The 72,089-nt window shown below is 34.4% G+C and overlaps 6 protein-coding genes across 8 annotated transcripts; 3 read left to right on the forward strand and 3 right to left on the reverse strand.

The window, feature by feature from the left end:
- Window positions 1-30,662: 30,662 nt before the first annotated feature.
- On the reverse strand, window positions 30,663-31,661 carry LOC110707404. The gene has a single exon (XM_021885436.1). It carries the CDS (start codon window positions 31,659-31,661, stop codon window positions 30,663-30,665), a length of 999 nt encoding a protein of 332 aa, XP_021741128.1.
- A 2,235-nt stretch (window positions 31,662-33,896) lies between these two features.
- LOC110707378 lies at window positions 33,897-40,970 on the reverse strand. The gene is made up of 14 exons (XM_021885407.1): window positions 40,867-40,970; window positions 40,645-40,752; window positions 40,506-40,547; window positions 40,278-40,369; window positions 39,458-39,555; window positions 39,166-39,217; window positions 38,770-38,862; window positions 38,263-38,373; window positions 37,595-37,886; window positions 36,654-37,072; window positions 36,261-36,370; window positions 35,839-35,897; window positions 35,534-35,721; window positions 33,897-34,653 (listed from the first exon to the last, which is right to left on the reverse strand). The coding sequence occupies exons 1-14, from the start codon at window positions 40,922-40,924 to the stop codon at window positions 34,465-34,467; spliced, it is 1,911 nt and encodes a 636-aa protein (XP_021741099.1). The 5' UTR covers window positions 40,925-40,970; the 3' UTR covers window positions 33,897-34,464.
- A 1,089-nt stretch (window positions 40,971-42,059) lies between these two features.
- Window positions 42,060-43,475, forward strand: LOC110707130 (probable F-box protein At5g04010). The gene has a single exon (XM_021885140.1). The coding sequence runs from the start codon at window positions 42,183-42,185 to the stop codon at window positions 42,993-42,995; it is 813 nt and encodes a 270-aa protein (XP_021740832.1). The 5' UTR covers window positions 42,060-42,182; the 3' UTR covers window positions 42,996-43,475.
- A 3,147-nt stretch (window positions 43,476-46,622) lies between these two features.
- On the forward strand, window positions 46,623-51,778 carry LOC110707379 (GTP-binding protein BRASSINAZOLE INSENSITIVE PALE GREEN 2, chloroplastic-like). The gene is made up of 4 exons (XM_021885408.1): window positions 46,623-46,940; window positions 47,040-48,385; window positions 49,034-49,201; window positions 51,088-51,778. Exons 1-4 carry the CDS (start codon window positions 46,832-46,834, stop codon window positions 51,427-51,429), a joined length of 1,965 nt encoding a protein of 654 aa, XP_021741100.1. The 5' UTR covers window positions 46,623-46,831; the 3' UTR covers window positions 51,430-51,778.
- Window positions 51,779-53,606: 1,828 nt separating this feature from the next.
- Window positions 53,607-57,329, reverse strand: LOC110707380 (protein EARLY RESPONSIVE TO DEHYDRATION 15-like). 2 transcript variants are annotated; one of them, XM_021885409.1, is made up of 3 exons: window positions 57,225-57,329; window positions 54,323-54,688; window positions 53,607-53,904 (listed from the first exon to the last, which is right to left on the reverse strand). In XM_021885409.1, the coding sequence occupies exons 2-3, from the start codon at window positions 54,654-54,656 to the stop codon at window positions 53,849-53,851; spliced, it is 390 nt and encodes a 129-aa protein (XP_021741101.1). In that variant the 5' UTR covers window positions 54,657-54,688; window positions 57,225-57,329; the 3' UTR covers window positions 53,607-53,848. The 2 variants fall into 2 exon arrangements, with proteins under 2 accessions (XP_021741101.1, XP_021741103.1); XM_021885411.1 differs by having other exon boundaries at window positions 54,323-54,691; window positions 57,225-57,324.
- A 4,946-nt stretch (window positions 57,330-62,275) lies between these two features.
- LOC110707381 (phosphatidylinositol N-acetylglucosaminyltransferase subunit GPI1-like) lies at window positions 62,276-70,369 on the forward strand. 2 transcript variants are annotated; one of them, XM_021885413.1, is made up of 9 exons: window positions 62,276-63,184; window positions 65,444-65,833; window positions 65,924-66,061; window positions 66,154-66,254; window positions 66,345-66,566; window positions 67,388-67,885; window positions 68,647-69,071; window positions 69,761-69,854; window positions 70,108-70,369. In XM_021885413.1, exons 1-9 carry the CDS (start codon window positions 62,999-63,001, stop codon window positions 70,154-70,156), a joined length of 2,103 nt encoding a protein of 700 aa, XP_021741105.1. In that variant the 5' UTR covers window positions 62,276-62,998; the 3' UTR covers window positions 70,157-70,369. The 2 variants fall into 2 exon arrangements, with proteins under 2 accessions (XP_021741105.1, XP_021741104.1); XM_021885412.1 differs by having other exon boundaries at window positions 62,277-63,184; window positions 70,016-70,369.
- The last annotated feature ends 1,720 nt before the right edge of the window (window positions 70,370-72,089 follow it).

A 72,089-nucleotide genomic window follows, 5' to 3' on the forward strand; every position in this document is an offset into this window, starting at 1 on the left:
TATTAGGAGAAATATCACAAGAAGGAATTAGTTCTTGTTTGGACATAAAAAGCATTTTATTATAATTAACATGTCATAATCTAGAATGCCACAAGTCAAACAAATTTAAATCAACATGATTATCACTTGCATCAACATTCAAACAAACATCATCAAATACAAATGTGTCTTTCAAAGAAAGTTTAAATAAACCATTACTTAAATAACAACGGCCTATGAAATTTGTTCCTCTAGTAATAATACACCTATTAGCTTCAAACACTAGTTTATAACCAAGACTATTCAAGGAAAGCCCCGATACAAGATTCCTACTAATATCCGGAGTATACAAAACATCCCTAAGAATAATTGCATTCCCTGAACTAAACATTAGTTCTACTTGTCTACTACCAAGGACCTTGATGGTTGAATTGTTTCCCATAAAGAGATATTCTCCATCACCAACCTTGTGAAAGGTTTTGAACCAATGCCTCATCTTGCATACATGCCTAGAAGCCCCCGAATAAATCCACCATGAGTCGTCATCTTGCACCATAAAAATGTTAGGATCCGTTGCATTTAAATCTAAATCAGAATTAAATTCAACCTCATGAATTGGATTACCTTTGGTGGGTGGGTCCTTGCTTTCATTAGCACGACCCTCCTTGGCTTTATCCATTCTTTTCTTGAAAGAAAAACAGTCCTTCTTGCGGTGTCCTACCTTACCGCATTCCCAACAAGCAAACTTGTTATTGTTTGCTTGCCTTTTGGACTTTGCCTTGGAAGAATTAGTATTCTTCCTTTTTCCACTAGTGGAAGCACCAGTTTTTCTTTCCTCCGCCAAATTAATGGTAGATGAGCTAGGATTCCCATCCTTAGCATTTTCCATGGCTCTTATCCCTTCTTCAACTTGAAGATGGGCGGCCAACTCGGACAAAGACATGTCCTCTTTCTTGTGTTTAAGCTCATGCTTAACACTTTTCCAACTAGAAGGTAACTTGTCAATTATGCTTGAAACAACAAATAATTCATCCATAGATATTCCATGTTGTTTCAAGTTCCCATAGATTCGTTGTAATTCATGAAATTGGTCCATTATGGACCGACCATCAACAAACTTAAAATTATTAAAATTACTTACTAAAAACTTCTTACTTGAAGCATCTTCAGCCATATATTTGCTTTCTAAGGACTCCCAAAGCTCCTTAGCCGACTCAACATTTTGATAAACATCAAAAAGATCATCCTCCATACCATTCAATATATAACCACGACAAATAAAGTCATCGTTGTCCCATTTCGACCTTTCCCTAACATTTTCCAAGGATTCATTCTCATGTTCACTAGGCCTTGGAGTACTAATGACATAGGCTACATTCAAAGATGTAAAAATAAAATACATCTTCTTCTTCCATCTTCGAAATTCCACACCATCAAACTTCTTGAATTTGACAAAATTTGTGGTCAATTCTTTCACACTAGACATGCTTGCTAAGTTTGATTAAACTCTTTAGAATGTTAGGTTTTCAGTAATTCAAGAATAAGAACTACTTATTAATTGTGGGAACAAAACCTAACTGTGTATAATTAATATCAAATTATACAATAATCCAAATACAAACCAATGTATTACAACCAAACACCAAATTTTCAAAGTATTACAGAAAATACAACGAAAAACACTAGTGTGAAAGGTAATATACTTGCCTCTACTCCAAGCCTTAACAAACGCACATGAACATGAGAAATACAATGACCACTTAAGTCTCAATCCTTGATACACTGTCTTAGGCATGTGAACACTTTCCTAAAGAGTTTAATTTCCCCGACAACGGTGCTTGGATTTAATCCGGAAATACTCTTTGAGATACAAAAGACAGCCCAACGTTCTTTGCACTAAGAATAGAAGATGAGATGATTAATTCACAACATTGGATTAATTGGAAGAGATTTCTCACAAAAATTTGCAAGAAGTTTGTGAGGAAATTGTAGAGAATACCAAGAGGGGAGAAGAAGAATCTAATTCTTTTCACGAAAACAACCTTTTAATAAAGACTTAACCGTCAGAAAATCGCGAAAACAGATGGGCGCGGGCGCTCCACCAGGAGCAGCGGGCGCTCCTATGTTAGGGTCGGGCGCTCCTCTTCTGAAATCCCAAATTTTCACAGGAAGGCAGTGTGGTACGCAGTTTAGGCGCGACCACAAGCGCGGGCGCGCCAACTTCACTCTTCCATATAGCCAAATTCCAGAGAGGTACGCAGTTTAGGCGCACTCTCTGCGCGGCCGCGCCCACCTTGCGCGGGCGCTCTTCATGGTTCGCGAGCGCGCAACCAAGAACACTCTAAATAATCTAACACTACCAAAGTTCAATTATTGTTATGTCAAACATACACACCATCACTTCTATAGTTCTATATAAGGATCCTCCTAATCTTTGGTATTATAATCAAATCAAATTTAAACACCACATATAATACAAAACTTAGTGAAAAATATAATGGAGATGAAGAAAGCAGTAAGTTTGGTAATTCAGGTGGTAGCCATTTTGGTGGTAGCCATTTTGGTGGTTGCCACAGAAGCTGCCGCCTCTGATGAACCCATCATCTTGGGTGTCCGCAATGAACAGCTCCCGGACTCCATCCTTTCGGCTATCATACGCCGAGAGGTCGAGAATAAATATAATTATAATGGCCTTACTTGCCACTCAGTTGGAGAACTTTGCACACCATATGTTGATGGGTGTTGCTCTCCCTATAACTGTGCTGGTTTTATTTGCATATAGAGTCTCTTTAGATAGAGTCTCTAGCAATTAATTAAATAAAGGAAGGTATAATATATGTCACCTTCCCCACGTGAGGTGTTGTGTATATGCATGGCGGAGACTGCTGCATCTATCTATAAGGTGCTAGCAAACTCTACCTAAGCTAAGTTGCACTGTTAGTTCGTTGTTGTTGCCTTCATTCTGTGTATGTTGTCGTTCTATAATTATATTATCACTTCTTATTATCAAATGTGGATCAGATCAGATTTATTTCCAGTATTGCATGCATGCCATCACTATCTTCAAACCTGAATATTGCTTGGATAAGTATCTCTTTCTTATGCCTTTTATTTATTGATAATAGTTTTCCAATAAAAATCTCGAAATACATTATATATCTTGGCTTATGAACAATATGGTTTTGAGTAATTTTTAGCCATATTAATTATTCTTTTATATGGAGAACCATAAAGATTAAAACATCTCCCATTAATATTAAGAGAAACAAAAACTAATTAATTGTAAAACCTTGTTTTGAATATGCGCGTTTACTAATACAATACTTTGACTATAGATATAGTTAGTTTAACATTAGTTTAAGGATATATCATTTAAAGATAAAAGTGATCATGATCTAGTTGTTGTGAACTATTTGTTGATTTAATGAAAATTAACTTACTAATCATGTAAAAAGTGTAAGATGGATTGGATTATTGACATTGATGACATACATAGGTTGGTCAGGGGATATTAGTCGTGTGCTATTTCTTAAGGCCGTGTTTAATGAATGTGTTTAGATATTAATATTACTTGAACCTTATTTTTGAACTTACTTAGATGTAAATAAAGATAATTTGGGAGAACGGGAGGAATGGTGATAGAATTCCCTCCTTTAAATTGTCCTCAGTGAGGATTGAACCGTTGGAAGGAGTTTTTGTTTCAACTAGGCCAAGCCAATCCGTTGGAAGGAGTTTTCGTTTTAACTAGGCCAAGCTTAGCTTGGTATGTATAAATAGAATAGTTGGTTTTTTTTATCTTTGATTCACAACACTACAAAATCTCAATCTTCAAAATTTGTACACTTTCTTTATAAATAATTAAAAACTTATTCTTGTCCCATATCATATAGTTTAAGACATAAACCACCAATGACACTAGTATATAAGCGAAAACTCTGGAAACTAATATTTATCTTTGCGCTTGGAGCAATGACGCAGCTAGTGAGGTAATAACCGAGGCGCGTTAATTGCTGGTTGAAAACTATTTCCAAACCCCCTCCTCGGCCTCGGCTTTGACTGTGGCCGTTGAGAATTTCTGGAAGGGCTCCCTTGTTTTTTAGGGAAAAGCCCTACAATTCATAGTAACAAATATTTTTGGAGAATAGTTTTAGATGTTAACCCTGCCGTTAACGATTTTTATCTATATGTTTCAATGAATTTGCCAATGAGCCTTTAACTACATAAAGTCTGGGAATGTTGGAACTTTTAATTAAGAAAAAACCAAAATATTTCAACGATGTTTAGATTGTTTATGATAATCATTGTTTTAGGTAATCATTGTAACGAGAACTATGTGAATATAATAGAATTTTCGAAATTCGTATTTGTCTACTGCTTATTATGGAGACAAAAGATTTGGATCAACTAGGATTCAAACTATTAGATCGACAATTGACTGAAAAGCAATAGCGTGAGCTTGCTATTTTGGTAGTCAAATGTGAAATGTCACTCTGCTATGGGGTTTGTATGGTTGTTGATTAAGAGCTGAAAAACTACTACTAGGTACCACCAATTGCCAAATAAATTAATAAATAAAATGAAAAAAAAATGATTAAAATAACACGTATTTTTATATGTGGCTGGCCACACCGTGTGGCCGAGGTTACTCGATCAGGGATTACTTGAGGGGTTCAGTCAGGGGTTTCTTAATGGGTTCGGTTAGGGGTTACTAGAGGGGTTACTTGAGGGGTTACTCGGTTAGGAGTAACTCGAGTAACCCCTAACCAAGTAACTCTTATAACCCCGGCCCCACGGTGTGGCCTACCACACAGAAAAATCCCCCTTAAAATAAAACTAAGCAGATTCCTCAAGAGAAAAAAAAAATAAAAATAAAACTAAGCTTGATGATTGACGCTACAAAACTGTATAAATAAGTTTGCCTCATATCACCGTGTGCTCGCTGCATTTAGTGGCATACGTTTATATTTGGAGGGAGTTCATCTACAGAGCTCCCAACAAATCTAGTTTTGAAAATGCGACAACAATGTAATCTAAAAACAGAGTGAAATGTATGTGTTAAATTTCTCGTGCCTCAAATGAATAGATGATCCACTTTACTTGTACTTGGTCATGATTTAGAGATTTTTGGTAGTCATAACTTCTCCATTCAAATCTGGTATGACTATTTGTAAATGCCGAATTAGGTAGCTGTTTAAATCTTACGGTTCACATAAAAGTTTTTATAAGTCTCCCTTGTCTCTAAAAGTTTCTTATTTTTACTTTATTTTTTGCTTTAGTTACAATTGGGTTGGGGGGGGGGGGAGATATACGTAAATACAAGTTATCATTAAAACATTACTTTTATGGCTAAAGGCAATACACATGTTATATCAGCTATTAGAAGAATTATACATATTTGACAGTGTCTAAAATTTAAAAAAAGTTTCTATGGTCAAAGACATTTCTAATAAAATTTTCAGCAAAATCTTATTTTTGTTTGAAAAAAAGATAAACTAGGAACTCAAATTTTAAAAATAGAAATGGATAGAGGCCGCGCGAACGCAGGCCTCCACTGTAACAAATTATGACGTAGACTCTCCCGCTTGGGGAGATCTTAAGCAGATGCGCTTCCTAAGTGCGATGGAAGCCATCACCTAGGCCATGAGTCTTCTTGATCGCTCATTGACCCCGTCCAGGTAAGTAAGTTTTACAATGTCCCTCAAATCCTTCTTATACTGGATTCTTCTTATTACTTTTGTACCTTCTCAATGTGGGATAAATCATGAAATTCTTTCTATATTAATATACATATACTACGTATCAAAGTAACGATTCAATTCGTTCTTTATGACTTTCATATCATAAATGGAAAGGTTAGTGTGGAGTTTAGACCGACTGTTTCCGTACTAATGAGCTTTCGTGTTTTCCAGAATAAGGGGGAATGGAGGGGTATTTCTGTTGAATTGACTACCTTAATATTTTGATGATTGACTTACATAAAACAAACTCTGACTAATGATGTTTATAAGTCTTGGTTGAACAGAAAGATTCAGGTACAAAACTACATGTTCCGGAGTAGAAACAAAAGAATTTGGAAGACTTGACGTTATTTGCAAGCTTTCAAGATATCCTCACAAGCTCCAAATACTTAGCATAATATTGTACGTACTTGAGAAGCAAAAGTGTTGGAAGAAACCAATAAGAAACTCAAAGTTCCTGAAGGAACCTGGAGTTCCTAAAGGAACTCGACATATGTCTCAGAAAAGATATTTGAGATAGTTTTAAAACAGTTTTTAAAAATCCTTGACATTAGGTAAAGATAAAATCAGTTTGAAAAGATGTATTTTAGAAATAAAATAAAAGATAAATAATTCTTTAATTTAAATAGATAAGTTTGTTATTTTAAATTAAATAATTATTTAATTGTTTTTATCTTCTTTAAAAATATATTTTTCTTTTAATAAATATTTATTCTTTTAAATAAATATCTTTTTAACTGATGATTTTGACTAAGCAAAATTCTGTTACCTTGTTTTAAGGAAACATGTTGAGAGAAGTCAGGGAAACCATAACCCACAACTCCCTCAACGTTACTCTGACTAATTTAGTTATAGTAAACGTGAGATCATGGGAGGAGTGGGAACTTGGTTGAGACTTCTAAAAGCTTTCTATAAATAGCTTTCAACGTTGCTTTTTTAAGGTGTGGAAACAATTTGAGTATTCTGAGCATAAAAGTTTCTAAGTGTTTTCAAAGTAGAGTTCCTTCCATCCTTAAGTTCCTCGAGTGCATTAAGAAAATCTTGTAATTACTTTGTAATTGGGATTGGGGTTTGTGATAGTTGTAAAGTGTGAGGCTTGAGAGAGTTCTTCATACTGTACAAGTGATTCGGAGTAGAATCACAAAGAGGGAGGAACTGCGATTGAGGGATCGTAGTTGGGTAAACTTGAGTTCCTCACGGAACTTGAGTCTAGGCAGAATATTAGCGATTGTAATTCATCTTTACATAGTGAAATTATTCATTGCCTATCTCGAGTGTCTTCTCTCTTAGTCGATAGTTTAATTCCGCAAAATTTTCAATAGTCTACAATTCACCCCCCTCTTGTAGTAGACATTGTTCTATCAATTTCAAAAATGTAAGTAGTTAAGTGTACGAGGCAACGATGCTAGAAGACGTATCGGGAAAAAGATTTACCCATTTAAGCTTATAGCAAAGATTCTGTTGTAAAGGTTCAAAGTGATTACCAAATTTTTATCAATTGTCGAACAAATTCAAAAAAACACTGCCTTTTTCCCCTAATACTCTATAGGATTTATTTGTGTTTGGTAATGATATTGTTATACTATGTACATGTAATATTGCAATTAGATATATGCTTGCATTAAATATCGTTTATTACTTCCAGGTTTTTTCACAAACCGTTCATAAACTATATGTAGCCTCCTTAACGAATAAATTTTGAATTAATCTCACCTTGAAGAAAACTTATTTCCGTTTTATTGCCATTAAAAATGAAGGATCAAACAATGTAAAAAGGGAAAGCAAATGAATCCCACCCTAACAGGACATATTTAAGGATATCAAGAACTTCAATCACATTCAACATAAATACATGTTATCACTGTTTGTAACAGACTAAATCAACAAGAGATTTAGCTTCAATTTGGTGGGATACGCCAGGCCTTTGCAATAGTGCAACGCAAAGGCGACGCTTAAGGATCCCGATAGCATGCTACCGTGATGACTCACGTATCAGATATTAAATTGATAAGAACAAATACTACACTTGATCTTAGCCAAAAGGCCGAGAAAGGTATGCTTTGTTCAAATGCTCAACCCTTGTTTTATAGTTTAACTTGAGTGACATCTTCTTCGTTTCTTATTACCTGTCAATGTGGGAAAAACGTTTTGTATTAAATTCATGCATAATTGGAAATTTAGTGATCTTAAGTAACCATTAGACTATTGATTCAAAAAAAAAAAAGTAACCATTAGACTAGCTACTTTCTTCTTTTGTGAAATCCACCTTTACATTATTATTAATTTTTTTTTTTAACGAAACCTTCACATTATTATCAATTGTTACTCGGCTCATTACATCAGCTCGTTACTTAGATAATGATCTATATTTAACGAGAATTGTTATATATACTCTATCCCAACGCCTAAATTATTAATTGGGTGACAAACACTGGGGAGTTTTTGCCCAATTAAACCAAATACGAAGTTATATATATTATATACACACACATATATATATATATATATATATATAGGGTCGGGAACCAATGAGAACCACCTCTTATGTGAGAACTAATCCCATATGTGAGAACAAATCTCAGCCATTAGATTGTATTAATCCAACAGCTGAGATCGTTCAACTAATAATGGCAATAATGTAATTCTTAAAACAAACAAATTAGCCCCCAAAATCCAAATTACGTACAATTTGTATACTCCTCTTTCTCTCGATTTAAAGCTTGAAGGTGGGATTTCTCTCTCCTCTTCTTCACTGCTACATAATTTCAAGTTCCGAATTGATTTCTCTTATTCGAATCTCTCTTAATTTGATTTTAATTTTGATAATTTCAATTGAATTCCCAAACTTCTTGTACTGATTTTTGTAATTTTGATAATTTCAAATCAACTTCTTCCAATTTTGATAAGTTCAAAACAACTTGAAGGTGGGATTACAATGGAGATTAAAAATTGAGATCGACGATTTGTTTCCGGAATCATAAGCAAGTTCACACCGACCTCACTCGCCTTGCTCGTGAATGTCGATGTAAGTTTCCGGAATTTTCCTTGCTCATGAATCTCGATGTAAGTTTCCGGAATTTGATGAATTTTCATTTTTTGTGGATCTAGTTTTCTAATTTGATTTTGAGCTTACATTGAATGAAATTGAAGCATTATTTGAGTTATTCAAAAATTTGAGTTGTACAATCATTGACAATGTCTTAATTTTTATTCTGAATCAAATTTACTACTATATTTATGGTCAGCATATTCAGTACAATGTTCTTATTATGTTCTTATTTCCGAATGATGTTATTATGCTCTTATTTTATTAAGTTCTTATTTGTAATCAAATTTAAAATGAGAAAATAAATTGAAAATGAGCAAACCTAAATATGTGTAATAATGTAGAAAAAAATATAATGAGCAAATACAAAAAAATATAAAAAAGAGCAAATAAGGAAAATAATTTGGTGGTGGTAGGGTGAGGGTACAGGGAACAGCAGCGGCGGCAGGGATGGTAAAATTGAACTATGGTTATAAATAAAAATTAAAAAAAGGTGATATTGGTGACATTGTGTGAGCATATTTTGATGGGATAAGTTTTTGATGATTTGGTATATGGTGAAATTGTACATGTACACTTTCTTTAAGTTATGACTTCTTGACCATATTGTTGTGTTTTTATTTTAAATTTGAGTATAATTGTTTCATCTTATTGATGTTGCTGGGATAGTTTGTTTTGTTGGGGTTGTGCTTCCTAAATACTTATTTGCTCATTTCACAAATGAGCACTAGGTTATTTGCTCATTTGTTAAATGAGCATTCAATTATTTGCTCGTTTCCTAAATATGAGAAATAATATAGAAAAAATATAATGAGAAAACATAAATTAAATGAGCAAATACAAAAAAAAAAAAAAAGTAAATATAAAAATGAGCAAATGAGGAAAATAAGCTAGTGATGGTAGGGTGCAGGGGACAGCGACGGTGGCAGGAGAGCGACAGTGAGACAGGTTGTGGTGATGGTGGTGGTGGTGGTAGGGTGCAGGGGCACAGCAAGAAGAGAGAGTTTGGTGGTGGTGGTGGTGGTGGTGGTGATGGTATGGTGTAAGGAAGATGGTGAGAAATGGCAAAAATCAAATATATCATAGTCAGCAAATATATCATACATGTTCTATTATAGGCAGCAAAGTTGATTATTTGTTCACTTGTTGTTGCACAAATATAGTGTTTTTTATGATTAGTAGGAAAATTATTTCACATGGTTTGAATTGGGAGTTCTTACATGTCATACTTTGTAGTGTAGTCTACCTTCTGCTATTCAACCCCTTATTCTGCCCCCTGCTACTGCTGCCACCCTTCTACTGCTCCCCCTTTTCTCTTGTTATGTTTTATCTTTTACTGTGTTATTGACTTGTTATTGAGCAAAATAGAATTAAAATGAGTAAATATAATAAAAATGAGCATATAGAATTTAAAATGAGCAAATATAACTAAAGCCATATTTTCTACTTTATTATGTTCTTAACTTGTTTTTTGTAATATTATGCAAAAATGATTAGCAACAACAAACAGTGTAATAGTGATTCTAGTGCGAATGGCATAAGGAGTATGTGTTTTGGAACGTGGTTTCTGTTGCTGTACACGCGGTAAATTAAAGGAAATCCATATGGTTGTGCTTTCCTATATAGAAGTTAACATAGGACGACTATACGAGCAATCACTTTTGTTATAGCTAAAACCTTAAGATTTCGTATTTGCAGTGTAGTTGGATTTTAAATTTGCAACATGTCATATGTGAACCTATTAGCTCAATTGGCAGAGCACAATGCAAATGCATAGGGGATGTAGGTTCAATTCCTACATAGGTTATCTTTATAAACAAAATTAATTAAAAAAAAAAAAAATCAAATTCGTATTAATTATATGAGAAAAATAATGGTTTGAAACGATTTATAACTATATAAACTTTGTTACAGTTAGACTCTCATACAAACTTATGTCTCCACATTACATAAATGAACCTACTATACGTGGGATTCGGACTCACATCTTGTTTGATAGTTAATTTTTGATAGTTAATTTTGGCCAAGTACAATTTCATAACTTCATTCTAGAATGAGGCTATACTGAACCAAGGGTATGGTGCATTGCTTACTTAACCCGAATACCTTTTTTCTTGTTTTTCTCATCGACATTAATCCATACATCGCTGTGTTCAGTTCAAAACACTTAAAGCCTGTCATTTCATAAAAGAAAGTCTTAAAAGAGGGAAATAGATGAATAGCAGGATTTAAGTCCTGTGTCTCACCTAAAAACAATGGTAAATTTTCTGGATTTTAAACTTTTTCCAAATTTGAATAATAGTCTGACTATAGATCCTAAGTCGATAGCTTACAACACAAAAGCAGATGTAACATGTAAGCTATAATGTATACATATAAGAGTGATAGACCATCTATGTGTCTGAAACTCTGAATAACCTTGTGCTTTTGCTCTGTTTAACTTCAGTGATCTCTGTGGTATCAGAAGACATGGGGAATATTGTTATATCAGTATATTTTTGCAAAAATTAACTTTAAACATCAATTTCCCAAACAAGATATGGTCTTTTAAAAAATAAAGACATCATAAATTCATCTCAAACTTGTAAAGTATTTCTTAGTGATCACTCATGATGATCAAAATTAACAAGGTTCAATCTTTTTCTGTTGTGTGTGTGTGTGTTTTTTTTTTTTCCTTGGACATAGGCTTAATCATACATTAATTAAAATAGTTCACAAATTACAAAAATGAAAGCACTACTTAAGCTTTGAGGGTTATACAGATCCCTCACACATATGAAGCTACTAAGATGAGCTCTACTATCTTTGAGGGTTATACAGATCCAATTGATGTTCATCACCAAACTGTTCTTCTGTACAAAACGAGAAGTTCCCATCTCCCTAAACCAACATAACATACCAGAAAGTTCTATTTACCAATGTAATTACTTACAAGCCTAAATTTAAAGATACGTGAAAGAGTGCTCTAACACGTTTCGAGTGCTTTTCAACCTCTATAAATAGAAGACAAACAGATCCTTTGAAACAACAAAGAAAAATAAATTTCCACCAACTCGTGTCCAAATAGCTTCCTAAGTATCCAAAGACATGGAAAAGACTGTCAAATCAGCACTGTTATTGCAATTGGTAAACAAAACTATCTGCTAACATTTCTATTTTTTACCTTGACTTTTCTATAAAGCATTTTAAGCCGCACAATTTAACTGATTTGTTTGTTTAAGCAGGTTTACCAGTGGGTCAATCGTGTTCCAGCTCATACGACTGCAGAATAACAGGTTGTCCCTGTGTTAATCATGAGTGTAAATGCTCGTACCAAACAACAAATATAAACTCACAAGTGCCACCAAAGCCACCAACAACAAATATAAACTCACGAGTGCCACCAAAGCCACCAACATCCCATCGAAAGGTGCAAAGTCCCTAGAATGAATAACAATAAAAATCACAAATCGTTTACAAGGATCAATTTACATTCAAACTAATTGAACGAGTATAAAACATTAAGAAACCAGAAAATGAACAAAATTAAATCAGAATATCATAAAATTGCTTCGTACTATCATCACATAATACAAACTATTAAAAATCACATAAAAAGTTATGTATTTTTTTTTTTTTTTTTGGACAGGACCACTTCTATAAATTTAATCAGGTGTCCTATTTTTTTTCTAAAAAATTTGGTGCATCATATATCCAAAATAGGAGTATAAAGTATAGAATGAAAATAACGTTTCCAATTAAACATCAATCTAGCCAGAATTTGAGATGCAACATGAGACATGATATTTATCCATAGTCTATATACCTGATTATCAAAAGTAAAAGAAAGAATTAATAAAAATTTACCATACAACATCATGAAGAAAACAAATCAAGGTCACTAAAGAAAACTTAATGCTAGTAAATCAATAGATTGATACTTACATCATTCGTTCATATGTAACAGTAGCTTCGATTGAATCCATTTGATGAAGAATTCGCGATTTCTAGGGTTTCAACAAAATCACAAAAACCTTATTCAATACCAAAATTTGAACAATTGAAGCCAAATATCAAAGGAAAAATAATTAAAACAGCAAATACCTAACTATAGTTGTAGATTCAAGTCGAAATTCAAATCTCAGCATTACGATCGAAGAGTGTTCGTTCAGAAATTTTTGGGGAAAGAAGAGAGAGAAAGGCAAGACCTAGATCAATATCTAGAGAGAGAAAAAGCTGATTTTTTTTAAATTTTTCTTATATACGATCTAAAATTTACAATAATACCATTATTTTGACAGGGATAGATGTGGAGCGTTGGATCTTGTTTGATCCAATGGTTATAAAGTGTTCTCACATATAAAGTGTTCTCACATGATCCTATTTCTATACATATATATATAGGAATATATACTAAGCAACAAGGATAATTATAATTTACAATGCTTATATATTCTACCCCCGTTTTCAAATTATTTGCAATAATTTTGACATATGGTGTGAGTAGAAAATGACTAATCGTTACAATTAATCTAAAACGGAGGTACTAGTTGAAATTTGCTCTGTTAAGCCTTGCGTTAAAACCTTTCACATCAATTAAATCAAGCTTGCTCGAAACAAAGTCATTGATAGTTCTCAATAATTATTGTGGTGAGCCAAACTTAACGTAGTGCAATAAATAGTAGTATTAGTTTGGTCCGTAAAAAAAATTATGTACAAAATATTCAACACGATTAGTCAAAATTCCAGATTTAAGAGTAAGTTCCAGATTTTAAGGCATGAAAAATTAACTCTCATACAGTATAGCCTCGTACACTTAACTAGTTTAAGAGTAAGTTCAAAATTATTCTTATTGACGATTTAATTATAATTAACTATCAAACATAGAGAACAAATTGTTTAAGACATACTTTAATTTTTTTTTTTTTTTTTTTTAATGATTCATCCAAACTTGTTCAACTCTTAACGATATTAATCTCGCTAAAACATACTTTAAGTAAAGTTCAATACATAAACTCATTTTGTATTTTATTTTTAATAAAGCAAAATATACAATATTTTGAATTTCATAAAGTATGTACTTTGTTGAGCAAGTCTAAAAATTCTTAGATAGGGTTGAGGGAGTAATTACTAACCCATTATGTTAATAAAAATTTTCTAAGAATAGAAATTTTGGTCCTTTTGCAAAATCTCTAAATTTATAAAAACCTTACATGTACTCTATCTAAAATAAATAAACCTATCAAATTAATTCTTGGACATTTTTTTTTATTTTTGAAACAAATCAATTCATTAATCAAAAGCCATAGGGCATATACAAATGAAATCTAAATCAACAAATACATAAAATTCAATCAAATAAGGGTTTCCTTCATCAAAGCTACGATCGTTGAATAGATCTTGCATTGTGGTACATCTCTCGCACACATCGCTGGAATACACAGCCTTTTCAATTCGGAGAGACGATCTAATGATTTGTTGTAGCCGTAAGGATGATTTTCATCTGATTCACTTGAACGCCTTTGAAGATTTGATAGTGCAACCGTTGCGATACCATACAACACTTTACCAACAAACTGATAATAGGGCAAAAGATGATTACCTTTTTAATAAATCCTAACACACAAAAAAAACCCAAAACAAAAACAAACAACAAAACTAACGACTCTACCTCAGGGAGACACTCCACCATAGGGAGACGGATAAATATCTACACTGCTCGTGTAAATTTATTGAAAACTAAATTGCAAAACTAAAGAAAATTAAGGGAAAATGGTTGGAAATAGTCTAATTCTGAAGAAATTAGACTATTTCCAGCCTAACCGACCAAGAATTTGGAGAAACCCTAGAAGAGAAGAGGAGAGAAGAGGAGAGGAGAGGAGAGGCTTAATTAAGTAATCTTTTTAAGAATTTGGACATAAATTATTTATTTCAATGTGTTTTCTTCCTATTTTTTCCTTTCGCTTTTTCTTTTTTTCATGATCACTTGTGTTTGTAGAAAATCCAATACTTCCTTTCTATTAGTTGACAGTCTTGACACCCGTTGCGTTTTCATCTTTGATATCCAATGCTTCCACTGTTTTTTAGTTCACACATTTCTATTATCACATTTGTCAACGCATGTTTTTGACGATTAATATATCTAATTATAAACATTGTAAAATTATAAAAAGTGAATATTAATAAAATATACATCGAAACGATTCAAACAAGATCTCACATGGATATTACATGATATATATATATATATATGTTCATATATTGGTAAAAAGTATAGTAAAAGTAAGCATATAAATAGTGCAAAATTCAAACTGTTGCTATTATTACGAAACAGAGGGAGTAGACTCTGTTTACAGCGTACTCTCCTCCGTCTCAAAATAATGTTCCTTTTTTGACTTTTTATGGTCAAATTTTGACTAAAAATTCTCATTAAATTATATATTCATATAAGATATCTTAAATAATTCGTCTCCATGTATTATTTTATAATATTACCCCCGTCTTAGAATAATTGACTTGGCACACGTGCCAAATGCAATAATTAGACCTAAAATATACTCCCTCCATTTGTTTTCTATTGCAATGATGGGGATTTCACGTGTGCCAATGCATATTTTATAACTAAAATATCTTAAGTTATATTTTAGTAAAAATAATAAAACATTTTTGATATTATGAAAGTATATTTTGAGACTTAATTAACAATATCCCACATGAATATATTTTTGGGAAATTCTCTTAGATAACACCGTGGTTTTTATTTTTCTCAATGGTGAATTGTGAAAATTCTAATTATGCTTAGTAAACTTGAATTTTTTAATATTAAGCTAACTATAGCATTAATGATAAATTTTAACTAAATATCTAACTATAATTAGTTTTTTTTTGTTTTTTATTTTTAACATTTAAATGATTTTGAATTTTTTTTTTTAAATGTCACCCCTTTCCCCACCAGCCACCACTCCTCTGCCCCCACTCATGTCGCCGACGCCTAGTCCCCTATTTCTCCGGCGGCTGGCGCGCCGACCTCCCCCACCCTTGCCGCAGCTCTCCTCTTCTTCCTAAACCACCACCCCCTTCCTCGAAACCTACTTCCCTCCTTCCCAAACTCCTCCCGAAGCCTTAAGAACCACCGCATAAAGATTGGAGGTGAGAAGAGTGGCGTGAAAGGAGGAGAGGAAGAAGGAGGTGGAGGCGATAGCGAAGAAGAGGTCAAAAGGAGGAGAGGAAGAAGGTGGCTTTGGCGGAGGGAGATTTCTGCCACAGAATTCGATTCTTGTTGGGGGAGATGGGTCTAGGGTTTTTCAGTTCTTTAATTTGGGGAAGAAGATGAAGATTTGGGGGTTTTTTTAGGGGATGAGGAAGAGGATTGGGGATCACCGGCACGGGAGGGATGGGGTACGGGGGGTCGCCGGTGGTTGGGGAGCTGGCACTGCTGGCCAGGGGAGGGGGTCAGGTGGTACGGTGGTGGTTGAGTGGGTGGAAGAGGGGGTTGGTTTTTTTTTAATTATTTCTAAAATTATTTATATTATTAAAAAAATATATAATTAACCATGGTTAAAGATTTTAATTAAAAAAGCTATTATCTTTGATAACAAAAAATACAATGTTACCAAGTATAACAAGAATTTTCACAATTCACCACTAAGAAAAATAAAAACCACGGTGTTACCAAAGAGAATTTCCCTATATTTTTTCTAACATATAAACAACAAAAGACGAACAAAGAATTGTGTGTAAGTAGTGTAAATTTTCAAACATTGTGATTATAAAAGAACGGAAAGGGTTGGTATTATGAAACTTTAATCTAATACTTATTTAGCAACATATTACACTATAAAGTTGTTTATAATACGTTGCTAAAATACTATGTTTAATAAATTTTTTAAGATGTACAAAGTCAAAACATTAATACTTCTTTTGTCTTTTTTATTCTTTACGCTTTGAATTTTGCGGTATTCAATGCTCATCTTTGACATGTAATAGTACTTAAAATGGTATTAATTAATTTGGGAATACATGTCAAAATTACGCGTCGATTAGTGTAATTAATATTTGTTTAAAATAATATTTCTACTTGTATTTATCTAATCCAACGCCCCCAGGGTGTTCGTTAGCTTTTGCCATATATTTAATATATATGAGTAACTTAACCTTTTTGAAAGATTTATTTTTTAAAAAAATGCTTATATATTTCAAGTCGAATCTAACAAGATCTCATGTGATATAATCTTGATATTTTTAATAGTGAATTTTCACGATAGAAGATTTACAAAATTGACCAATGTAAAGAATTAAAAAAAAAAGATTGGAATTCATATATTTCCTCCGTTTTCTAATACTTGCAACACTTCCCTAAAATAGAAATGTCACAATACTTGCAACACACTATAATTGAAAATTTATTTTGAGGAAAATTTGTACTATTTCCCTTATTTAAAACCACATGGCCCACTAAATTATGTAATTAATTTTTGTAATTTCAAGTTTTAATAACTAATCTGCCGTCACGATGAAAAATTAATATGCCGACACAGTTAAAACAATCTCAAACTATTGGTGATATCAAATAAATTTCTTGAAATTCTTTTTAGGGGGAGGAATTAAATAGTAAATATTGGGTTTCAAGTTGGGTTTAGTTTGGTTGATATTTAATTATGATGTATATTTGTTTAATTTATTTGACTTATTATAAGTTCGAGACACACTATAAGTCTATGACACCACCAATCTACCATGGATTAGTAAGGGCCTGTTCTTTTGAGCTTTTGGGCAGAGCAGAGCAGAGCAGATTTCAGTAGAGCATAGCTTCCAACACTGCAAAGCACAGCAGAGTAGAGCGGATTTCAACAAAGTAGAGACGAGCAGAGCCAGAGCAGAACAACTCAAAAGAATAGGGCCTAACTCTACAAACAAACTCTAATAGATACCTAAATAGCAACCAATACGAGAGAATCCCCTCGACTTCTCGGGTGCATGTAATAGGTGTTTTGAGGGTAAGATTATCAAAATCGTGATTCTACTTTGTATTGAAATGGGTTTTTATAATCGAATTATGAACATTGAAAAACACAATCAAAACGTTAAGAACCTAATTATTACAAGTTAAGAAGTTTATTATTACAAGTTAAGAATTTTTTTAATTTTTTTTATTACAAGTTAAGAATATAATTATTAATAGGAAATATTAATTCATAGAATAAGCAACCAATAGTTGACAATATATTTTAATTCTAATTAACTACATAGATAGACAAGTTTTAAATTTGTTATGTTTTCAGTAGTAATTTAATGAGAAATATGTAAAATCAATTAGTATCCTAAATCAAAATGTATGGCCATACATGAATTGTAAAATTGTAAGATTTAAAGATTCAAATCACGATTTTAAAAACAATTTTGTTATAGGGTTAATAGTTTTGTTCATTTAAAGGTTTAAAGTAACTAACAGTAAAAACTTTTGAAAAAATTTGAGTATATATTTTACACAAAGTTTCATATGTGGTTGACCACATTGTGTGGCTAAGGTTACTTGATCGGTCAGGGATTATTTATTCAAGGGTTACTCGATCATGGGTTAATTGGTCAGGGGTTAGTAGGTCGTTCAAAGGTTATTCAATCGGTCAGGGGTTACTCGGTCAGGGGTCACTCGGTCAGGGGTTACTCGATCAGTCAGGGGTTACTTGATCGGCGGTCAGGGGTTAGTCAGTCGGTCATGGGTCACTCAATCGGTTAGGGGTTACCCAATCAGTGTTTTGGTGTATGTCAGCTGGCCACACAGAAAACGCGCTAAAAATTGTATATCCATTGTAATGTTTTTATTTTGGAAAAACGAAAACTAATAATCCCACCTTTGCTATTTCTGCTTAAAACAATCCCATCTTTTCGAAATCTGGAAACAATCCCACCTTTAACCCCCATATTCTCCAAAACAGGCCTTTTACCGGTTTGTGAAATTGGTAACTTGTTTTAGAAGGTGACTTGCCACATGTCACCTTCTAATTGGTCAATTTTATTTAATTAAAAAAAACAAAAATATATATTTTTTTTTAAAAGTCAGCCTCCTTCTTCCCGAATCCCGACCATCCTACTTCACTCACCCCTGCCGACGAATAGCAACCCTCTCCCCGGCGTACAACAACCCCCTCGAAACCAGAAATCCTTTAAACAAGCGGTAGTATTTTGCCAGATAAATCAGTATATCTTCTGTCTATAAAAAGGTCCGCAATACAAATTTCTGCCTTAATCAATTCAATTGGATACTCAATAAAGCTGTAATACCAAAGATAACTGTTTATGCCACATTTCGCCTAAGGGCGACCTAACGCTGGGACGTTCGACGGCTAGAGTATAGAATATGGAAAGCGAATTAAACAAAGTTAAAAACAAATAAGGACAAGATATTTTGATGCAAATGTGGGAAAAACTCCAGGAGGGAGCAAGACCACTGATTCACAATGAACACTTTCGAATACAATGAGAATAGAAGCTTAGAAATGAGAGTAAGATGCGTAAGTAGATTGTAGCTACTGAGTACAATTATTCTGCTATTTATAATACTAGCTAGATGGGCTAAACCCTATCTGAAGATGCCGTTGGAAGCTCTCGTCAACCTCCCTAAAAAAATAGGGAAGTGGTTGCTTGACTAAGTCTTGTGCTTATCTTTTAGTCTTGGACTTATCTGGACGGTATTTCAAGTGTTATCAGCAAAATGTCTCCCTTAAAGATAGGAACAAATATTCTGCGCTTCCTCAACAATCCCTTGAGCTTCGCTGGGTTAGTTAACGGTTGTCAATCGCTGCTCGTAATCGTTCGTCATGACGATCGTCATGTAGTAGCTGAAATTTGACCATAACAATTTGCCCCCATTTGTTGTCTTAAACGTGGACGGTTTCAAGGGAACAAATTTTGCTGCCAATGACAGGCTAAAGTCGTATCACCTAATCAAAAGTATTTCCTAAAACCACTAACTAAAATAGATAGGGAAGTATGGTCGAATCCACAGGGAAACAAGTCTTTCTATTCCTAAATAATTAATATAATCTAAATTATCAAGTAACCAAATTATTTTAATGAGAGTAAAACTAATAATTAAACTAAGCAAGTTGAATAAGGAAGAAAATCAATAATAAAAGGCCTAGGGTATGGGTTCACCAATAAATAATATTCCAGGGTAAAACATAACAATCAATTATCAATGCATAAATTAATCAGATCATAAAGGGCTTTCGCTACGTATTACAATCACATAATTAATCTATCGGTATTAAATCGCATCTCTCGAATCTTGACTTAACCATTTATAAATTAACATGCCTATTGAAACTAAGCCTAAACATCAATTCTCATCTCTCGAATCTCGAACCAATATTGCTTAACTCATACAATTAAACCTGTGCAAATCTAATTGCATAGCATTAAATCAATCAATAGGAAATCAACCAAAGCATTAACAATCAACAATAATAAATTACCCCTTCATATTTTTTATGGATCCCCACAAACCTTAGAAATAAAACTACTCGCACATTCTAAACTAAGCAAAGCAATTAAATTAAGCATGATAAAAACAATAATAAAAAGCTAATATAAAAGCAATAAATAAAATTAAACTAAAAACAATAATAATAAAACAAGAGAAACGTAATAATACGAACTAAACAAATATCATCGCAAAGTATCTGACAAAAGCTAAAATAATCTAAGAAACTAAAAATAAAGCTGCATAAAGAAAAGTCAAACTAAAACTAATGAAATTAACTAAAAACTCACTTCCTCCCACCTACGTACTACCCCCTTATATACCCAGCAAAAGGGGTTTATACAAATCCCACTACTAAACAAACTCCCAAGGAAATCAAAGCCGACATAATAAATCAATCAGCAAACTCACAACGCAATCGCCCGATCGGGCCCGTTATTTTCACATGCCGAGCAACTGACTTCTTTTGGTATTGGGCTTCTTCTTATTTTGGGCTCAAAATCCTTAGCTTGCTTGCTCATTACTTGGTCCGAAATATTAATTTGGACCTCTTCACAAATTGAGCCCTTAATCACCAAACTCAATTTCTCTAATTCGGCCTTGGGCTTAAATATTCGGTCATAAAATACGATCTGACTCAAATGTCTTCGTAGTGGTTAATAAGTTCGGGAATTATCAAAAATCTTCAAATTCCTACAAAATAATACCAACTCTACAAAAGCACTAGAAAACGTATATTAGTAATAAAAGTAGCTCCGTAGAGCTCAAATAATCACAAATATGACTGTGGAACGGGGAATAAAAATATATATAAAATAGACTCATCAGCAAACTACCCCACGACTTTGTAATTAAAACTGCTATAACTTCCTCTCTCTCCTTCATAAATATTCGTGCCAATTTCCAATTCCTTTTCAAAACTTTTCAAACTTCTCCAATCTTCCAAATTCTCTCTCCAAGGGTTTTGCTTGCGAACTGTGCAAATCCCGGCAGAGCCTGAGATTATGTCTCCGATCAGCTTCGCTAGGTAATTTCTTCTCTTCTTCTTTACTTCGTTGCTAATTTTTTGGTTTAATTATGCCTAGTAGAGTAAAATTTCAAAGAACTAGGTTTTCGTTTAGGGTCTTGTAAATAGGGGAAAGTAAAATTTTAAGAGATATGGTTAAAATTGATGACCCCCCTAGCGACATTACTGAAGAGGAGGCAAAGTCTTTCATATCCCTCCAGTAGGGATGCCGGGGAGTACGGTGATTCAAGTGCCAAAAGGGTCAGAGAGGCCCAAAAATTGTCCTCCAGGGCACGTAGTGATACACGAATACCCTTTAGACTTGGTTTTACTTATTTGATCATTTGTCGCGCTCTTTGATGGAGATCTTGGATCTCAGTCCTAGTCAAGTGATGCCCTAATTTTTGAGGGTATCCTATGTGATTGAACAGGTTACGAAGGATTGGGCTGAGCTTTTTAATTTGTCGAACCTTGTTCATGCCTATAAGCTTCAGATCACCAAAAATAACTGTTGTATTGCGACGTTGTAGAGGAGCCACACTCCTTTAGTTGAACGAGCTGGTAAGGTGAACGATCGAGGGTGGAAATCCCGATATGTGTTTGTGGATAAGGAATCCTTGGGTGAAGATGCAAAATGGCTCCGATGTGGCTGGCGCGATAGAGGTATTTTAGTATCTCTCGTCGCTTTCCTACTTCTGCTTGTTTTACGTGTGTTCTTATGTTTTGTTTTGTTGCAGAAGTTGATGTTGGTGTTGTGACACCTGGAAGGAAGAGTTTGCGCAGAGTGGAGGTTGTCTCGAGTATTCCAAAGAAAAATCGAACCTTTGTTTGTCCGGACATTGCTGATAATTTCGGTGTTGCTGCGGAAGAAGAAGAGGAACAAGAGAATAGTGTTAACGATATGGCATCAGGTGAGACTTTACCTTTTCATTCGTAGGTTATCGATTGTCTTTTGATTTCTAACACTCGTCTTGGTCCTTTATCGTCCTTCAGGTAGTCAGTCTGGGGCGTCTAAGAAGAGCGCAATGTCTTTCCTTGAGATGGTTAACAGAGCTTCTAAGAAAAGGAAGCAAACTTCCGTTGTTGATGAGGATGTTAAAGTCCTTGACCCCCAGCCATTCCAGATTCGTACGTCGCCACGTGCTAAGGAGATACCACCTAAAGCACCAAAGGAACATGACTATGCTCTGAAGGTTCCTGCTGATTTTTTGTCGGGAGAGGCCATGTCTTCTTCCCTTTGGCCTTCTGCTGAAAAGCTTCTTTTCCCTGCGGCTGAGAAGTGTCTGGGAAAGATGACTCCTTCGACTATCGTCAGCAACTCAATGTAAGTTTCATTTGATGGCTCTATTCCCCTTTGGCTTGTCGTGGCTTGCCTGATTGCTTCTGGTCGTGCTTTCGCAAGCTCTTCAGGATCTTCTAGCGATACGTGGCCACTTCATTTCCAATGAAAAAAGGTAAAGGGTCTTCGCTCGACCATTATCACTGTTAGGGGCCAACTTCGCACCGCTGAAGGGGAGGTGACCAGCCCGAAGAAGGATCTTAAGGAGAAGAGCAAGCAAGTTACTGATTTGGAGAATGCTCTCGAGGAGGCGTATGGTGATGCCACAAATTCTAAGTGCCTAGATCAGTTAACTGCTCATGCCAAACTCCTAAAGTGTTTCTTGGTTGATCGCTTGACAAAGGAAGATGCTAAGGCGGAGCTGGACATCTACTTGGCTTCTGTTGTTACGGAGGCGGACTTGGTTTCTGAGGTTGAGGCCCTGGGAGAATATGGTCGCTCTACCACAGAGTCGACGGAGGTGGTCGACAGTGGGGCCTCTGGTGTCAAAGGTGTTGAAGCTATTGTTGATGGTGACGTTCCAGTTAAGGACGCCTGACTTTTGTTGTCTTTAAGTTGATAGAATGTTGCTTATCTTAAGTTGTTTTGTTAAACAATTTCTATTTTCGTATACTCTTTACTGGTCGTCACGAGACGATCATGTTTGTTTCTTGCTTTGCGTACTTTGAACAATTTCTAGCTTTGTAGTTTTTACTGGCTGTCATGGGACAATTAGTCTTTTCCTTGAACTTTTTAAACCTGCAAAACAATTGTGCTATGCATGTATATATAAAAATATTTTGCGTTTTATTGCTTTGAATATCTTGTGTACAATCATTGTGAGCAAAAAGGAGTACAACACTTTTTGAAATTTTGAAAATCTTGCTAAGTATATCTGCTAAGTATGCTTGTTTTTAGCTACTACACTTAGTGACTTTTGGTACTTAGGTAAACTAAACGACTTTGATACTTATGTAATACCTGGGTGTTGCCCCCAATATCTGAGGTCGTATGTTAATTGGCCAAGAGTCGAGGTCGGCTGTGAGATATTCTTGTGATGACTGCAGGTTGTCTTGGGTCGCGATTAACGTTCTGTCGTGTCTCATCTAAATCTGGCGTTGAAGCCCTTGCGTTTTACTGCAAAACAGGCGTTAGGACTTGACTGTTGGCGTTTTTGCCAACGGCCCTCCGATGCCCAGTCAGTACTCGTTGTTCAAAATGAAAATATAAATTGAAAAAAGGACTTAAGACTTAAGATAAAGCATTTGTACCTCGAGTATTTACCTAGAAATGGTAAAGTTTAAGATGTGTCGCGTTCCAAATTTGAGGAACGATCTTACCTTCTTTGGACATAAGCTTGTATGCCCCTTTACCTGCGACGTCGAGGATCTGGTAAAGTCCTTCCCACGTTGGGCCTAATTTGCCGTCTGTCAAATCTTTGGTGTTTTGGAATTCTTTCCTTAGCACCCAATCTCCTACTTTAAATACTTTCGCTCTGATGTTCTTGTTGAAGCTTTGTACGATGATCTGTTGCTGTGTTGCCATTCTAATTCATGCTACTTCTCTCAACTCCTCTGAGGTATCGAGGTCAGTCGACAGTTCTACATTATTTTGATCTGTCGTCATGAGGTTGTATCTTGCTGTTGGGATGCGTACTTCAGTTGGTAAGATTGCTTCACACCCGTAAACAAGAGAGAACGAGGTTTGTCCTGGCGACGCTCTTGGGGTCGTCCTGTTTGCCCATAAGACCGATGGGAGTTCTTCAGCCCACTTTCCTTTGGCTGATTTGAGTCGCTTCTTCAGGGATTTGATGATCGACTTATTGCTCGACTCACCTTGACCATTGGCTTGAGGGTATTTTGGTGTGGACATGCAAAGTTTAATATTCAATTTCTCACAGAATCGTCTTGTTTTATCACTTATGAATTGTGATCCGTTGTCATAGACGATCTTAGAGGGGATTCCAAACCTGCAAATTATGTTATTCAGTTATTCCATAAAAATTAAATGACTTCTTTGTCGTGTACCTGAGTGAACGAGTCGGCCTCGATCCACTTCGAAAAGTAGTCCGTTAGTGCAAGCATGAAGACCTTTTGTCCAGGAGCTGCTGGTAGTTTCCCTACTATGTTCATCCCCCATTTCATAAAGGGCCATGGGCACAATGTAGGGTGTAGCATCTCAGGTGGCTTGTGCGTTAGTCTTGCATAATGCTGACAACTATCGCACTTTGAAACATAGGCTTTTGTGTCTTTCTTTATGGTTGGCCAAAAGTAGCGAATTCGTAGAAGCTTGGTTGCTAAGCTGCAGCCTCCATAATGGTTTCCGCATTTTCCATCGTGGTGTTCCTGCAAGACCTCTTGTCGCTCGTCGCCGACGAGGCATCTCTGCAAAAGACCTGTGGAAGACGCTTTGAACAACACGTCATGTAATATAGTGTATCTGGACGCTTTATACGTAAGTTTTCTCGCTTCGAGAGTATTGTATTGTAAGACGTCGTCTTTCAAGTATCTGATTATTGGTGTTGTCCAGTTGGGAGTTATGTCTATCATCATGACATTAGGAATTTGGGATGTATCGACCAATGATTTCTGCAGGTGAGCTAGAGGAATGGTGCTGAAAGGCGATTTTCTGAGTGCCAAACCTAGGTTGGCTAGGGCATCAGCTTGAGTATTCTTGTCTCTCAGGACTTGTTTGATCGTGAATAGGTTGAACTGCTTTGCTCTCTTTTTGGCAACCTCCAAGTAGGCTGTTATTTTTGAGTCTTTGGCTGCAAATTCTCCGTTTAATTGGCTAACAATAAGCAAGGAGTCGTTGTATACGTTCAAACCGGTTGCCTTTAGGTCTAACGCGACGGTCATGCCTACAATCAATACTTCGTACTCTACTTCGTTGTTGGTTGCTTTGAAGTCGCAGCAAATGGATTGTACGATCATGTCCCCTTGTGGCGATTTTAGCACAACGCCTAATATGGCGCCTCTCTGGTTCGATGAGCCATCATAGAACATCGTCCAAACTGCTTCTAGGTATGTGATATTTACTTCCTTCAGCTCTTGGGTAGCAAATGGTTCCAACTCCGAGCTGAAATCTGCCACAAAGTCTGCTAGTGCCTACGACTTTATTGTCGCCCTAGGTAGGTACTTGATGTCGTACCCGCTTAGGGCGACGCTCCATTTGCCCATCTTACCTATTAATTCTAGTTTACGCAGGACAAACTTGATTGGAAAGTTAGTTCGTACCACCATTAGGTGGGTTTCAAAATAATGACGTAACTTTTTTGCTGCTGTAACTAGAGCAAGTACTAATTTTTCAAGAGATGAATACCTGGACTCTGCGTCAAGAAGAGACTTTTTGACATAGTAGACGGGTAATCGCTGGTTGTCGTCCTCCCTCGCAAGGACTGCACTGGTTGATGTCATGCTTACTGCCAGGTATAATTGTAGCATTTCATGCTCTTTTGGTTTGAAAAGGAGTGGTGGTGATGCCATGTATTACTTTAAGTCCTACAAAGCTTTCTTGTGCTTCTTCGTCCACTCGAACCCTTTAATCTATTTTTTCTCGGGACATCGTAGAACAGGTGACATTTGTCGGACGACTTAGGTATAAACCTCACTACTACAAAGTTAGCTAAAGAGACCCATTCAAATTAGCCAAAGAGACTGTCTTAGAGGAGGTCTCTAGCTAAGCAGTTTCTTTGGCTAAGAGACTGCATTTGTATAGGCGGTCTAAAGTTTCAAAACTTGAGACCTGTTATCTAAGAAAAGCAGTCTCTTTGGGTGGTTGAAATATTAAAATTGTAGAAGCATAAGAGACCCTTTTTGTCAGAAAAGCGGTCTCTCATTTTATTAATTAAGACGTATGAACTTAGAAAAGCATTCTCTTTTGTGGGTTCAAGAGAGACCAGTTTTGTTAGATAGGCGTCCTCTTGCTATATTTTATTTAAAAAATAAAATAATTTACAAAAACAAATATACAATTTTAATTAATTTCGTTGAAAGAAAAATACATTATACATGTAACATTTACATATTAGATAATTTATAGTATGTATTAGATAATTTATAGTACTAGGTACTATAATCTATTAATCTGTAATCATATAAATAAAATTAACACTAAAAATAAACCATCATCCACTTGTTTCATTGGAGTGTTTCATCTTCTTCATCATCATCCGTTATCATCCTCGTCATCTTTATATCATCATCTCCATTAAAATTTAGCTCATAGATAAACCTATAATAACAGCGAACAATAATAAGGTTAGATTTACACTAAACACAAGCAAAAAAAATTAAAGATTTACTTTAAATAGAAGTTATACGGAGTTAAAAAAAATCAAATTCATAATACTAACAATGTACAGATAAATAATAACATTAATAAGCAAAAACAGAAAAAATTAGCGAAAAATAAAATTAAGAAAATACCCAGTTTTTATAGTCACAAATTATACCAAAATTTACAATCGAAATAAAATAGCAAAAAAAAAATAACTGAAAAAAGAAAAAAAATTAAACCGGCTAAAACAAAAAACAGAATAGAAAATTAAAATGAAAACTGTTTTTTTTTTTTTTTTTTTTTTTTGAGATGGACTGATATATGAAAATTCAAATATATACTGAAATATGAAAATTCAAAAATAAAAAAAGAGCTGTTTTAAAAAAAACGAAAAAATAAAAATTGAAGAATAAAAATCGAAAACAGAGAATATAAGATCTAAAACGAAAATATAAAATAGATCTAAGTAATTATTTAAAAAAATCAGAATTGAAAACCAAAAGCAAACAACAAATTAGATGAACAGATCTTAATCAAAATTTCATGAAATCGATATTAGAAGAAAATAAAATGAAAACAAAAAACATACTTAAAAAAAATTAATAATCAGATATAAGTTTTGTAAAGAAGATAAAATAGCTAAGATCTAAAAAAAACATACCGGGAATTTAAAATAGAGTATATAAATGACTTTTAAACCCAAAACTAAAACATTTCCTATGAATGCATGCTCAAATGGAGATGACGAAACCCACAAATCGCTTCAAAGGAGAAGAGAAAAAGCTTACAACTGCTTCATTGGAGAACTAAGAGGAAACTTCTGCAATCGAAACCTCGCCTTTGATGTTTTAGATTGTGAGAGGAGTAGAGATGGTGATAATATCAATGATAAGATTGTGGGAGGTAGTAGATGGGAGATGATGGGAAATGGAGAACAATGAAAGGAAAAATCTGGAGGAGAAAGTAAGGAGGAAAAGGGGGCAAATGAGGAGAGAGAAAGTGAAGAGGCAGAGAGTTAGAGAATTAGGGTTTTGGCGGTTTAGTAAAAATTCTACAAAGACCTGTTAACTAACAAAACAAGTCTCTGCGAATTTTTTATTTAAAATAAATTAAAAAAATAAAATTCTCTAGAGACCTGTTATCTACCCTACCGGTCTCAAATTGTTTTTATTATTAAAAAAAATTATAAAAGAAAACCATAGAGACCAGTTAACTTAAATAACCGGTCTCTCGAGTATTTTTACCACGCAAAGAAATGAAATTGGAGACCTGTTATCAATGATAAATGGTCTCTTGGACCAAAGAGACCCGTCATGTAGATAACATGTCTTTTATGTTGGGTCTCTTTGGCCAATTTTGTAGTAGTGCCTGTTTAGTGTTGCGACGCGTCCTGTCAGCTTTTGGGTCTCTTTAACGTTCCTCGAGGATTGAATATTGATTATGGCTTTGATTTGATCGGGACTTGCTTCGATACCTCGCTGAGTCACGATATACCCTAGGAATTTTCCTGCAGAGACTCCAAAAGAACATTTAGTAGGGTTTAGTTTCATACCATATTTTCTTAGGACGTCGAAGGACTGTTTGAGATGTCCGATGTGATCGTCGGTTTTCTTTGATTTGACCAGCATATCGTCGATGTACACCTCCATCGTATCTCCCAATTGTTCTTTGAACATCTTATTCACAAGTCTTTGGTACGTCGCTCCTGTGTTCTTCAACCTAAAAGGCATGACTTTATAGCAATAGATTCCTTTGTCCGTCATGAAGGTTGTCTTTTCTTGATCTTCCAGGTGCATCAATATTTGGTTGTACCCTGAATATGCGTCCATGAAGGACTGAAGGTAAGCAATTCGTGCCCAGCAGTTGCGTCGACCATTGTGTCGATATGAGGCAGTGGAAATGGATCTTTTGGGTGTGCCTTGTTCAGGTCGTGAAATCTATGCACACTCTCCACTTCCCATTCTTCTTGCTAATTACCACGACGTTGGATAGCCAGTCAGGGTATTTTATTTCTCTTATTTTTCCTATTTCGATCAGCTTTTGGACTTTGTCATTGATTACTTGATTTCTTTCGGGTGCTAACTTTCGTCGCTTCTGCTTGACCGATCGATGGTTGGGATCGACGTTCAACTTATGAGTAATTACGTTGGGACTGATACCTGTCATATCCTCATACGACCAAGCAAAGCAATCGGTGTTAGCTTTAAGAAATTCAATAAGTTCAAAGCTTATACCTAGGTCAAGCGACGCCCCACTTTAGACGGTCTGCTCTGGTTTGCTAGGATCCAGCGTCACTTCGTCTATTGCTTGTTTGTCGGACTCTTCTAACGCTGGTCCTTGCTATAATTGCCATACTGTCCTCTTGGATGGCTTCAAAGTAGAACTGTAGCATTTTCTAGCTTCTTGCCTTTCTTCTTTAATTTCTTGCACGCCCCACTTGGTTGGGAACTTGATTGTCTGATGATATGTTGAGGGGAAAACTTTCATCATACGGATCCAAGGTCGACCGATGATGGCATTGTAAGCCGACGGGCAATCCACGACATTGAAGTGCATTGACACTAGTGCTGCTGCATGTAATATAGCATGCCCCAAGGAGAGATTGGGAGCTTAGATTTCATAAGTAATGGTCTAGCAATCAATTGTAAACGTTTAATTAACGATTCCGCAAGACCATTTTGTGTGTTAACATGTGCTACAGGATGTTCAACACTAATCTCGATTGACATGCAATACTCATCAAAGGCCTGGGATGTGAATTCACCAGCGTTATCAAGACGAATAGCTTTAATAGGAAGTCTGGAAAATGTGCTCGTAATCTGATCAACTGAGCCAGTAGTCTCGCAAACGCCAGGTTGCGAGTTGATAACAATGATACGTGTGACCATCTAGTTGATACATCTATTAAAACCATGAAATATCTAAATGGCCCACACGGGGGATGAATTGGTCCACATATATCCCCTTGTATACGTTTGAGAAAATTGATTCGGAATTTATTTTAGCTGGTGATGGCCGGAGTATTAACTTTCCTATTGAGCAAGCAGCACATGAAAAATTATTATGAAGAATCTGTTGGCTCTTCAATGAGTGTCCACATGAATTTTCGATTATTTTTCGCATCATTATTGAACCGGGATGGCCTAACCGGTCATGCCAAACTTTGAAGTCATCAATAAACTTCTGGTTTACTATAGCATGTGATTCAATTGTATCGATTTTTGTATAGTACAAACCAGTGGAGAATGTAGGTAATTTCTCCATAATAAGTTTATTGCCTTGAGTTATACTTGTGATTTGAAGGAATTCATTATTTCCTTCACTAAATGTCTCAATATGATATCCATTTTTTCGATATCTTTAAAACTTAGTAAATTTCTTTGAGACTTAGGGGAGTATAATGCATCAATAATTTCCAATTTTGTTCCCCCTGGCAATAAAACATTTGCTCTTCCGGAGCCTTCTATAATTCTTGTACTATCTGATATAGTACTCACACTAATCTCTTTCATCACCAATTGTGAAAAATATTTCTTATCTTTAAGTATGGTGTGAGTGGTAGCACTATCAACTAGACATAAATCTTCACCATTGGTTGATGATTGAGCTCCAAAGGGATACATATTCTAATAGAATTAAAGGAACTAAAATAAGATTCACTATATCAAATAACTTAAATTAAATAATGAAAAATGCGAAACATAAAATGTCCAAAAACATAAAATTGTCCAAAAACAAATATTCCATAAAGCATAAAGTCAAAGTACTACAATAAAATTCTATAATAAATGTAAGCTAATTAACAGAGTTTATTCGCCCAATGGGACATAATTTATTCAATTATTTTCTTCAGGATTAGGAAAGAAATCAGCCGCTTCCAGGTGAGTTGTATCACCGTAATCAAAATCACCTTCGCCATCCTCATCCACCAAATTTGTCTCCACTTTCTTTCCTTTCTGTTTGATTGATTGTTGATAAAGGTCTACTAGATGTTTTGGTGTGCGACACACACGAGACCAATGACCTTTTCCTCCACAACGATAGCATATATTTTCATTTTTAACCTTCTCATTCTTATTTCCATTTTTATTGTCCCACTTCTGGTGAGAGTATGAGTTCCTAAAATGACCACCTAGACCACGATCATGTCCACGTCTGCGGCCGCGACCACGACCTCGACCACGACTGCTGGCGTGATCTCTAGCCTTTTGCTCTTTTCCAGTATGGGATGTCGCATTCGCTTCAGGGAATGGAGTAGAGCCAGTTGGGCGTGATCCATGATTTTTCATTAATAGTTCATTATTTTGCTCAGCCACAAGGAGACAAGATATCAATTCAGAATATTTTGTAAAACCCTTTTCACGGTATTGTGTCTGCAGGACAACATTGTTTGCATGAAAAGTAGAGTATGTTTTTTCTAACATTTCTGCATCCGTGATTTTCTCTCCACATAATTTCAATTGTGATGTAATTTTAAACATGGCTGAGTTATATTCACTCACAGACTTAAAGTCTTGTAATCTTAAATGTAACCAGTCATAACGAGCTTTTGGTAATATCACAGTTTTCTGGTGGTCATACCTTTCCTTTAGATTACTCCAAAGGACTTGTGGATCTTTAACAGTCAAGTACTCAGTCTTAAGATCTTCATGAAGGTGATGGCGAAGGAATATCATAGCTTTAGCCTTATCTTGGCTTGTTGCAGTATTGTTTTCTTTAATAGTATCGCCAAGTCCCTTTGCATCTAAGTGTATTTCAGCATCTAACACCCAAGACAGATAGTTGTTTCCAGTAATATCAAGAGCAACAAATTCGAGTTTTGCAAGATTTGACATGATTCACTGATATATAAAACAATATTATAAATATTGATAGTGCTACCACTCACAACATACTTAAAGATAAGAAATATTTTTTTTTTTCAGAGGAAAATAATATTCTGTAGCAATGGTGCTGATAACATGTTAAACATCAAAGAAAATAATGAGAGAGATCAGAGGAAATTTTTATGTGTATTCTCATTCCATCTAATACGGGATATTTATACATGTATATTATCTAGGGTTCCATCATCGGATAAAATCAAATACCCAACTCTAGAATATTCTAGATAATACATGGGATAATAATCATCCACATTTAATATTTCATAACAAATAATTATTTTTAGAGACATATTCATCTCAACACTATTTATAAGACTTTACTCATCTTTTAAAAAGGTAGTGATAAATTAATATGTAGGCCCCGTTCACTTCACCTTAATTTTGCTGAATTGAAATTATTTTTACTGAACTGAAATTATTTTTACTGATTAAAACTGAATTTTACTGAACTTATTGTTACTGAAATTATTTTTACTGAACTGAACTTATTTTTACTGAACTGAAATTATTTTTACTGAACTGAACTTATTTTACTGAACTGAAGTTATTTTTACTAAACTGAAATTATTTTTACTGAAATGAACTTATTTTTACTGATTTAGATATTATTTTTACTGATTTAATATATATATATATATATATATATATATATATAGATATATATATATATATAGATATATTAGGTAAAATAATCTATTTTTGAAATTATGTAATTTATATAATTTATATATTTCTGTTTAATAGTTAATTACATTTGTTTTTTTTATGCAAATAATTAATTACATTTGTTGAACATAAAATAAAACATTCTACAATTTATTAAATAAAAGTCAAACACACTGACACCATTATGATATATATATATAAATATATATATATATATATATATATATATATATATATATATATATATATATGAGACTATTAAAATATATAGTTGATCGTTAAAATAGTTTCTAAAGCAGCAAGTTGGAGTTAACGATCTCAAACCAAAAGACTTTAGCACAATTTATGACATGCATGAAAAAAATATTGTTAATTAAATTTTTGGTTTGAATTGTCAGTCAATTTTTTACTACGTATATGTTGGTTAACTGCATGTAATTTACAAATAATTATAGCAAATATTGGTAGATTGATTGATCATATCAAGGCATGTGATATTTAAGCAAAAAAAAAAAATATAACGACATATTGGTAGTATTGTATAGATCATGCATATATAATCATATATGAATATCATATTTCAATATCTTATTGAATTTATTGTAATTGATTAGGTATGCTATTACGATGAATTTTGTTACCCTTTTATAAAATATAGTACTTGTATTTACCAAATATCACCGACTACAATATTATCAATAAGACATAATATTTTATACTTGACAAAAAAAAAGATATTATATTTTATAACTATACAATATGTGATAAAAGTATAGACAAAAGTGATGCATAAAAAAGATATATGTGAAGTATTAAAAAATCTTGTACGACAATATTTTGCAATATATGGAAAAAATAATTTACATAAAAAAGCCTAGTAAAAAAAAGCATCAAAGTACATGAACTTAAATTATTTTTGCTGAAATTATTATTGCTGAGCTTAAATTATTTTTACTGAACTGAAATTATTTTTGCTGAACTGAAATTATTTTTACTGAACTTATATTTACTGAACTTATTTTTACTGAACTTAAATTAATTTTACTGATTAAAACTGATTTTTACTGAAGTGGAATTATTTTTACTTAATATTATTTTTTTAAGGTGAAGTGAACAGGGTCGTAGTACTCCGTAATATCTTTACCATGTAGCAATAAATTTAAAATAAAATAATCCGCAGAAACTTAAAATTAAGATATAATCTTACAAAAAAAATTTATTTATTTTTTTTAATTTTTTAGGAAAGATTAGGGAGGCATTATATTAAAGATTGAACTCCGCCAAAGCAATAATACTTTGAGGGAAAGAGTCAATACAAACAAATTCCGAACAACCCCTCGTATCCCACCTAGCTACCAAGTGGGCTACGGTATTACTACCCCTCTTTACATGAGAAAAATGTAAATCTAAGTAAGTGAGCTATGGTATTACCACTCCTTAATACGCAAAACGAGACATTTACGTTATTTTTTCCCCAAATCTAAGCTCAATTTGTTCCCTTAAGAACCAAAATAGCCCCCAAAACCTTTAACGGAACATTTTCTAACACGCAAATCGATAAAAAAATATTAATAAGTGGAGGGTGAGCCTCACTAACGGAATTTGTTAACGAGATAACGGCAAGTTTACTCTATGGCTATTAATTACTAAATGTACTTGCAGGTTACAGTTTGGAAGTATTATATGGAGAAGTACAACATAAAAAATTGAAATCAAGAGGGTTATTGTGTAGAAAAACCCTTTTTTTTTTTTTTGGTACAAACAAATAAAACTTAATGTATATGGTCTTGTTCTATTCACCTAGTACTTACTGATTTTTTTAATTGGAATAAGAAAATAAAAAAACAAAACCTAAATAATAAGCCATAGGCTCTCAGAGAATGATAAAACTCAAGCCGATTCCTTTATCCAATTCAATCCCTCCACAATTTCAGCAAAATGATACAGATTTTCAGCCTGCACTAGCTAACTTAAACTCCTCCCACTCCATAAATACTAAATATTAAATACATTATTATGTTAAAAATTTACATCTACTCACTAATTCTGTCCTGAAAAAGCATAGGAGAGTAGAACTTGATAGATCTCAAAGAGATTCTGCAAACTGAGGAGCATCCAAATCAAGTTCTTGTTTCATAATACAGGTCATAAACCACTCACTACTGAAAGTTCGAAGGCCATTCTTCACAGCTAGCAGTGCTTCTTCCATGTCTTCTTCACTTGCAACAAAGATTGTACTTGATTTTTCGCTTCTTTTGCTAAAACCAACATGTACCTGAATTTTGTATATGAAAGCAGTAGTTAGTTAACAAGAGATATTATTCCTCCTAACCGTTTTCCCTATTGAAACAGACAGACCTTTCTGCAATACTAGAGCTAGGCAATAATGGTCTGTCAATGCTTTATACCAGTTAAATGACAGTATTTAGGGGGCTTACTGTCATGCTGAGAACAAGGTGCACAGACTGCACAGTGCACACCAGTAAATAGGAACAGTAGAGTGCAAAAGACAATAATATATAACTTGAAACTCTTGACACATGAAAGCACAAACTTTCCTAGAACATTAAATTAGCCGGTAGCTGAATCAACCAAAACTTTCAACTAAGGAATTTTCTGAAGTTAATGACTTGTGAACAGATGATTAAACTTTAATTGCCATTGCTTTGATCTCGTTTCTACTGTACTTACATAAGATAATAAATTACTCAAGATAGGAGTCATGGAACCTAATATAGTAATATGAATGCTTAGGTTTTACCATCTTCTCTCAACAAATGACTGGTAGCACATGAAAAGAGAACTTCACAAGGAATTTGGAGTCAAAACTCAACTTAATCACTTCACTCCCTTCTCTCTACCATAGATGAAGTGCAGCAATAGGCTTACCATAGCTAAATAACTAATGAATTAATTTAAAATATTTATGCCAGTCTCATATTTTGTCATTAAAAAAATTCCTATTAGTCCTTGATTGATTCGAATTGACTCAATTGAGGCATAACTTTATGTTTGAAAACCACCTAGTTACTGTCCACATCAATGATGTGTTTACCTTCATACTCAACTTCAACATATGAAAATAGATGCAACTACAAATCTGAATTCATAAGAGCTTAAACGATAACCACGCTTCTTATTGGAGTAATACTTACATCACCACCAGCAGATTTGACAATGGCTGATAGCATGTTAATAGGGGGATGAACATGAGTTGTAAGGCAGACAGTATATCCTTTGAGCAGTCTTAGAGGATTTCTTCTGGCTCTAAGAACAGCTTCTTCTAGATCAACCCTGTACTTCATTAAGTAATCCTCATCCTTGAGAAGGAAGGGATGTTCATCTGCAAAAGTTTAAATTAGTGCTCAGGAATGATATATAAATATACGCATAAGCAAGCTCTATGCAGAAGGAACCAATAAACATGTTTCTCAAGAATGACATAATCTTGAAGACTCACCAACAAATGTGCCTTTCCTGAAACTTTCTTTTAGCCAATTTGGTGAGAGTATCCAAGCCCTGCCAAATGGTTAAATGCTTAGGACTCAAATTAATGATAGTGATATCTAAAAAAAAAAAAAAGATACATCCTCAAGACAATTAAATGTAACCACTGTCCCTCATTGATTAAACACAAGGATTAAGAAAGACAGATGATGTGTTAGAAAAACTGATCTCACAAATAAATCCTGGTATCTGTTAGATGCTGCAAGTAGTAAGGTAATATAGGGAAAATGATAGATATATTATTATACTAACATATATGATAAAGCTTAGGAATCAGGACCATTAGTTGAGGCATTGCAAAATAATAAGTACGAACAAATTATAAGGGAAAAAGGGAGTGTTAAAAACAAAAGTAACTTGGTTATTAATGCTAACCCAGAACATAAAGCAGTGCAGAAGTTCAACGTTCTTCTGACTTTTCCTACAAGAACATGCGTGCATGAGCTTCCATCAGCAGTGATAGCTCCACCAAGGTCTTCTACTATCTGTACCCATAATAACATCAATGTGTGACTAAACTCAACATAATAGGAAACACAGCCAGAAGCAGGATATAGAGAATTTGCGTTTTAAAATAAAACTAGATTCAGACATAAATTTCAACAACCAATTCAAGTGTTAGGAAAGTGCCAAACTGCCTCTAACAATTGCATTTTTAAGCATCTGCTAAAACCCTTTTTTAGCTTTTTTTTTTTTTTTTTTTTTTGGGACACCCAAAAGGAGCTTCAAAAGTGAGACTTAGTAATCCTCCACAATCATATACCACACCTTTGTAAGATAAACTTTTTTAGGTCCAGCAGCAATATCCATTAACATGATATTATGGTACATTCCCCTTGCCTCAGAACCGTCAGAAGCCATTGAAGAATTTACAGTCTTGTCCTTCATCGATAACATATTTTCTTCTAATCCCAAGAAACCCCCATTAGAAGGAAAATCATCTTTGCCTTGCTTGTTTGAAACCATAACAGAATCCGAACATGACTGATCTAAAACTTGAGCAGCCTTTACTCTTTTGGAGTTCAATGACGAAGAGGAAGTTTCCCAAACCCTCCTCTTTGTATTCCGTTTATAGGTTGAAGTAATTTGTTTGGCAACCACTTCGGCAGATAATGATTCACCTACTGCATCACCATCCACTTTCTCCTGGGTAACCAAATGCTGGTGGCTTTGTACTGATATGCTCTCTGAAGAAACAATGAATAAAAAAAAAATTGTAATACATGTTATCACAAAGCAATCCTACCAAGTGAGGATAGTTAAACATTCAGCTGGGTACTTCCACAAAGTTGCATCACAAAAGAAATTCCTAACGCATCACACTACAGTTTATATAAAGTTCTTCCTTGCAAACATTCCAGTTCACATAATCCAAACTAATTACAATTTGGCCATAATATCAGGAAGAGAAACCAGAGAGAATCTCTTAATCCACCCCTTGGAAGAGGTTTTAGTTGATTTTTTTATTTCTTTGAAAAAGGAGAAGCATTGATTATTTGACACAGGATACTGATAAACGGGCCAGTGAGTTTAACAGATACAAACAGCCACTGAAAACTGCATTCTGAAAAATAAATTTTCCCACACATGGGGTAGGAGGGAGGTTGAGCAGGCATACTGATTTTCAAAGGCAGAACAGTATCCTGGGGCTCGTAAATTGGAAAAATAATGCTAAAATGGAGCATGAAATTTTTGTCTCTGGAACTCACCATTTGGCTCTAGCTGTAGGTTTTCTTGGACATTCTCATTTCCTAATGCTGAAGCAAAAGCCTCCTCAGTACCCGCTAGGCTGTAAAACTCATCAGTTGCTGAAGTTGACTTCTTGGCTGAGTCCAAGCACAACTTTACCGAATAAACCCCAATATCATGGAGATTCTCATTTAGATGAGTAACCATGAGTGTTGAACCACCAGGAAAGCATAGTGCCCGACGTATATCTGCTCTGATAGGAAGCTTACGAACTCTACCTTTGGTATTCACCTCTGCTATTGATACAAATCCCTGCACACAGATTACATTGTTCAAAAAGGTGTGCATATAGTTTGCCTTAGATCAATATAGAAGCAACTATGATATACATATATATATATATAGAGAGAGAGAGAGAGAGAGTATATACTACATGAAATCTTATGGCATGCTGAGTAAATATCTCCTGATTCTCAATCTCTTAAGGTGCAAAAATCTAACAGAAACTACTATTGTACTTTATTGTGTACTGCATCAATACATAATCAATATCCAAAATCCATAACGAAAGATTCCTTCAGTATACAAACCAAGGTCACATAAGCAAACAAGAAATTGGATGTATCAGTACTTTCAAGCCTTCAACCATCCACGAGTAATTCATAAGAGAAGGAAGTATTAAGAGTACCTGTTTATGCCAAAATCCTTCTGATTCTTTGTCTCCCCAGCACAAAATAGTGGATATGCCAACATCCTGAAGTCTCTTTCTTAATTCCATGTACAAGAGTCGACCTACACCCTACAGGTTCCATAAATTATAAGCAAAGTGATGTAGAATAAGTCAAATTGATAGCAAAAGTTTTAAATTGCTTGCAGAAAAAACTATATAGAGGAAAAAGATTGGTTCAAAATAGGAAAGAATTTATTGTTCTTTCATTTTCTCAAACAAACAATTTTCTACATAGCTTTACATCCATATATTCTTTATTATTACTCATCTTAATCATTAATCAAAGTAGCAATGTCCAGAAGACCGACTAGATACACTCATACACCAGAAGGAGCAAGAGGAAGCAAAGTCTCAAATATGATAATATCAGCTTCAAAAGCAACGATATACTGTATTTTCAGGTACAATATCACTAAATATCATGAAGGATGAGCAGTCACATATCATAGAAAAGAAAATGACAACCTTGTGCTGGCATGATGAACTAACGGCAGCTAGTGGAATTTCAGCATACTGTGTATCGGTCGGGATAATTTGATAAGTAATTGCTGCAATAACCTGCAGAACAAAAGTGAAGAAAATGATTCATAAAAAACTCTATCAAGCTACCCTTTCATGTCCAAATAAATTTATAGCCTCGTGAAGGCAAGGAGTTGGTAAGTACAATACTTTCTGGCATTATTCAATCATACATTATATAATCATCTGATAAAGAGTTTGGTCAAAGAGATGCATAATTTAAAAGTTGCCTATATGGTACAAAACTGTAATTTTCCCTATGGTAAGAAAATATCACTTCCAACAAAATCGTGGAGAAAAAAATGGCAATAAATTCATAAGGTTCTGTTTGGAGTAATTTACCTTGTCCGAGGCTTCAGTACACTTCTGACTCAAAACAAGGGTGCAGAACTTCCTGAAAAAGGCCAAGTAAAATTCAATCAAACATCAGAAGTAAACTTAAAGTTCCTTCATCACCAACCTCCTTACATAGGTTAGCATGTTAGCAGTCAGTTTGGTAGCGCTTTGACTTTCTATGTTATTCGACCAAAAAAAGTCCTGGTTTTGCTTAGTTATACACAAGAGGAGCAAAATTTGGTGATGCCAACAGATGAAGATGCCATTAGTAAAATGAGAGATAATAAACACAACATACCCGCTTGAAACACATCTTTCAAGGAATGACGATTGTTTTCCAGTGTTAGCAGCATAGTTCATGGCAGGCAGCTCTTTAATGTATAAACTTAATATATCCTGTACCCAACGGAGTGAATTGAAAAGGTGCATTTAATATTTATTCAAACTAGGTAAGTTTTTTAGTTACAATAGATAAAGGCTTACAGCAATAGAATATATAATAAAGACCATAATCATGAAATGTTATTGAAATGTTTAATGTGTACTATTTCTGGTACTGCTTAAGTTTGCTGTGGTCCTGACTCCTAAGAGGTGTTGAGAAACTTTAAACCCTGATGTCTCAACTAAATGCAGTTGGTCATCTTTCCTACGGTTCACTATGATTCTTCCATGTGCCTGCTGCCTTGCACTACAAGGCTTTAATTTCGATCCTTCAGAACAACAATTTTAACACAATTATTTTCTTTAATAACTCTCATAGACACCTTCTTTCAAATATTTGGCTCGAGGCCCTTTATCCGCTACACCTAAACTTCATTCGACAATCTTTCAAACGAAAGGGGAAAAAAAACGTTCATTTCTTCTATTCAAGTCTTCCACTTCATCTTTTGAACTCAAACAACACTACCATTGAGTAAACTAACTCCTAATTGTCTAACTGCATACTTAACCTAAGCAATATCCATCAATTGACTTCTTGAATTTCACTACAATATATGAAACTCTCTAGTAATAATACGATATAAATTACTCATATAAATGAACAAAGTTAGCTAAATATTTGTTTCCATATGAAAACAATTTTAGAAGCACATTTAATAAACAATGAAAGATTATACCTGAAGCATAGACTTGGTACGACTACCAGCATCTTTAGGACTAATAAGCATAAATCGACAATCGACAGACGAAGTAGATCCTTCTTCTTTCTCTTAACATCCCAAAAAAACAAACAAGTAAGAAATTCAGAAACTTACCCCATAATTGCATACCCTAAAATATTTACAAAAAATAAAACCCTAACAAATAAATTTAGATAAATTTTTTTTAAAAAAAATTATATTTACCATTTTCATCCAATTTTTGGCTTTTGTTTATACCTTCCACCACTGTCATTATTATTTATCAACAAACATAAATTAGCGATTAAAATCATGAAATATAACATTTTTCCAAAAAATAAAAAAAAAAAATCAATTTTTTAACCTGAAATTTTGATTTTGATCATTTTTGAAGCAGATATAAGCACAGAATCCTGATTTGATTCACATTTGAAACTCTTATCAGCTCCATCAACAAAAACCTCGCAATTTCCTGAAATCAAACCCAAAAAAAAATCCACAAAAATCAAGAAAAATGTAGTTCAGAAGAACAAATAACTCTCAAAAATTGAAATCAAATGAAATTAGTAGAAATTTTTGAGTTTACCAATTGAAATTGGAGTGAAATTGCTGGAGGTTGAGCAAGAGGGTTTCTTCCGCGCCATTAGAGTAATTTTGAGATTGTTTATTTTGAAAATGTTAATGTTTTATGATGGCGGAAGTCGTCTTTTATAATTTAGCGCCAAAGCTTTGGAAGAATGCTTGAGCTTTTGGGCCTTTCTTTGGACTGATTTATGGGCCCACTAAAATGCAAATAATTGGACCTATTTTTTCAAAAAAAATTTACTAGTATTTCTTTATTAGTAACTTTTTGAAACCTCTATTCGAAACAATGTGTAGACCACAACGACATTAAAAGTTTAAAAAATTTAGTCATAATAAATGGGTTAAAAATAATCAAATTTTGGTAGCTATTTTGAATTTTTTTTTATATACTATGAAAGTTCTCAAAGTTCAAGATATTCTAGTGAATAATCTTGCTCATGTTTAGTGTCTTAGAAACAAAGTAAATCCTTTGTTCGGCCCTCAACATTGTTGGCAACAAAGATGTTATTTAAATATATGTGTGTGAAAATGGTTCATCTTCTAAATAATCATTATTAGATTACTAGATTGATGGATTATAAGATCATAAAATCGTATTAAAATCCTATTATTTAAAAAAGTTACTCAGATAGAATTATAAGATGCTAGAGACTAAACTATGACATAGATCAATGAATAACATATTTTTTGGTAGAATATTAAGATTTGAGTTGGAATTCTAACAACCTTATACCTTTTTTTGTTTTTTGTTTTTTTGAAGAATCTAACAACCTTATACTTCGTATTAACTTGATAACAAGATTTAGTGCTATTTAGCTAAAATTAGTATCAAAGGGTTACTCTAATTCTCGATCGACTCATCCATAAACCACTCCTTTTATTTGTTCATCTTCAAGACACACAATGTATCTACTTCATATTTGACATCTAGCTAATATAACTTATCCTAACACATGTACTTATTATTGTAACATACCAAAAACATATTGTAACATACGAAAAACACAAGAGTTCTTAAATTACATTCTTTAATTAGCAAATAAATTCTCTTTTCGAAATGAGAAAACGTGGCAACTCAACTTCATGCACAAACATTCCACAGCTTGACACATACTAACCGACCACCATTACGTAATCTCATCAAAACCATTCCAAACTATATATAAACGGCAAACTTAATCTTACACCAAATTTTATATACCTTCAAAATAGTACTCTAAATGTTTATAACCCAAAATAACAACAATACCAAACAAAAATATCATCAACGACCCAAATATAATAAAATTCCAAATATTAAGATCAATTCATATTATTATGTCTTCCACTAACATCATGCAAATAAATGATGATGATGATGATATGATGTCATCACCACCTTCATCACCTCCATGGGAAATCTTAAACCTAGTTTCTCATTACTTAGACTCAAACACCTTAGCCATTGCCACGTGTGTGTCTAAAACATGGTCCACGTGTTTCTCCTCCGACCACTTATGGGACCCACTTTGCGCGGCCACTTTCCCCACCCTTGCAACCACCCTCGGGTCGGTTGCCGCCTCGCTCCCTCGCCACCGCCTCTACGCTCTCGGCCACACCGCAGCCCTTTGCCGCCAACGGAAGCCTCGTAAGCCTCGGCTCTCCCTCGACCGCCTTCTCTTTGTCATCGCGGTCCACCTCCCCGGTGGATCGTTGAATTTAATCAAGCCATGCAACGACATGCAGAGGGACCCACACGGGTTGTTTAGGTTCGATGTTGAGGTGGTGGAGGAGAGGGAGTTGAGCTTGGAGGAGTTGAAAGAGGCGAGGGTGACGTGGACGGTGGCGGAGAAGGATTGGAAGGCGGTGTTTGTTTTAGCTGAGGAGAGTGTTGGGAAGTTGGCTTCGGGTGTTGATGGGTTCTTTTCAAAGGAGTTGCCGTCGCCGGGGTGTTGCTCGAACACCATGTCGAGCGGGCTCGTGGCGGATATTCGGTTCGGGTTGAAGGATAGTCAAGATAGTAGGAGGAGGAGTGGTGGTAGGATGAGCAGGATTGAGAAGGTGAGTGTTGGGGTTATGAGTGTGCTTAATTGGAGACATGTTAGTGTTGAGGATGTCCTATTTTACTTGGAGCACTTCCTTCATGTTTGATTAGGATCGGATGTCACCAAGTTCTCGCTTTGTCTCTTCTCAATTATTACTTTTTTTAAGCTTGACCGAAGTTTGAGAAAACATAATAATCGAGGTATCTTAACAAAAAAAAGTATTGTGACAATTTTTTAAGAGAGGGTACCGGTATATACAATTTTGTCTCCTTAGTCCTAATTGGTAATTAGGAAAATCAAGATAAATGAAAGACTCAATAGTAAAATAGTATAGTGTTTTTTTCTTTTCTTTTTTTCCCCTAATTTCTTAGGTACGTTTATATATGAATATATGTGTAGACTACTTTTATATAGGTTATGTGTAATGTGTTAAGACATTGGTTTTTTTCTTTGGTGTAGTAGACTTAAAAATAGGATCATCCGTATCAGCGTATGCTATGCATGTCATGTTGTCAAGATTTTCATGTGTATATATTGACAATTAGCAAAAATGCAATTCATTGTTCACTCCTTCCAAATTCCAATCCATCCCTTTTAATTTGTAACTTGTTTGTATTTTTGGATAACTTTGTTTATAATACTATGTAGAACATTTACTATATTTTCATAAGTTATTGCAAATATTTAAATAGTAGATTCTAACTATACTTCGTCGTAATTATTTTTTATTTGCCTTAAAAAAATTAAATTTGATTTTTAACTTTTTCATTCACAATCATTCGTTAGTTATAGAAATTATATTTGTTATTCCCAACTTTAAAGGTTTTTTTCTTCAAATATCAAACATGTATTTATCACATTACAACGTCAATTTTTTTTCTCGATCACTAGACAAATAATACGAAAAATAACAACCTTGAGCATCATTCGGGACATTGGTGAAATATTGAAAATACATTAAAGTGTGTAATTTTTGTCAACAAAAAAAAGTTTCAATATTTTCAAGGGTTAATGATATCTACAAAGTATTTATCATGATTCAATAATAGGTTTTAAAAGGGCTAAAATAATAAATAAAAAAAAAATTGTTAAAAACCATCTTATAAAAAAAATCAAATTTGTTAAAACCATCTTATAAATTTTTTTTAACAAATTTATAAGACGATTTTTAACAAATTTTCCATAAAATAATGAAACAATCAAGTACAAGTAAATATTACCTTAAATTAGAGCCCTATAATAATAATAGAAAATTTGGAATGGCGGTTAAGTTCTTCCGTTTATTTTATAAGTCACATATTCATCAACAACAAAAAACATATATTGTACAATAACATTAGTAAATCATATTGGTTAAAAGATCAAGTTACAAAAGGTTAAACTATAAATAGAGGTTGAAATATCCCCTCCATTCATAAATAATCACAATACTTATATTTACGCGTAGTTTTAGGAGGATGAGTACGTAGTACATAAAAAAATGATATTTTAATGTGCAATTGAAATTAACGAGGTATTATACGTAGTAATATTTTGTGGGAGAAAGATACAATAAAAAAGATGGTGCAAGTGCCAGTGGGGTTAAAAATTTTAAAAGGAGAGAAATCAATAATATAATAAATGATCCTCTATCAAAATAGAAAGTGTTACAACTTGCAAGTATTCGAAAAATGATCAAAAAAAGGACAAGTACTGCGAAAATTTAACTAAGAACGAATGGAGAAATATGTTAGGAATAATAATGTTCGTTAAGTTTATATAATATTGTCACTAAAAAATTTCCGTATACTCCCTCCGTCTCATAATATCTTTGACGTTGGACTTTTTTCACTATTTATGTATTAGCTTTGACCATATTTTTTTTACTAACCATAAAATATGTTTTTATACAGGTATCAATATAAAGTTTCATAATATAATTTTTAAAATAATTTATTAATATTTAACTAGATTAGTACCCGCGCGTTGCACGGTGGTGATAAGCTATTTTTCATATTTCTTTTATATCTTTTGTTGTTGATAACTTTTTAACATGACTTAGCTCGCTTTTTATTTTGTAAAAATAAAGTTTATTACTCTATAATATTAAAAAAAAAATGTACATCATCCTTTTTTTAATGATTATAATTTAAAGCTACATCATAATATTTACTATGTTATTGAAAATACTAAAATGATGGTTTGAAAAATATACTTCGTATAAAATATTGCATTATATAATGAGGTTATACATTTAAAGTGGAAGCACAACAATATTGATGTCAAAGTCAGGTTCGGATTTTTAGTTTCATACCTACTTGGTTTTCGTTTCTAGCAAATAAAAAAAAAAAATGATGACGTCATATGTAAATTTGGAGGGAAAATTTTTAATGAAAGTTTGACACATAAAACATTTTAGGAATTGATGATATCAATATGTTTTGTTTTAGTAATAGTTAATAGATTATAAAAAAATAAAGTCAAACTAGTGCATTGACATGTATGCAATGTTGACTGTGTTAGATATTGTAGAACGGAAGTAGTATACTTTAATAGCATTTTAGTCATTCTTTACTTTTTTTTAAAAAAAATTTACATGATCTAATACTTGCTCCCTCGGCATCCCCTTAGATTTTACTTGACCGACGAGGTCTTGGTCTAATTATAAAGACCGAGGGCCTATGTACATAGATAGATCTAGGGGTGGGTCTACTCAGGCCATAACCCACCCCATGAGCAGAAATTTATTAAATATAAATACTATATTGCTGCACTATCATAAAATTGTGTTAGCTAAGTTGGTTTTCACTATATTGTCCAAATACTTTATTGGAACTAGTAGTACCATGTTTTCTCTTGCTTGCAGCCTTTATTTTTTAAATCTTATAGGATACGACCCGTCCAATGAAATAATCCTAAATCTGTCTTTGCCTATGTACTAATGTACTTTAGGTTACATGTTCAAATTCTCCTCTCCAAGTATCCATAGTCCCTATGTTTTAATAAGTGTTCGTTTTAAGCAAACACACATGCCGAGACACAACTTTGACCATTATCTTCTGTAATAATTATATGTTAGTAAAAATTATATAAACAAAATTTAATGTTGTGAAAGTATTGATTAAGTGTAACACTTAAACAAATGGAGGAAGTATATATTTTATCGTTACTCGTATTTTGACTCACTAACCTCACTTGCTATAATTTTTTGCTCTTTTTACCATATCCTCGTTCATACTCACAAAATCACGCTTCTTTTAGGGGTGAATAAAATATTATCTTACTTGTCTTCATTATCATGCGAATATTATATTTCCAACGCCACCTACCCGCATGTACACTTTTATTTACACTGATTTATTTGCAAAACTTTGTGCAAGAAACTCCCACATACCAAACATCCCTTACAGATAGACATAGGAGGGCTGACATGAAGGCCAGGTAGGCATGACATGAAAATGGGCCAACCCAGCACGAGCTCGTCACAAGCCTTGCATGACACGAGAGGCATGTTGGTAGGCTATGGTTGTGCATGGACATTATTCTCAAAATTTGGTGCGAACTCAACTCTAGTATGATGAACTTATTTGATATCTATATGCTTAGCATTGATCTATATTAGGTTTTATGTTTGTCATTCTTTGTCAATCTTGTTGTATAAAATTAATAAGGGGGTTCATTGACACAACATGTGGACCAAGCCGTGCATAAGCTCCAATATTAAAAGTTGACACAAGTCCGACATGACATGACACAACAATATCTTAGTTCATCTAGGAACAACTATATCTTAATTCATCTAAGAGTGGCTAATTTAAACACGAGACTAGTTGGCACCACGCGACCAATTCCCGCTGTTAGACCCGACTAGAACCAAAAAAGCTAAAACCCCGGGGTTCTCAAATTAACAACAATTGAGAATTGTGCGAGAAACAAACGCAAAAAAGGCTCCATTTCCAAATAATGGCAATTTTGCTATCATCTTCCTCTCTTCCTTCACTTCCAAACACAAAGCTCTGCATTTCCAGAGATGCCTCGGCTGAACGTAGCAGCACCATCACAACATTTCCAGGTAAGCTCAGCTCCCTTTTTATTCCTCTCTTTTCTACCTTCCGTAAGAATCCAACAGATACCCATTTCCCCTGAATTTAATTTTCATGTTTTTTCTCAGGATTGAACAGAAAAAACAACAAAAAATGCTCAATTGTATGTTTATCAGTAAAGGGTAATGCTAAAGTTAAGAAATTTGATGTTATTGATGGTAATAATTCAAGAAAGAGTGGTGTGAATGTAGTATTGAGTGAGGGAAGAGATGAGGATGAGAATCATGGGCTTGTATGCCCAGGTTGTGGGGTTTATATGCAAGATAATGACCCTAATCTTCCTGGGTTTTTCAAGAAAAGGAAGGTGGTTGTTGATGAGGAGGAAATTGAGGGTTTTGGGGATGAAATTGAGGGTTTTATTGATGGAGAAGAAGAGGGTTTTGGGGGTGAAATTGAGGGGGGGTTTGATGGGGAAGAGAAGGAAGACGGTTCCGTCGATGAGATTGAGGGTAGTTTGGAAATGATTGATGGAGATATGGAGGATGATGGGTTTGATTGGGATAGTGAAGATTGGGAGGATGAGGATTTAGAAGCATTGGATGGGTTTCAACCTGTTGGTGTTGGTTATGGTAATGTAACTGAGGAGTTAGTGAAGGAGAAGGCGGAGAAGAGGAAGAAATTATCAAAGTCGGAGAGGAAGAGGTTGGCTAGGGAGGCTGAGAAAGAGAGGGAAGAGGTTACAGTCTGTGCTAGGTGTCATTCTTTGAGGAACTATGGGCAAGTGAAGAATCAAATGGCTGAGAACTTGATACCAGATTTTGATTTTGATAGGTTGATTAGTACCCGTTTGATGAAACCTGCTACAGCGGATTCAACGGTTGTTGTTATGGTTGTTGATTGTGTTGATTTTGACGGGTCATTTCCAAAACGTGCTGCCAGATCTTTGTTTAAGGCTTTGGAGGGAAAACAAGATGGTAAATTTAGCAAAAAGTTGCCTAAGCTTGTCCTCGTTGCCACAAAGGTTGATCTCCTACCATCTGAAATATCACCTACTAGATTAGATAGATGGGTTCGTCATCGTGCAAAGGCTGCAGGAGCCCCAAAACTTAATGCTGTGTATTTGGTTAGTTCTCGAAAGGATTTGGGGGTGAGGAATTTGCTATCCTTCATCAAGGAGTCAGCTGGCCCTCGAGGGCATGTTTGGGTTATTGGGGCACAAAATGCTGGTAAATCTACCCTAATCAATACATTTGCAAAGAAAGAAGGTGCTAAAGTTACAAAGCTTACTGAGGCAGCAGTTCCTGGGACGACGCTTGGGATACTAAGAGTTGGAGGGGTTTTGTCTGGCAAGGCCAAGATGTACGACACTCCTGGTCTCTTGCATGCATACTTGATGTCCATGAGATTAAGCAGGGAAGAACAAAAAATGATTGAGATACGGAAAGAATTGAGACCTCGAAGTTATAGAATTAAGGCAAGTTCTGTTCACCTAAATGTTTCTGAACTTACAGTTTTAGGGCTAATGTTATTTTTAATTTGGCTTGTGGATACAACGTAAAGAAGGTTATGGAATTTGCTGCTATACAACTGAATATGTCTATTATACACTAAATTATACTATCTGGCATTCTTCATCATAACCTATTAATAATGTGTTTTATGTAAATTCTGATTGTAAATCAATGCAGGCAGGCTGTTGTTAGTTATACTTACAATGGTTCTTCATAGAATTTACTTTGTAGATGTTAATTTGACTACATGATTGAGGGGTTTTATGTGTGGCTATTGCTTCTCCCTGAATTCAAGGTCCACTCTGCAAGTTAGTGTTCTACTTAACATTACCCAAAGGTTTTTTGAACTGTATGCTGTTTTAATATTCTAGAATTATGTAATTTAAACGATATGGTTGTGTCTCCATTATGTGGTTGATTACTTGATGTAAACCTGCATTCCTTATTTTGCCATTTGTTTGGGGGGGTGTAACCGTGTAATGTTTATGTTTTGCTACTTCAAATGACATTTTACGTATTCCAAACTTAATTATTTTGCTTAATAGTAATATGTTGCATCATGCTTATAGATCTATGTGTTATAATTGATGAGCTTGCGTGCCACTTTGCAGGCAGGGCAAACAATACATGTTGGTGGCTTAGTGAGACTAGACCTTGTCCAGGCATCAGTCCAGACAATCTATGTGACAGTGTGGGCATCACCAAATGTGTCTCTTCATTTAGGAAAGACTGAAAATGCTGATGAAACTTGGAGTAAGCATGTTGGTATCAGGTTACAGGTAAGCATGTCAGCCTCGTTGAACATCATGTTTCCTATGTTTTGGTCATATTTTCTTTTCTAGATAATCTTGATGATAAACAACCTAAGCACAATTGATCTGAAATTTGGTTATTAACTATTACTTGAGCCATTGGAATTTTGGATATCTAAACCTTCCCCTAATACCATAAGAATGTGAGAGTTGGTTGCCAAAATCAATCATTGCTTATAGACAGTGATTGTCAAAATTAGTTTATGCTGTAAAACCTATGATGAGCTCTACTCTACTCTTACAGAGTGGTTAAGAAAATGTGAACTTTGTTCTTGATAGATACTTTGGGTGTATCTTTGAGGGATTGGGGTGTGGTCGTATTTCTCTAGCATTGCCTTTTGTGGATAGTAGGTTGCTACTTTAATATTCTGTTATTGTTAAGCCATTTCACTGCAGCAAGGGAAGATTAAAATAAAACTTGGATTAAGTGTGATCTTATTTTCTTAAATAAGGTCAATCAGTCTACAAGACCTATCTAATTATCATTGAGTTCTACCTTTTCTATTAACTGATATTTCTTTCAAACAAGACAAGTGATTGAAAAATAAAAAGAGCTAGTACATGTATTGACTATCGATTAGCAGATATCGACGTATTGTGAATAATTTTGTATTGCTAGCAAATTTCTATTACTAGTATGATTTAAGAACTTGAGACAATTTATTAAGGCTTCTTTTAAAGGTGACTCAATTTAGAAGGTAAGGAGGGCTTTATATAAACTAAAAGGGCCTACAGTCCTTGCAATTAAATCCTTCAGTTTACACAAAATCAACATACCCTTACAATATCTCCACACACAATACAAACTCGTGAAAAGCATGTTTTGCAAGAGAATGATATTAAGAGTTGATGTGATAAAACACTTAAAATACATTGCCACAACAACGTCAGTATCATTTTGAAACAAACTAGTGGCTTCAACTTGGCTGCTACCTATTGTGAAGGCATGAAGCCAATCTCATCTGCATTTTATGTGAAAGGCAGACTTAATTGTATTTTCTATAGCTTGTATAGAGTTCACCTGGCCTTTGATTACTCTCTCCACTATTATCCTGTAGTCTTCACCTATGTGCTGTATGCAACTAATGCAAATATCGAAGATGATCCTAGAGGCTTATCCTACGCTCTCTATTTTGTAATAATTTCAACAGTTTGAATTTTGCACTGAATTTGACTATATATTTTTAATAATATATCAAATATCTCAACAGTTGGATTTCTCTCAATGTTTTATTTTTAAATATCTATGTTATGATTTTTTTTATTCACATAATTAAAGATGTCAATGGTCAAACTTGTTGTCAAACGTGAAAGTCAAGATAAATTACAGAGTGCTTTAATTTGAAGAGTGAAAGACCTTAGTCTTTTTTCATTGCCTTCCACTAGTATGTTATTACATGTTTTATATAGAAGAGTTAGGGTAATGTCGATGAGGAGCCTTGTGTGTTTCTCAAAAGCTGATTCCATGTATTGTGATAGAATCTGCTTAAGATAACAATAATAAGGGCCAAAAAAAAAAATAAAAAAAATAAAAAAAAAAAAAAAAAAAAATAACTATAGGTTCAGCAGTTCTATATATTTCTCTGCATTGTGATAGAACCTGCTGGACTCAGTGTCTTTTAATATCTCTTATGGACATTCTAAGCATTTGGGTAAAAGTTAAGTTGTATATTGCTATGGCTCTGTGGAGTGTGAAATTGTGAATATACATTACCAATTGCTATCATGAACATACTTGCATACCTTACCAATTCTTCTATCCTGATTCATGAACATACATAATTTACCATTTCACTTTGATGGATGACAACTAATACCCCCTTTTCATTATTTTTGGCTTGATCTTCTCTCAGCCTCCTGTAGGAGCAGATAGACTTCCCGAAATGGGGACCTGGTCAGAGAGGGAATTTAAAGTGACTGGAACTAGCTGGGATGTAAACAGTTCTGACCTTGCTGTAGCTGGGTTAGGTTGGCTTGCTTTGGGTCTCAAAGGCGAGGCAACCTTAAAGCTATGGACATATGATACTGTTGAAGTTGTCTTACGTGAACCTTTAGCTCTTGACCGTGCTCCGTATCTTGAGCGACCTGGGTTTTGGTTGCCCCAGGCTATATCTGACGCTCTTGGTAATCAGAGTAAACTAGAAGCTCAGAAAAAACAGCGGCTTGAAGATGAGAGTGAATATGTGACTGCTTGAAGCATATGGTTGTATCTCTCTTCTTGAAGGCATTTTACAGGTTTCTGAATTTGGTTAAAGCATTTATAAGATAACCTGTTTTTGGCTCTAAGCTGAGCTTCGAGATTTTGTCGGTTGGAGCTGCATATATCAGTGTGTGTTTTCTGTTGTATTTGAAGATTAGATTCAGCCTAGTGCTATAATACGGCAATAGTCATAGCAAGCAGTCCTGTAAATGCTGTTGAGGTGATCAATCTTAGGATTATAGTTCTGTTGATTCGGTAGCTTACCAGCATGTCTGGCATATGGGTATATTTTGGATTATAATTTCCCTTCAATTGCTTAATACAGTACATCCCATTTAAAATTGTATCAGATCTGAAAGTCAGAGTCAGAGAATTTGAGGGGCAAACAGGGTGTCACACTGTCACCCATTGTCGACGTCAATATTGTGATCCCCTATGCACCTAAAAATAGGCACTATAGCCTTTTTGAGGCGTTTGTGCTGGATTTTTTTCCAAAGTATTATAAAACTATTTTGTAAAGTAGATTCGTGACCAAACTTCTTACCAAACTAAGCTTTTAGGGTAAAACGTTGTCTCGGACAGCGTTTTATACCCTGGTTTTCTTAAAAAAAAATTCAATGTGTAAAACATTGTTGACTTTTTTTTCTTTAAATTTCGTAATTTTTGATATAAAAAAAAAAATAATAAGTCAGCGTTTTTAGTTTTTATTTTTTTTTTATTTTTTATATTTCGTAATTTTTGATATAAAAAAAATGACGAATTTTTTGACTCAATCAACGTTTTTAGTGTAAGTTTTTTTTATATATTTTAAAATCAAAAATTACCAATTTTTTTTTTAAAAAAAATCAGGGTATAAATTTTACTTAGAAGCTTAGTTTGGTAAATAGTCTAACCACGAGTCTATTTTACAAAATAGTTTTGTAATTAGACTCACTTTGAAAAAAAATCCGTTGTGCTATGCTCAAAATCCAGACATGCTCCTCATTTGACCTTACTCTTTTGCGCCAAAATAACATCGGAAGTTCATATTCACATTCTATTCTATGTATATAAAAAGCACTCCATAATTTATATGTTTTGAAAAATAATGCAAGAGGCCGAGTTTGGTTAAAATTTCATTTTTGTCGATACTGTAACTGTCTTTGCACATTTCTATTTTCTTAATGAGCAATATTTTTTCGAATGTGTCAAGCATATTTAGACTCCTAGAGCTCTAGAGATAGTTACGATCAGGGATACAAATTAGACTAAAGTAAAACGTACTTAACCCATTTTGGCAGCTTATCCCACATAAGAAACCCGATCTAGATTAGAATTGCAACTAAATTTAGATAACCCAACTTTGCTTAATCTTAAAATTAAAAATACTTCGTATACGATTTTTCATGATAATGAAAGAATAAACAACACGCGATGCCATTTTAATGAGACTTGAATCAAAAGGGAAAACGCCGAATAATCTTCAATGTGTCTTGAAAATCACTTATCAAATTATTTAGGGAGAGTTAGATTGGATTTCTTTGGTATTTCTGTTTTAAAAAATAGTTGGATTTTTAATATAATTTGTAAATATTGTATTGATTTATGTCCATTAGCAAATAAGCATTACCTCTAACCTGATACATTCCGATAATCAGAGGCTTCTGCAATTAATATAGGCCAAGGAGAAGCATGAAAAAAGGAGCTTGAGGTACCAATATGGCAATACCCAATGATTCCAGTCGCATATTCAGGGGATTTACCACTCCCAAAGTACGGCTCACATAGGAGCTAAATGGTCCAAGGCCACACAACAAGGTCCCAGTCCTACAGGCTACAAGCCAACACCTGCAACCTGCCCATATCGGACGGTATCAGCCCACACCTATCACCAAGATGGAGAGGTTGCAACATACCAAATAATTTCAATCACATTTCAGGGAATTCAACAATCCCAAGGTATGGCTCACAATGGTCGACACCGAAACACCTGGTCCCAGTACTACAGGACACAAGCCACCACCTGCTAATATTGGACTGTTGCAGACCAAACCCATCACCAAGATGGAGAGAGTGCATTTTTGCAACACATAAAATTTCTGGCAAGGTGTTTGCCTGAGGTTGTAGCCATCTACAAGGAATTTTGAACGCACCAAATTTCTACAAGACGTTAATTGTGTCAGAAGCATAGAATAAGAAGCCAATAAGAAAGATTTGAAAGTAATCTCGCGTCATTTTTCTTAAATATCATACAATTTTACTCTCTTTCTACATTCTACACTTGCTCGAAAAGTTTCTTGATTTTCTGAAGAAAAGGAAAGGCATGAACAAGGAACTCATACAAGAGCTTCAACCTGGCTCTGTACAGAAATTACAGCTATTATAGGAGAATCATATTGTTAGCAAGGAGCAAAACTGCTCCCACCTATGACTCTCTACTTCTGAACGGGCTTTTCCGAGAACTTGAATCCTGACTTCACATCAACCAAGGCTGCAAATAGAGAAAACAACCATGTGAACAACGAATTAATATACCATTTTATATGTAATGGTGAATACAGCTAGTTTACCGGTAAATTCCAAGTCTACCTACATCTCAGACTTTGATAGAGGAACTTACATGTGCTAAACTTCACCAATTTACACTTGTCTATTTTAATTGAATTGATGGGGTAATGTCATTCAAATTCTTAAATTGATATCAACCTAAGTCCAAAACAAAATCACGCATCTGTTGGTGAAATGATACTAATTAATGTCTAGTTCAGCTTAGTTTTTTCCAAAACTTACACGTCCAAAACTTGGATCCTTCGGACTGTATATATCATTTTCCATAAAAATCAGCTAAACAAACCCAGGTTTTTTTGAAAAAAAGAAAAATTGCTACTAATAGATCACATAGTATTCACCTTCTCTAGGTAAAAGCTTGCTTTCCTGAGTCCCGGTAGATTTGATGAACTCCTCAAACTGAGACTCCATGAGCAACAACTCTTCATCAACACCAATATCAATTTCATCAGGAAGTAAATCAACAACATCGTTGTCCTCAAAATTGTTCACGTTGTTGCCATACAACATTTCAGCTTCTTGGTGCTGACTTAGCCAATAATCCCGGAACCACATTGAGGTAGTGATCAAGTCATACCATTCAGGTGAGAAGTCCTCTACCTGTCGAAAAGCAGCAGGAATGTACAATGGGGCATTGGGATTCAGTGTTGATCTTACACCTGAGACTAGAGCCATCTTTTATCTGTAGAATTACTCTTCAAAGTTACCTACTTATGAAGAATAAATAGCATAATAGAAAATGATCAGTTGATAAACAATGGGGGCTATTAGTTAAGAACTTTGGTAAGATAAAAATTCAAGTGCACAAATGTCATACAAACCAATTTATTAGTCAAAGGGACTAGATTTAACTAAAAGGTCTAGTCACATAGATATGTACAGAAATAGAGTTCAATGATAATTCCTAAACAATCTAAACATATGTTACCTCTATTTCTTAAGAGATGCATCACTTTGACTTTTTACACTATTTATATTCTAACTATGACTACTTTATTTACTAATACTTCATATGTAATGATAAATGTCATTAATTTAATTGTTATTAGGTTACCCTCAATATAAATTATCAAATCTATATACTTTTTACTAATAAATCAAAGATATGAAAGGTCAAAGTAAGTTTATAAACAATGTAAAAAGTCAAAGCGATGCATCTATTAAAAAAGGAGGAAATATAATTGCTATCACCAGTATCTAATCATCTAAAATTTCACCGACTCATTCATAGGTGCTATTGTATTGAATCAATACAACAACATTTTGTGTTCTTCTACTATTCTTGCTTGGGATGTTCAATTTGAACAATTATGATAGCAATCAAATCATCTCATCCGTCAAAATAGTGTTTTTCTTCTCAAATTTTCAGTACCAAAACATGAGGATGGAATTTAAGAAGAAAAATATACTCTTTTGACATTGGATGTTATTGAATGCTTTATCATGATCATTCATATGAGACATCCAATACAAAATGAGCATGAGATATCAAGATCAAAGAGACTTTCTAGGTCACACATACAGACTTGCAGCGAATCAAGGTTCCTACGGAAGGCATGGCCATCACAATATCCACACAACAAGCCCAATAAAGAGGATCCTAGGCTCACTTTGGTCAAATGACAAGATCAAGATACAATTAAAAAGCTATATTATTCTCTTTGTGCCTCTTAAATATGCCACATTTGACTTTTTACGATCAAAGATGTCACACTCTGATCAATAATTTAAATGATGTTTAGTAGTACATATTATAAATGTTGTATTTTTACAGAAGTACTCTTACAACAATATATAGACCACTAAGTTTATTAATTTCACGGAATTATATGTAGTTCATGATATCAAAATAGTGGTCATAGTTTTAAATCTTTGACCACAAAAGGTCAAATGTGGCCTATCAAAAAGAGAAACTTGTGTAGTGCCATTATAACTACGAACCATCTCAAAATCCACTCACCCTCACACAAAAATTACAAGATTATTTAAAAGATGAATTATTTCAATTCTCACAAGTAACCCAAAATTGAAGAGTCATTCTAGCAGCAGATTTCTTTCTTTCGAAACCATATAAAAATTGGGCAACATCTTTACTCTTCTATCATAATGGCTCAAAGTGCATATCCACAACTCCACAAATGAATACGAGAAAATTTAAAATCAAACTCCAAAAGCTTCCAACACGAACGTTCCCTCATAAACCAAACAACCCCATTCTTCACAGCCCACAAAACTCTGCTTCAAACATACAACTCAGTTGCTTACAGAATCAAAATTCTATACTTCTAGCCAAACAATTGTATAATACAGAGGTACCTCTTCTCAGATATAGCCACACAACTTTTTAATCAGTTCAATAAACTCCACCTCAAACATTTACACCAAATTCCTTACAATACCCTATATCTAGGCTTCTAGCTCGATAGCAAAATCGGTTGAGCACAATAGCAAAATCGATCGAGCACGAAGTTAGCAAAGTCTTCTCCACACCTACAGCTAATCAATCTTAACATCCTCAAATATACATGAATCACCAAAAATCCACACAACTTCCAGTGGTACAACTGCGCTCGAGGCCATCGAAGCCCCGTCTTTAGTCAATCAACATATAATCCATGGTCAAACAATTAAATCAGTCCACATATATATATAATCAAAACGAGCAACTTCACTTCATCATATAATTTGAGTGTGATTTGCTTGCAAGTTGAGAATTTTCCAAAGATCATTAATTATATACTCCGATCATCAATAAACTATCAGCCAATTTAACACCTCATACAACAATTATACGCAAAATCAAGCTCACTAATCGTAATAAATTTACACCAAAACAACAACAGAAACAACAACAAAAAAATTTAAAAAAACATAAAATAAAAATAAATAAATTAATTAATTAAATAAATAAAAATTAATAGCTCACTAATCGAAAGATCGAGTTCATTTAGCGTCAAATCGTATTCTTCTGCTCGTATTTGAACTCGATCTTTCGATTAATGAACTGAAAGGTTCGAATTTACACTTTCAATTTAAAGTCATTTCTTAAATTGAAAGTCCAAATTTTTTCAAACTAGATCTAATTAAAGCACAAACTAGTCCAAATTTAATAAACTAATTTAAAATTATTCAGTATAAAAATCAACGATAATTATATTGAAGTAAAATTCAGATCAAACTTAAACAAACTCATAAACTCAAAAATTCCAAAAAAAATATTAAAATTGATGATAAAAATTATACCTTTAATATTCGCAAGGAGAAAAATATCTTCAACTATTCAGACAAATGAGAAGATATTGAGGAGAGAGAAAGTGAGGAGAAAAAAAGAGCGACCTTTATATATATAGACAGCGGGTGAACCGGTAAAATGAACCGGATATTCTGAACCGGTGACCGGCCCAATCATTTTTTTACCGACAATGGCCGGTAATCTGTGGGCCAATAACCGGGGACTTGAAAAGCCGTGTTTGGGTGGCGTGTAAATGGATAGACTTTGATGATTTTTTGACCTTTGTGGGACCCACTTCCCATGTGTATGAGAATGACTTTTCGTCTATAATTGATGTGCTTTTTTAAATGAATGGGCGGTTATGATTGGTTGATGAGGTAGGAATTTCGTGACGTGGAGGAGATCTAACGGTGGGGTATTTGTGTATTTTTAAAGGACGGTGTAATGTAATCCAACTAATTGCTTTAATTAAGAAAGCATTAATTAGTTACATCACATGTTTTGTTGGTTGATTAGGTATATTGTATGGCAGTGACAACATTTTTTGTCTACTTTTGATGATTTTTCTACTTTCTCCCTAATTTCCTACTACTAGTTGTATCAAAATTATTCATCTTTCTATTATTTTATTTTTTATTTTGATACGCGGTCGGTCCAAAATTATTTTAATTTGATAAGTTTAAAATGATAGGTAAAGAAATTAGACATTTTATATAGAAAATCAAAGTCGAGACTCAGTAGTATCATGTTTGTGATTTTCACTACTAAAAGTCGAGTTATTAATTATTCTATTATTACAACATTTTTTTCAGTTGGGTTAATAGGTGAAATATTACATTATTACGGATAATCATGATTTACATAATTTGTCCTACTCAATAAAGAGTAACATTGTAGAAATAAAAGGTGGCAATAGATCAAGAAAGTTTGGACAGTAATTTGCACCATTTTAATTTGTCACATTTGTCAATGCACAAGTTTAATTATTATTGCTACTTTTGTTAATCTATTATAAATGTTGTAAGCAGATTTAATACTTTGAAAATATACATTAAGATAAAGGGAATATCTTTCACAGTGTACCTTCTTTTAAATCTATTACTCCGTATAATATACTTCCTCCGTTCCTTAATAGATGACACGTTTCTTTTATCACGTTTGCCAACGCACAATTATAACGAGTTATATCTACTATTTTCAACATTATAAAATTTTAAAAAGTGGATATTAATAAAATATATATTAAGACGATTCAAACAAGATCCCACATGATTATGTTTTATCGTAGCTACAAATCACAAAAGCTAGTCAAAGTGTTGTTTGTGAATAGTGCAAAAGTCAAACTGTGTCATCTAAAAAGGAACGGAGGAAGTAGTAAGAAGAAAATGGTTAGATTGATATTATATAAATAGTATTACGAGTATAATTTTCCCATTCACTTTTAATTGCAAAACTTGAAAATCTAAGGAGTCCAACTAGTTCTCTAATGTGGCATTCAGAACATTGAAATTGAAGGTGATAACCTATTAATCATCAACTCAATAAAAGACATTTGGGCAGTACCTTGGCAGATGGATTGGTTATATAATCGAAGACACTCATTCTCTCCTTTTTTGGTTTCGCAATTGGAGTATCCAGCACGCCTACCGAGAGGCAAATCGCGCGTCGGATTGGATAGTTAATGTAGGCCAAGCCATTTAGTATGTAGTAGTATGGATATTGATATTTGTAATAACTCTAGTTTGATTTCTATTATTTCTTCTGATACATTAGGAATTCCCCTTCATGAGGTGGGCTCCTTAATATTTATTTTTCTTCTTTTTTAAAAAAAATTAAAAATTTATACTATTCACATTCTTAGAATTAGGACTTATTTGGCAATTGGCTATTGACTGCTAGTTGTATCTCTTGGTTGGCCAACCAGCTATTTGTATTGGCCTTTTACGTTGGTTGTTTGACCGTTGGCTGTTAATAAATATGTTTGATAAAATTGGTTGTTGGTTGTCTTATATAAAAATGACCTTTTAACGACATTGGTGATTAGGGGATTTTTCCCTACCAATCCCATCTGACAAGTGGACCATTCAGGCTCTACCAAGTGTCCGCTACATGGGTCAGTAGAAGCCTGCCACGTGTCAGGAGTTGGTCTGTCCACCATGGACCAGTTGTGTCACTCCACGTGGCCTCCGTATGCCAAATAGGCCAAACGTCCACCTAGGCCCAATTTCCAAGGGAAGTCCAGTCAGCCCTAGGTTAACCTAAACCCAGTATTTGGCACGTTTCTCAAGGCTATAAATACTCTAATTAATCCTTATTAAAGGGGATCAAGCAATTAATTACTCTCACCTAGAGAATCTAAACACACTAATCACTCCTCCCCTAGAGGAACCTGATCTCTCAACCTTTACTTTTTCCGCACTATTACTCCTCAAACAAGTACTAACTTGACCATCGGAGGTGGAGCTCCCAGCATCCGGAGTCTCCGTTGTTTTTCAAGTACAGGCGCACGGATCCAGTCTCGGAATTGTAACTCTCCCGCAGGACATCAGAAAACCCCGAAACAATTGGTGTAGTTTATTATCTTTGTAATATACATTGCGAATATTATTATTAATAATAATAATAATAATTAATTACTACAGAGTAATTATTAATTATTATTAAAAGTAACAAGGATATGAAAGTACTTTTAATGGTAAAAGGCCAAAAGCCAATACCAAAAGCCAGTAAGACTAGCTTTTTAGTTTTGGCGAAAAAGCCAGCTTTAACTTTTGGCCAATAAAAAAGTCATTTATAAAACACTTTTTTTGCTGTTTGACCAAAATGAAAAGCCAAAAGCCATTTACCAAACAAGTCCTTAACCTGTTTCAAAAAAAAAAAAAAAAATTCCTTAACCTTTTTATTGATTAATATGTTGGGCAAAGTATACTCAAGTGGGATCTTAATTGTTAAATTCGTTTCAATTTATATTTCACAATATCTAATTTTATAATGTAATTTTTTACATTATAAAAATACGAAGGGTTGACATTATGCATTAATAAGCTAAAAAAATTAAGTGTTATAACCAAAAGTGAAGGCCTGAGTCACAGTGTATGTTATCGTTAGCTATAAAACTGATGACAGATTACTTTAACTAGGCTAATATATTAATACAATCAAGTTCCCATCATGCATAACTTGTAGTGTTGCAATTTCAATTGGTAAATTGACTTAGTTATTTCACTTGAGGTATAAAAAAAAAATGTTACACTTTCTGACTTGGTATTTTACTACTACTCTCTATTTTTATTTCTATATAATGTTGTTTCTTTTTCTGTAAATGTTGTGTATTTGACTTGATATTTTCAAGTTTTGATAGGATGTCTAATCTATTTGACTAATACGAAGTATCTTTCTATAGCTTTTAGAACTGGACAAAATAGAAAGATAGTTACAATAGGAGTTCATAGGTTCATACTTCATAACATTAATTAGTTGACTTCCCTATAATTTAAAATTCTACTTAATTGTATATATAACTTAATCTTTATGTATGAATTGTTTTTTTTAAATTTGCTTTTTCCATTGAAGTTTACGCATAAATCAAAATACCCCTTGATTGTGACAATTGATTGAGATATACTTTGTGTAACAATAAAAAAATATACTTCCTCTGTTTTTTAGGCACACATATTAGGGAGAGAGGAGAGAAAATGAGAGAGAATAATAAAGCAAGTGGGGTCCCTAGTAAAAACAAGGTATAAAACTTACCAAAAAAAAAAAAAAAACGTGTCAATTAAAAATAAACTTCCTAAAAACGAATACATGTTAATTAACGGAGATAAGTATATAGTACGGAGTACCTTTTAGCAACCATCACCTATTAAGTTCAATTTTAGTCTTATCTAATTAAAATAAAAGCACCTTCAAAGCACAAACGTTATATGAGTACTTATTTTCCACCTAGCCACCCAACATTGCATGTATCATGATTTTAATTGAAGTTCATGTGATGGAATATGGAAGCACAATTAGGTAACAAATTAAATGGTGCCTAATTTTATCCCAAATTATGAAAACTAACTCATCAACCGATCAACGTATGAAGTATACCCAATATTTTATTAATCATTTAAGATTTTTTAAAAATTTATCACCTTTAAAAAGTACAGTATTGGTTTTTACCACCTTAATATCGTGTTTAATAAATCAATGAAAATTAAATAGTGCAAGGTTTCAAATGAATCCATGGTATTGTATCCACTCATGATCTATCTTCCTCTTGATCGGTCCCCATCAAGGCATTATAAGCTTTAATTTTATTAAACATAGGCATTATAGGTTATAGAAGTTCCTCGTGAATCCATGGTATTGTATCCACTCATCAACATATGAAGTATCCCCACTATTTAATTAGTAGGTTATAGAAGTTGGTTTTCATTTTTTCAATGAATGATATATTTTTTGAACAGTTGAAGAACTCTTTTCTAATATACAACTGAAGAATGCTTCATTTAAACCAAGTTACACTCAACTCCACTGCCATCTCTTAACTCAACAGCTAAAGAACGTTAGTGGCATCAGGGAGATACCTAGCTCAACAAAGCTTATCTAAAACCCTACTAAACTTATAATTACTTCACCAACTATCATAAGATAAAGAAAACTCTATTGATCAACATTACCCTCCAACGAACCCATTGTAGAGACACAAACACCATCTCAATGAATGAAAGCTCTACGATTAACCTTGCCCTTCATACCAACATCAGATCAAGGAGATACCTAAACCCAATATCGAGTAAAACTTATCTAGAACCCAACTAAACTTAAAATTACTTCACTAAATATCATAAGATAAAGAAAACTCTATTGACCAACATTAATGATTCAATATCTCTCATTGATCAATTCACCTTTGAATTAAAGGGTTAAACACTTTAAGAGTAGAGGAAACTTTGTACTACACACTTCGTATGTTGTATTTATCGGCTTGAATGTATATATATATATATATATATTATTTATTTATTTATTTATTTTTTTCTTCCTGATGGAGCCAGTGTAAAACTCACCCAAATTTGAGCTAAGGCCACTAGCTACTTATGATTGGGAGGAGTCTGGGAGTAGGGGATTCCCTACCATCCCCCTCTACTTTCAAGTGATGATATATGTTAATGCGTAACTAAGTTGTCTAATGAGGTGCTAGTTGGATCTTTATTTTTACCAAAAAAAAAAAAACTCCATACCCTATTTTACTAGGTACTCTGTATAATTTAATTGATTTTAGTGACACCACATAGCATCCACTAGTACCAACTTTCAAGCTAAATTTAGTCTAATGAGAAATATTGCACATTCCAACTTTGAAGTTGAGGGTTTAATCTAAGAAATAATCTTTAAGGGTGGGAACTCCATAATTACTTTCCACTCTCTTTTAAAGAATCTATCCGTAAATACTAGTCCTCGTATATAGACAAAAAAAATCGTAAAGGTTAATATCCAATTAGGCTATCTAGCAATCTAGCATTCTAGCCTCCACTAGTAATTGTGCAGACGCCATACTTTTGCACTAACTCCTTAAGCCAAGCAATGAATCTAGTACAACTGCACCATCGAGCCCAACCCGTTCTAACCCATCCACCGAGTCAACTCGCTCAGCTCATCTAACCCAGAAAAGAATCCAACACTCAGCAAACCCTAAACCAAAATCGAGCATCGAATTCATCGCTGAATCCCTAATTTTGGAGAGAGATTCGTTAATGGTGGAATTGAAGTAAATCGACAAAAAAATAAAAATAAAATGAGCATAAAATGTAGGGTTTGGTGGCCGAAAGAGATATCATCCTCTGAATTCCCAAAATCATCAAAAAGTTTGCTGTTATTTGGTTGGTTCATCTCCTGTTCTTCATCTTGCCTTGATGTTGTTGTGGCTTTCGCTTTTCCTGATGATTTTCTCTCTCTTCAATCCTCTGATTCTACTATCCAGGTTTGTAATTCTGCAATTTCTTTGATTTTTTCTTATATTTTTCTTCATTTTGATTTTTGAAGTTATAGTTTAAATTCCTCTATTTGCGTGTTACTGATTATTGAAGTTCAAGGTAGCTAATAGTTTTGTGTGTTATCGAATAAATTTAGCTAATAATCTTGTGCGTTGTTGAATTTTTGAAGTTCATTCTAGCTAATAATCTTGTGTTGCCGAATATTGGAGATCATGATAGCTAATAAGCTTGTGCGTTGTCGAATTTTAAAGTTCATTCTAGCTAATAATCTTGTGTTGCCGAATATTGGAGATCATGATAGCTAATAAGCTTGTGCGTTGTCGAATTTTAAAGTTCATTATGGCTACGAAGTAATGATCTTGTGCGTTAGCAAAAACTAAAGTCGAGGATATCTAATAATTACTCGTGTGTAGTCGAATTCTGAAATTCTAGATAGCTAATAATCTTGTGTGTTATCTAATTTTGAACTTCTGGGTGCTAATAATCCTGTGCATCGTTGAATTATAAAGTTTGTAAACTTGTGTGTTATCAAAGTTAAAAGTTCAATTTGCTATGATATTATTTGTAACTTACTTGTTATGATTCCTAATAATCTTATTAACTAATAGTGATGGTTCTGTGCTAGTGGCCTAGCACAATGTTTGATCCAATGAGAAATTTATTCAGGTTGATATTCGGACATTAGAGTAGTTTGCGATGGGTTTTAGGTATTAAGTTAATCTGAGTGGTGAGCTTAGTGTTGACGAAATGCTTCGGGGAGCCGAATGATGGGTGAACCTTGTGAACTTCTGCTAATCGTTTGATCCAATTGTAGATACTACCTCCTTTCCTTTATGTTCTTTACACTTTACTATTTGCAGAAGAATTAAGGAAAGAAGAAACAGAACAAAGAAGTCCCAACAATTGGCAAAAGCATGAAATGAGCTAATTAATGACTAGTAGATCAACGAGTGGGGCAAGTTTTTGTCAAAAATGGAATATAGTAGAAGTTTATGGAACAAAAAGGAACACACTTATGGGGAGAGCGTAGTCAATTTAGTTGTAATTTTGGGGGGTGGGGGGTAAAATGCTTTGGTTCAATGAATTATTGCTGAAATTAGTGTTTAGAGAAATGCGAGGGCAGAGGGGTAAAAAAAAAAGGATGGGTAGAAGAGTGAGCACAAGGCTACTTGTATAACATGTTCAAGTTTTAACCCCTACCTGAAATTTTGGGTGCTTCTGCATTCCGCTTCAGTGCATCCCCTTTTTTTTGTCTTACCTAGGTTTGCAGAACAAGGGTTGTATGCTTAAGTTTGTGCTCTTCTATCATTGCGTGTACACTGTGTGAGAATAAGCTGTAGAACGATTAAACTAGATTTATCAGTGAATTATTGAATTGTCAAGTAATCATATGCTTGAACTGTCAAGTAATCCCAAATTCTTCATACTTTATACTTTTGAGTGTCACAGATCTTCACACTTTCTGTTTTGGGTATCACAGAATCTTCTTCACACTTTTTTATAATCACTTTTTTTAATTTCTCTCAATCCCACTAATCAATCTATTCACTCTGACACAACACTCTATCTTACATTAACTACTATCCTTAGAATTTATGCCAATATGGGACTGAAGGAGTATTATCTTTTATGGTTAAAAAATCTTGGCCCCTAGTTTTGATTGCGTGCTTGTTTATAGTAATTGTTCAAGATACTTGGATGGTAAACTTTTATATGCATAGGATGGTAATTCCAAGTACTAAGGGGATTGTAAAAGTAAGAGCTGGATATTTGGATATGATCTAACACATGCCATGATTGATACTGGATTGGTGGTTTAAAGTTGTATCTAGTGGACTAGTGACAAATATTGTCGATTGTCACTTTGGATAAGCTAGTGTTTATCTATTGAGCTTATATATTTGCATTTTGGATCTATAGCTTCTCCTGCTCTTGTTTCATTTTTTGAAGCTGGGAAGGGTGGATGCAGATTAGTATTGTGGCTATATTGTTTGCAGTATACACATCCTTGCAACATAGTGTTATGTCTGTTATTAACTTATTTTCATGTCTACAACAATAATGGGTGAGTAGGATCGTACAAAAGTTGATGAGGTCCTACACTTTCCTATGGTGTGTTAGTATTTCTTCATTTCATAGTTCTCTATTCAATAAATCTTAAAGGATTCTATAGTAATTATGATGTTGCTGTATATAGTTCAAGTATGCTCTCTAAAGCAATTATAGTTTTTGGATGAAAATATCAGGAGACAATTCATCATGCAAACGGAGGAATGCCGGTCATATTACAGGAGAAGTCTATTTTGACTGTTCTGGGTCGCTGTGTGCTGCCAAATGAGAATACAGATCATCTGCATAATTTTAATACGGTCAACAGTGATCACAACGTGCAATCTGCTAAAGCCTGTTGGCTCAATGGGCAACTTACTTCTATTGCAAATTCTAGGAATTCAAGCTGTGGATGTACTGCTTATGACAGCTTATTAAAGCAATACAGACATGCTTCTCTTAGCCACTCAACTTGGATCCAGTTTGTGCATGATGCTCGCAGTTATCCTTCCAGTGAGACTTGCTGGATTCCAGCATTGAATCATCTGCATTTGAACGGCGAACTATCACCTCAGGCTGAACTCCACGTATGTAAGTCTTTCTTTCTTCTTTTTCTTACTTCATAAGATGGATGCCAATCGTCAGTGCCATTTATTATCTGCTTTTGAAGTTGTCAGGTTATGATTTATGAAACTCCGAAATATGGTAGTCATCATTTCGCCTTAAACTTTTGTAGTTCCAAACCTACAAAATGTGTGCCTAAAAGACCAAAGTGGGTTGATGAACTCTATTATAAACCTCAGCTTCAAGATTTGGTAAGATTTGTGAACACCTTGTTGATAAGAATATGACTAATAACTATAAATTATAACTAGTAAATATTGATTTTGCATTCACCAAAATGCAGAACGCAGTTATCCTGGCTATTAATTGCTCCGCTGCTGCAAATATGTACTTTTGCAACAATCTAGGACTCGAAAGTTCTTCCCAGAAATTAGTGCTATACATGTAAACTTATCTGGTACTTTCTGTGTTGTTATTCCTTCATTTTTATCCCTTGTTTTCTATAATTTTGTTGATCATCTGAATATACTACAGGTTTTTGAACTTTCTCTGGAGGTCCTGGGCAACTGCCGTGGCCACCTTTTCCACATTTCTCTTTATAGTCCTTCAGTCATTCAAGAAGCTTGCAGGATGTGCATCAAATTTCTGGATATGCAATGGATTAGCAAAAATTTTTAGTAACACATGGAGAAATACACAAGTTCGATGTCACCAGATTCTGTATTGGCCTATCTTCCTTAATGAAACCGGCCTAAGGTAAGTAATGTGCATGATGCTGGATTTTTCTTTGATTTGTATGTCATATTTGAAGTTCTGCATGTAGGCAAACATATATATACATTTTTTTTTTTTGATTGAGTGTATGGGGAAAACTAATTGCTTGAATATTTGCTGTATTTGTATCAGTTTCCAAGAATGATCTTGTAATTTTCACTTTTTAATGGAATTTGGATATTAGAGTTACTTCAGGGACATCAGGATAGAAAGGGATTTAAAATGACTGTAACATTGCTGTTGTCAATTTCATAAATTGGACAATACATGACCTGCTTACTTATTATGGGAAATACTACTTCACATGTATGAATGATTTTAACGAGTTTGCAAAAGATTTTTTGCCTGTTATGTCAGTGTGGGTCAAAATTTTTTTCCCTTCCTTTCTCTCTTATTTAGATACATATCATTTAAGCTTACAACTCATTGAGTGTGTCTTGGTACTGGGCCTTTTCAGGCCAGGTCCTTAATGGGACTAGCCAAGGGGTAGGTAATGAAGGATTATGGAGACATTGTTACCCATGGACCAGCCTGGCCCAGGCTTGACCCCCAGAACTGTCTTGGTGTGTTCGACCTGTTGGCCTGGCCTGAACTGGCCCAGTCCACGGCCACCTATTAAGTCTGTGTTGATGGCACCCCCTTTTCTCTTTGTCCCTATATTTCAACAATTATTCTGTGTCATAGGTGGGAGCCTTGTGAGAGCTTTTAATTTATTGATATTGTGGAAATCTTGATTCTCTCTTTTTTTTTTTTTCATTTATTTATTTATTTATTTATTATCTTTGTGCTCCTAAATATGCAAGGTCTCAAACATGTGTTGAATATGCGGAGAAAGCTGGATTACGAAAGCATTCCTTTTGGTCTTCTGCAGCCATTGATGTCTTTTTGGGGAACTTGGTTGGATTTACTTTGTTATTACACGCTGAAGCTGTTCTTAAATGGTTTTCAACTTGTGCCATTCACTTCACTGATGATGTTTTACGTACGGGGTGTGTATGGTTGATGGGAGTGCCTGCTGGTTTTAAGCTGAACACAGAGCTTGCAGGAGTTTTGGGTATCATTTCCCTTAATGCTATCCAGATCTGGAGTACCCTCTGGTTTTCAGCAGCAGACATATTTTCTGGTGTTATTATTAAGGTTGTTGCTTTGTCGGGGATTCTTCTTGGCATGACAATTCCAGTGGCATTGATCACAGATATGATTGTAATAGCTGCATTCCATGTTTACGAACTCCATTATTTGATCTCTCTCTTGTATTCACTTCAGATTCAAGCATTGGCAGCTTTATGGCGTCTTTTTAGGTAAACAGCTTGATACATTTGTTGTCTAGTTTCTAAAAAGTCCTGTCATAACAGTGTGGGAAATTACAGATAGCAAGGAGGTTTTTGATGTTGAATAGGTTGTAGTTTCTTAAACGTCTAGCTATCTGTAATCTTACACACTCCATTATTACGACGCTGTGGTACATTCGTACATATACGTACTCAATGGTAGCCATAACCAAGTATAATTTCATTTCAAATGTGTGCATTCCTCCATTTACAAGACGAGCCTTGTGAAGAGGCTACAAAAGTCCCACTGAGATAACATTTTGAGGGGTAGAAATATTAAGGAGCTTTACTTTTGTGCAACATTGTACGTAAAGTGTCCTGTACTTTTAGAAAGATGGAAAGCTAAAATGATGCGTTAAGATCTAGATGGACTGAATGGGATATTGTTTAAGAATATTTTTGTATTTGGTATGCCGCTTGGAATTTTGAAAGAAATCAAGGAAATTGTTGCTTGATCAAGTGTCTTAGCTGGTTCATAATATGTTTTAATTGTGGTTTATTGGGGTATATAACCAGAGGATACTTGTATATATGGCGTTTTCATTATAAAGGTAGCTAGTAAAGTTGTTAATAGTTAATGCATCCTAACTGTATTGTATTGAGCATAAATATTATTCCTTAAATTTGAACAATACGAGTTATATATTTGCTAGTGAATTTTTTGGGGTTGAACTAAATATTGTTGTAATGTGGTGATTCTAGTTGCTTATGAGATGGTTTTTGTCTGGCAGGGGCCGTAAGTGGAATCCTCTTCGTCAGAGGTTAGATAGCTATGAATACAGTGTGGAGCAACATGTTGTTGGATCCCTACTGTTCACTCCGCTCTTGCTACTGCTGCCGACTACATCTGTCTTCTATATATATTTTGCCACCATGAATTTGACAATTATCTTCTCCCTGACAGTAATAGAGATCATCATCTCTATTATTCATGATACACCTTATAGTAAAATCCTTCTCTGGTTGGTAAGGTCAAAGAGATTTCCTTCAGGAATCTGGTTTGAAACTATTCACTGTCAGAGCGCTGCAGATGCCTTCTCGGTGGATGGGTTTCTTATTGCTTTATCATGCAAGGGTATGCCTCAAGAAAAGAATACAAATTTCAGGAAGTCTGTACCTCTACTTTCACATCTCCGCAGCAATATTTTCACTTTTGGTGAGGCCTTGCTCTGTTCTATGTACTTTCAAGTTTTATGAGAATTATGAGGATAGCTTGATGTGGTCAGTTCTTGTTATCGTTGTTCGTTTATGTTTCAATGCTCATACCTTAATAATTGTTTACCTGTTACTATGTACTTCGTAGATAATATATGAACTAGTTGGTAATATAGATCATATACGAATGGTTAATTCATCCAAAATTTGCTTGTGATTTCAGGGGCAACCCTCGGAAGGTGGGGTTGCCTTGCCTGAGTTTTATCTTGCTCTAGTTAGTTAATTATTTCTTCCAATCAACTAGCTAATTTCAGAGTCTCAAGTATTGCTGCAATAATCAGCTCTTAGGACTTGCCCTTCTGCAAGACTGCTAACGGCATCTTGGTATTTATTGTAAAAGGAATGGCTTCTTCAAGTTGTGGATATAAGAGTAAAATAAGGTGGATGGAAAAGAAAAATTGCATAGGAAGTATGGGTATATTACCGGTGTTAATATTTTGGTATGCTGTTGTTAAAGTTATGTAGTTTCACTTGATTGTCAGGCCAATGTCTGCTATAGTTTTGAGTCTGGCTCTTAGCTTTGATGGTATACTTATTAGAATTTTGAGTCTGCTATAATTTTGAGTCTGGCTCTTAGCTTTGATGATAGGAGTATAGGTCTTCCTACTAAATTAACTTGAAATTTTATAGGGCAAGTGGTCTTCCCTCACTACAAGAACATCTGCTCTGGAGTTCATGGACAAACTCTTCGCTCTGCAATTTCTGGGATCCTCACGGGCAAAAGGTTTGTGATCTGCGTCAATCTTAAAGTGAATCTTTATTCCTCTCACCTTTGCCCTTTTACTCCATTTTGTCTCTTGTTGTGGTGGTTTTTTTTCTTTGGGGGTTGGGTTGTCAACTTGTCATAGAGAGACGTAACTCTTACATTAAATATGATATTTACAGTATTTCAACAAAGCTGTGCACCGAAGTTACTCCAGAAGTTCCTTGGTTATCTATATCTTACAAAGATTACTGGTACATTTGCTACGATGCAGTTCTTGCCCGCATGCAATGAATGTCCTTGTGACAATTCAGTGGCAATAGGAAAGTTGGGATCACATGTAACGGCCCAACGCTGATCATAGCTAAAGTTGTCTCTGACCAGCAATCTTCTCAACGGAATTCTTTCTGTGCCGATGACATTGGTGCTATTGTTTTGTAGTATATTGAAAGAAGATTTGTTAAATACGTTCCCAAAGGGATTTTGTAACTTGCAGTTTTGTCGTAAGCAATGAAAGCGAGATTTCTGAGATTAGCTAGTTGATTGGTATTCACTATTCTGTAGGAACAAATTCAATCTCAACTGTAGAGACTCCAATGGTTCCAAACCTTAGCCTAATTGCCTAAGTGATCAAGGCAAGTGATTCAAGGATACGCATTAGTGTTAATCAAGTCGAAGAAAAAGTTAACTGTGACAAGTGAATATATTTTTTTAATCATCAATGATTTGGTTAGAAAATGTTTTTATTTTTTTTTTATTTAATTATTCCTATATACAGTATTATTGTATTATACTATTATTATTAAATTTATTCCTAGATACGAAATTTGGAAAGCTTTGTTGTTTGTTTTTTTTTTTTTTTCTTTTCATTAAACTAAGTAGCTTTTTGCATTTTAAGCTTAAGCCATGTCGTCTTGACCTAGGATTATATTATTTTATTTAATGATAATACTCAGAATATCTGTTAATAAAACTTGGAGTTCAATCCAAGTTGAAACTCTTCCTCTATAAGTTAATCAAACGGTATCGTTTTGACTTATAAAAACAAATAAAATCTTGAGGCATACATCACACTTAGTGGCCGTTTGGTTGGGGTATTTAACAAAGGGAATGAGAATCGACGGGAATCATTCCCTTTATTGTTGTTTGTTAGGCCACTTTTCCATTTCCCCTTTCCCCCTTCATTCCCCCAAATCCCTCCAAGTTCATTCCCCACCCCCCCAAAGTATTTCCATTCCATTCCTTGGCCACCACTACACCACCATATTACCACCCTCCTACCTACCCACATCACCAGAAAACTGCACCACCGCACCACCGCCTACCCTTTGCCGCACCTCCCCCACCCCTCGCCGGCCATCCCCCCAACTCCACCACCCCTCGCCAGCCATCCCCTCAACTCCCTCGAAAAAATTCCCTAATCTCGGCCATCCCCACGTCGCACCAGTCACCGACCCTCCCTAACCCTTCGCCGCCCCTTGAAACTACCTTCCCTCCCCGGAAAACCTTCCCCACACCCACGCATAGCCCTTGAAAACGCCACCCCCTCTCCTCGAAAATGCCACCCCGACCCTAGAAACCCTTCTAAGTCGACCACCGTGTAGTTGGAGGGGTTAGGTCTGAGCGGTGAGGGGTTAGGGATGGGCAGCGAGGGGTAGGGATGGGGGTTAGGGTTTCGTCCATCCACCACAACCTTCGAAAACGCGGTGAGGGTGTGTGGGTGTGGTAGTGGTGAATCTAGTGATTCCCATTATTTTTTTACAACCAAACAACATACTACATTTGAGGGATTTTCATTCCATTCCATTTCATTCCCTTTGTTCATTCCATTTCGTTTACCCCGTGCAAACCAAACGGCCCCTTATAATATCCCACTTCCCCAAAACCTTCATAATCCTCCAAATAGGAGTTGGACTCCTTTTTGGTATTTCATATAAATACTCACAAAATTGCAATCAAACCTTAATTTTCCACTTTTCAAGATTTCCAAATATTTTAACGTCTTAGGTATTTTCTACACTTTTATACTTCTCTTTTTTCTTTATTTTTGATAATTTGAATGATTTTGGTTATTTGTATCGTGAAAAAGCTAAAAATAGGTTTTGATTATATGTAATTTGACAATGTTATTGATTAATTTGGATTTTAGTACCGTTAAATAGTTATTTTTTGATTTTATGCATTGGAAGATTATTATTGATGATTAATCAGACGATTTACAATAACAATATAACGTAATATAAAATTTGAACTTAA

Source organism: Chenopodium quinoa, unplaced genomic scaffold, assembly GCF_001683475.1.
Source record: "Chenopodium quinoa cultivar QQ74 unplaced genomic scaffold, ASM168347v1, whole genome shotgun sequence".
NCBI classification, from domain to species: domain Eukaryota; kingdom Viridiplantae; phylum Streptophyta; class Magnoliopsida; order Caryophyllales; family Amaranthaceae; genus Chenopodium; species Chenopodium quinoa.

Bases quoted from the DNA above. Each gene is read 5' to 3' on its own strand.
- LOC110707404 (XM_021885436.1), bottom strand. From the start codon at position 31,661: ATGTCAAATCTTGCAAAACTCGAATTTGTTGCTCTTGATATTACTGGA.
- LOC110707378 (XM_021885407.1), bottom strand. From the start codon at position 40,924: ATGGCGCGGAAGAAACCCTCTTGCTCAACCTCCAGCAATTTCACTCCA. The intron at 37,887-38,262 runs GTACTCTTAATA...ATCTGTGTGCAG, and splicing joins AAGGATTTTGGCATAAACAG to GGATTTGTATCAATAGCAGA. The intron at 35,898-36,260 runs GTTAGCATTAAT...ACCATTTGGCAG, and splicing joins TGCACTGCTTTATGTTCTGG to GGCTTGGATACTCTCACCAA.
- LOC110707130 (XM_021885140.1), top strand. From the start codon at position 42,183: ATGTCTTCCACTAACATCATGCAAATAAATGATGATGATGATGATATG.
- LOC110707379 (XM_021885408.1), top strand. From the start codon at position 46,832: ATGGCAATTTTGCTATCATCTTCCTCTCTTCCTTCACTTCCAAACACA. The intron at 46,941-47,039 runs GTAAGCTCAGCT...GTTTTTTCTCAG, and splicing joins CACCATCACAACATTTCCAG to GATTGAACAGAAAAAACAAC. The intron at 49,202-51,087 runs GTAAGCATGTCA...ATCTTCTCTCAG, and splicing joins ATGTTGGTATCAGGTTACAG to CCTCCTGTAGGAGCAGATAG.
- LOC110707380 (XM_021885409.1), bottom strand. From the start codon at position 54,656: ATGGCTCTAGTCTCAGGTGTAAGATCAACACTGAATCCCAATGCCCCA. The intron at 53,905-54,322 runs GTGAATACTATG...CTCTATTTGCAG, and splicing joins CAAGCTTTTACCTAGAGAAG to CCTTGGTTGATGTGAAGTCA.
- LOC110707381 (XM_021885412.1), top strand. From the start codon at position 62,999: ATGAGCATAAAATGTAGGGTTTGGTGGCCGAAAGAGATATCATCCTCT. The intron at 66,567-67,387 runs GTAAGTAATGTG...TAAATATGCAAG, and splicing joins CTTAATGAAACCGGCCTAAG to GTCTCAAACATGTGTTGAAT. The intron at 69,072-69,760 runs GTGAGGCCTTGC...GAAATTTTATAG, and splicing joins CAGCAATATTTTCACTTTTG to GGCAAGTGGTCTTCCCTCAC.